Below are 72,089 nucleotides of genomic sequence, written 5' to 3'. Positions count from 1 at the left end.
GCTGTTTCAGCATAGCGGGTCAAGTGATCCACTGCAACAATAATCCAGCGGTTGTCTGCTGGAGAGGAGGGTAGCGGTCCGTATATGTCTATACCAACACGATCAAAGGGCCGACTAGGGCAGGGAAGGGGTTGTGACGGGTAGACTTGCCCGGGAGGTAATTTTCGGCGTTGGCACTGAGCACAGGAACGAATGAACTTTCTGACGTTGTTATACATGCCGCGCCAATAAAATCGGACGCGTAGTCGAGCATAGGTCTTGAAGAGGCCGGCATGTGCGCACTGAGGGTCTGCGTGGAAAGCATCCCAGATAAGGTCACGGAGATGGCGGGGTATCACGAGAAGCCACTTGCGACCGTCAGAGAGGTAATTACGACGATAAAGAAGGCCGTCGCGAATGCAGAAGTGGGTAGCCTGGCGGCGAAGAGCGCGAGATGGTGAATAGGTGGATGGATCAGAAAGGATGCTGATGAGAGCACTGATCCAGGGGTCCTAGCGCTGCTCCGACGGCATGTTGCGCAGTGCATGAGATGGAAGTGTGGGCTCAAGGGCGGATAGGCAAGCGCAGTCAGCGGAGACCGGTGAACGAGAAAGGGCGTCAGCGTCCGTGTGTTTGCGGCCGGAACGGTAGAGAACGCGGATGTCGTACTCCTGTAGCTTAAGGGCCCAGCGAGAAAGTCGGCCAGATGGGTCCTTAAGGGTAGACAGCCAACAAAGGGCGTGATGGTCAGTGACGACATCGAAAGGGCGACCATACAAATAAGGACGGAATTTTCCAAGGGCCCAAATAATGGCTAAACACTCTTTCTCGGTAACAGAGCAATTAGCCTCGGCCTTTGTCAGAGTTCGGCTCGCGTAGGCAACGACATATTGACACGTGTACTTATATTTATCGGGCGACCACGTTTCGCCGCCTAACAAATCTTATCGCACAGCGCGGGACGCGCCTGCATGTATCCGAAGTTTCTGGAAAGTTATCGATGCTTCTATCCGCTGTATGTTGTCGCCGAACCTTGTGTTATCTGATTTCATCGCGTGACGCGAATGGTGTAGAACTTTGTGGAAGGCACACGGGTCCCAACGATTAGTCTGGAACATTCGATGACTGCTGTATAAAAGCTGACGCGCTGGACCCGCTGATCAGATTTTCGACGATCGCCGACCGTGTTCGCCGCTATCGTTGTGCTTAAGTGTAGCCTGTTTTGTGGGCACAGGTTCGCCCAATAAAAGTTAGTTTTGTCGTTCACAGTATTGCTACTGTGTTCTTTGAAGTCACGACCACGTGACATCTGGTGGAGGTGCTTTTGGTCCATGTACCGGACGCCCCCGACAAGCCGTGATCCAAGCCCGGACCGTAAAGAGAGCACCAACGTAGTCACGGACCATCGAGTAAGCCGTCGTCTACAACAGCTGCCCCCGGAACACGGACTTCTACCTGAGAAGACCAAGAAGATCGTGGCCGAGACAACCCCAATGGCTGCCCCAGCGACCCCCGTTGTCCTGCAACAACCTCGGGACCCACCGACCTTCCATGGAGCAGCAACTGAAGACCCGGAATCCTGGCTGGAGACGTACGAGCGAATCGCGACTTTCAACAACTGGGACTCCGACGACAAGTTGCGGCATGTATACTTCGCCCTAGAAGACGCCGCCAGAACGTGGTTCGAGAACAGGGAATCGACATTGACAACATGGGACCTGTTCCGTACCGGCTTCCTGCGCACCTTTACAAGCGTCGTGCGCAAGGAAAGGGCCGAAGCTATGCTGGACGCCCGAGTGCAGCTACCTAACGAGAACGTCGCCATATTCACGGAAGAAATGAACCGCCTGTTCCGCCACGCCGACCCGGATATGCCCGAAGAGAAGAAAGTCCGCCTTCTCATGCGTGGCGTGAAGGAAGAACTTTTCGGCGCAATGATACGAAGTCCACCGAAGACCGTAGAAGAGTTTCTTCACGAGGCCACCAGCATCGAGAAGACACTCGAAATGCGGAACCGGCAATTCAACCGCCGCACGAACTCTACCAACTACACAGGAATTCAGTCATTGGCCACCGACGACCTGCGCGAGACTATCCGAGCGGTCGTGCGGGAGGAACTACAAAAGCTGTTCCCGTCACCGCAGCCTCAAGTGGCTTCGATTGCCGACGCCGTACGTGAGGAGCTCCAACAACAACTCGGAGTAGCCCCTGAATCGCCGCAGCCTCAGCCGCAAGCGATGACATACGCCGCTGTAGCCCGCCGTCACGTTCCCCTCCGCGCCCACGGCAGGGCCCAGTGACGACACAGTTCCGTCGTCCACCACCAACCCCGCCGCCAGCCCGCCAACCCGTCACCCCACGCGGCATTCCAAGGAAGACTGACGTTTGGCGCGCCCCTGACCATCGCCCGCTTTGCTATCACTGCGGAGAAGCCGGGCACATCTACCGCCGATGCCCATACCGGGAGATGGGACTCCGAGGGTTCGCCGTGAACGCGCCGCGACCACAGATTGGCGAACGACCTCGCGATATCGCCGACTACCTCGCCGCCACTCAGTGGAGCCCTCGACGACCGTCCCGTTCGCCGTCACCAGGCCGTTACCTGTCGCCGCAGCGCCGACCATACACTGGCCCAGCCCGGGGCCGGTCTGCGAGCCCATATCCGGAAAACTAAAAGCAGCAACCGATGGAGGTGCGGTTGCTGTTCGTCGAATTGACGAATATCCTCCGACGCCGACGGAGACGCTAAAGAGACCATCTCCACGACATAATAATGACACGCCACCGTCCCGACGAAGTCAGAAAGCCAAGACTACACCGACAAAAGACTACGTGACGACGCGACGTTCCAGCTTCAGTTTAACGCGACGCAGCCGTGATCCGACGCCAAGACCTAACTGCAACGCCAGACAAAGAACCACCGACCTCGACGTGCTTCTCGACGGCCACGCAGTTACCGCCTTAGTGGACACAGGGGCCGATTACTCCGTAATGAGTGGACACATCGCCGCCCAGTTGAAGAAGGTTAAGACCGCATGGGAAGGCCCTCAAATTCAGACCGCTGGAGGACACCTCATCACGCCGACTGGAATATGCACGGCAAGAATAACCATTCATAACCGGACTTACCCTGCCACCTTCGTTATCCTCCAACAGTGTTCACGAGACGTCATTCTCGGTATGGACTTCTTGAACCAACACGGCGCACTCATCGACCTGCAGTCGAAGTCTATAACGCTGTCGGAAGATAAAGCGACACCGCCGGAGAGCCCTCGTAGTCGCCACGCCTTGAGTGTGCTCGAAGATCAAGTGAGCATCCCGCCTCGCTCCAGCATTGTTATTTCGGTCGGCACAGAAACACCTGCTGACGTAGAAGGCGTCATCGAAGGCGACCAACGTCTATTGCTGGACCGTGAAATTTGCGTCGCAAGAGGGATCGCTCGACTGCATGGAGGGAAAACTGAAGTGTTGCTGACAAACTTCAGCCAGGAGTTCAAGCACATCAACAAGGGCACGACGATCGGGTACATTGAGGAAATTCTGGAAACCAGTAATGCGTTTGTCCTCTCGGATTCCGCCGCACCTGCCCCGACGACCATGGTTCCCGAACCAAACTACGACATTAATCCAAGTCTCCCCATGGGCAAGCAGCAACAGCTCAGAAGTCTGCTCCGACGATACAAAGCCTGCTTTTCGACGTCATCGAGGATTCGACAAACACCAGTCGCCAAGCATCGCATAATCACCGAGGAGTGCACTCGACCACTCCGCCAGAGCCCTTACCGAGTTTCGCCGCGAGAACGTGAAGCTATGAGAGAACAAGTCGACGAAATGCTGCGCGACGACATCATCGAGCCGTCGAAAAGCCCGTGGGCGTCCCCTGTTGTCCTGGTGAAGAAAAAGGACGGAACCCTACGTTTCTGCGTCGATTATCGTCGTCTGAACAAGATCACGAAGAAGGACGTATACCCCCTCCCACGGATAGACGACGCATTGGATCGGCTCTGCAACGCTAAATACTTCTCGTCGATGGACCTCAAGTCTGGCTATTGGCAAATAGAAGTCGACGAAAGAGATCGCGAAAAGACCGCCTTCATCACCCCGGACGGCCTCTACGAGTTCAAGGTTATGCCATTTGGACTGTGCTCGGCGCCCGCAACGTTCCAACGGGTGATGGACACGGTTTTAGCAGGATTGAAGTGGCAGACCTGTCTCGTTTACTTGGATGACGTCGTTGTCTTCGCCGGCAATTTCGACGATCACCTTAGGCGGCTTGCAACAGTACTAGAGGCCATCATGTCATCAGGACTTACTCTGAAGCCGGAAAAGTGCCACTTCGCTTACCAGGAGCTTCTATTTTTAGGCCACGTCATCAGCAAATCTGGAGTCCGCCCCGACCCGCAGAAGACAGCTGCCATCGCAAAGTTCCCGCAGCCCATCGACAAGAAGGCAGTGCGTAGATTCCTTAGCATGTGTGCCTACTGCAGGCGCTTTGTCAAGGACTTTTCACGCATCGCGGAGCCGCTAACCCATCTAACCAAATGTGATGTCGAGTTCAAGTGGGAAACGCCGCAGGCCGAGGCATTTCAAGAACTCAAACGACGCATGCAGTCGCCGCCCGTACTTGCACACTTCGACGAGCACGCCGATACCGAAATTCACACTGACGCCAGTAGCCTAGGCCTCGGTGCCGTCCTAGTCCAGAGAAAAGATGGACATGAACACGTGATAGCTTACGCTAGCCGGTCGTTGTCAAAAGCGGAAGGCAATTATTCTACAACCGAAAAGGAATGCCTCGCCATCGTTTGGGCTACAGCGAAATTTCGCCCTTACCTATATGGCAGGCCATTCAAAGTGGTCAGTGACCATCACGCGTTGTGTTGGCTAGCTAACTTAAAGGACCCTTCAGGACGGCTGGCACGGTGGAGCCTCAGACTACAAGAATATGACATCACTGTAACATACAAGTCCGGACGAAAACACTCAGATCCCGATTGCCTATCACGCGCCCCCATTGACCCGCCGCCGCAAGATGACGAGGATGACGACGCCTTCCTTGGCATAATAAGCGCGGAAGATTTCGCCGAACAACAACGAGGAGACCCGGAGCTAAAAGCCCTAGTCGAGTATTTGGAAGGGCACTCCGACGTTGTCCCTAGGGCATTTAAGCGTGGATTATCTTCGTTCACGCTTCAAAACAACCTACTCGTGAAGAAGAACTTCTCACCAGTCCGCGCCAACTACCTTCTTGTTGTTCCGTCGGCGCTGCGTCCAGAAGTACTGCACGCCCTACATGACGATCCGACCGCTGGGCACCTCGGTTTCTCCCGAACGCTATCGAGGATACAAGAAAAGTATTACTGGCCGCACCTAACCGCCGATGTCGCCCGTTACGTCAAGACATGCCGAGACTGTCAGCGACGCAAGACACCACCGACAAGGCCAGCGGGATTACTACAGCCGATCAAGCCTCCTCACCGACCTTTTCAGCAGATCGGGATGGACTTGTTGGGACCGTTTCCGACATCAACTTCGGGAAATAAGTGGATCGTCGTAGCGACGGACTATCTCACCCGCTTCGCTGAAGCTAAAGCTCTACCGAAAGGCAGCGCAGCCGAAGTGGCGAAATTTTTCGTCGAGAACATCCTGCTGCGACATGGTGCTCCAGAAGTCCTCATCACCGACAGAGGAACGGCTTTTACAGCAGAGCTCACGCAAGCCATTCTGCAATACAGCCAGACAAGTCACAGGAGGACAACTGCCTACCATCCGCAGACGAATGGTCTCACGGAGCGCCTGAACAAGACCCTCGCCGACATGCTAGCAATGTACGTCGACGTCGAGCACAAGACGTGGGATGCGGTCCTGCCGTACGTAACATTCGCTTATAACACGGCGGTACAAGAAACAACACAGATCACGCCATTTAAGCTGGTTTACGGCAGGAACCCGACGACGACGCTCGACGCTATGCTGCCGCACGTCACTGACGAGGAAAATCTTGACGTCGCTTCCTATCTCCAGCGCGCCGAAGAAGCTCGACAGCTCGCCCGCTTACGGATCAAGAACCAGCAGCGTACCGACAGCCGACAGTACAACCTGCGACGACGCTTCGTCGAGTACCAGCCCGGCGACCGTGTTTGGGTATGGACCCCGATACGCCGACGAGGACTAAGTGAGAAGCTACTGCGACGCTATTTCGGACCCTACAAGGTTATCCGACGTATTGGCGCACTGGACTATGAGGTCGTGCCAGACGGCATTTCGCATTCACAGCGGCGCCGCGCACGATCTGAAGTGGTCCACGTGGTGCGCCTTAAACCCTTTTACGGACGCTGACGAACTTCCTTATTTTGTTGTCTTCTTTGCTACGAGTGCTTTTCCTTATTACTTTCGTTTGTTTGCAGCATCGGGTCGATGCTTTTTAAGAGGGGGGTATTGACACGTGTACTTATATTTATCGGGCGACCACGTTTCGCCGCCTAACAAATCTTATCGCACAGCGCGGGACGCGCCTGCATGTATCCGAAGTTTCTGGAAAGTTATCGATGCTTCTATCCACTGTATGTTGTCGCCGAACCTTGTGTTATCTGATTTCATCGCGTGACGCGAATGGTGTAGAACTTTGTGGAAGGCACACGAGTCCCAACGATTAGTCTGGAACATTCGATGACTGCTGTATAAAAGCTGACGCGCTGGACCCGCTGATCAGATTTTCGACGATCGCCGACCGTGTTCGCCGCTATCGTTGTGCTTAAGTGTAGCCTGTTTTGTGGGCACAGGTTCGCCCAATAAAAGTTAGTTTTGTCGTTCACAGTATTGCTACTGTGTTCTTTGAAGTCACGACCACGTGACAATATACATCAAACCCCGCTTTTCGTTGCGCGAGTACGGCGCCAAGTTCGACGCCGCTGGTATCGGTGTGGACCTCTGTGGGCGCTGCAGGATCGAAGTGGCGGAGGATAGGTGGCGAGGTCAGCAGGCGGCGTAATTTCATGAAGGCGTCATCACAGGTGGGCGACCAAGCGGAAAGTTCTTTGTCGCCACTTAGAAGGGCTGTCAGGGGTGCATTTATGGAAGCGAAATGTCGAATGAAACGTCGGAAGTATGAGCATAAACCAAGGAAACTTTGAAGCTCCTTTAACTTCTTTGGTTGCGGAAAGTCGGTGACAGCGCGGAGCTTGGCTGGATCCGGAAGGACGCCGTCTCGCGATACAACATGGCCAAGAATGGTGAGCTTTCGGGCGGCGAAACGATATTTTTTTAAGTTAAGCTGAAGTCCCGCGTCAGTAAGGCATTTCAGAACTTGCTCGAGACGGCTGAGGTGGGTTCGGAAATCAGCGGAAAATACAACTACGTCATCCAGGTCGCATAAACATGTGTTTCATTTGGGGCCACGTAAAATATTGTCCATCATTCTCTCAAAAGTGGCTGGAGCGTTACACAGGCCGAAGGGCATTACGATGAATTCAACATCGGCGGCGTCAGGTGTTACAAATGCTGTTTTAGGTCGATCAGATGGTGCCAAAGGGACTTGCCAGTATCCGGAACGTAAATCCAGCGAAGAAAAGAACTCAGCTCCCTGCAAACAGTCGAGGGCGTCGTCGATGCGCGGTAACGGGTAAACGTCCTTGCGTGTTATCTTGTTCAGTCGTCGGTAGTCGACGCAGAATCGAATAGAGCCATCCTTTTTCTTAACGAGGACGACTGGTGATGCCCAGGGACTCTTGGAAGGCTGCACAACGCCACGCTTGAGCATGTCAGCAACCTGGTGGTCAATGACACGGCGCTCAGAGGCGGATACTCGGTAAGGGCGCTGCCGTAAAGGTGCATGACTGCCGGTATCTATCTGGTGAAAAACGGTCCATGTGCGGCCCAAACCGGAAGCATGGCTGTCGAAAGAAGCGCTGAACCTCTGCAGGAGAGCAATAAGCTGGCTTCGTTCTGAAGATGACGTGCCATCGTCGATGGAGCAGTGGAAAGCGTCGAGGAATGACTGATCAACCGCAGGGTCACAGGTAAGTGCGCCAAGGTCCGCAGAAGTAGAAACAGCAGGAGCGTCAAAGCCGCAAAAGGTGTCGACTGGTTGAACAAGGCCTAGGCATTCACCATGAAATAAAGCTAAAGGGAAGGCCGTGGGATTGTCGACGACCATTTTTGTGACACCATTGCGAAGAGTAAGGAGAGCAAAGAGCAGCGGAGAACATCAGCGGCGATTGAACACCTCGGAGGGCGTAAAGAGAACAGTGGCATCAGAAATAGCGGCGTACAACACAGGCACAAGCAGGGAAGAGCGTAGAGGGACGGAATTGTCTTCGGAAACAAAGAGTTTAACACTATAAGGGTCGTTTTCGATAGTCTCGACGTCGGGAAGTGCAGAAAGTGCAGGCACAAGAAGACGCGCACAGAGAACGACTTCTAGAAGGTCCCCTTCGCCAACTTGGATTGGACAGTACGCTCCCTGTGATACTGTCTCTTGGGACGTCGGCATTAGGACACTGCAATAGCAACGTGTTTGACTTCTTTTGGTTTCCATGTGAAACAAAGAGACTGTCATGTTAACTTGATTGTTTTACTTCCCTCAATATGAACACAAATAATATTAACTTCTAATTTTAAAGTAATACAGCCTGAAAATTATTCATTTATTATAATTTCTAAATTACTAAATTGTATTTAAATATTGTTCCCTTCTGACCTACTGCAGCCCCAATCATGGCCGATCCCCCACAGTGAGTCGAGCCGTATCCATAGGCGCTAAACTAAATGGCCCCCGGGAGAGAGAGAGAGAGAGAAAGAGAGAAAAACTTTATTTGGTTCCTTCAAGGATTTAGCGTCTCGAGGTCTTCGTCGTCTTCTTGGGCGCCGGCGACTTGGAGCCTCTTCCGGCAAGGGTGGGCCCCTATTGCAGGGCTCCACTGAGCCTAGCCACCTCACTAGCGTGCTGCACTAAGGTCCTTTGGCCCGAGAGAAGAGTCGTCGCCATCGGTGTTCCATCGGTGCTAGCTCTGCGCTTAGGAATTGCGCTCCTCGGTTCTGGCTTCTCCTGCTTTGGGGGCTTAGGTCTAGTATCGTATGGTATTTTCTTTGCTCAGCTTGTAATTTCACATTACCTTTTTATATATATAGTTTTTTTTCTTGTGTGTTTTTGTGTTAGCCTTGCTTGATGTCTGTATCATCACCTGGCTACGGGGCTTCCCCGTGGTCAGCGTCGGTAGCTCCTCAGGAGCTGCCGCTTGAGTTTTTTCTTCGCAGTGGAGCCGGCACTGTTCCTGTGGCCATGGCGCCGACCGATGGAGGCACGATCAGTATGAAAAACCCAAAAACGATTCAGGGCGAATTGCAGAAGGCCTCACCCCACTTCCGACAGATCACAGAGGTCCATCAGTTCGGCAGAGGTGGCATACTATGCTGCTCGCCAGACCACACCTGTGTCAAAGAACTGCTGAATTGTTCCACATTTGCTTCCCATCCGGTGAGCTGTTTCGTACCACCACATCTCGCATGCTCTAGAGGCATTGTACGAGGGGTGGACGTCACTTTAACCCCTGAGGAGATTTTAGAAATTTTCTCGGTGGCTGGCGTTATCTCCGTTTACCGGTGCAGTCGAGTGATTGACAATAAGAAGATACCAACAGAGTCAGTCATAGTTACATGTGCTGGAACGATGTGGCCAACAGAAATTAAGGTCTGGCCCCTGATTTATAAGGTAGAAGCTCCAGCTCCACGCATTCTACAATGTAACAAATGTTGGCGATTTGGTCACAGTGTCAGGGACTGCAGATCTGCGCCCCGCTGCCGTGCTTGTGGAGACAGCCACCGTTTTAGTGATTGTTTCTCCAAAGAAGAGAAATGTTGTCTCTGTGGCGGTGCTCATTCCGCCAACTACTCGAACCGCCCTGCAAGATCACAGGAAATGCAAATTGTCGATGTAATTGAAAGGAGACGTTGCTTACGCCGTGATGCTCTTGTTGAGGTCCAGGGGATATCTAAGGGATATGCAGGATTGACAGCCCGTCAGCAAATGGTTGCAGACTCAGCCCTTTCCGATTCTTTTGTGACAGCGGTCGAAAAGGCGTTGTCAAAAGCTATGGAACGATTAACATCAAACCTGTCGGAGACTCTAGCTCAAGTGTTGACATCACAAATGATTCAGCTTTTCAGTCCTTTAGCGAGTTCCAATGCTAGCTCGCAGATTATTACACAGACCCTAACATCGAATGCTGAACAACTAGTGGATCCTTCATCAGTTATTGTACAAGACGCAGACAATGCGAGGCCATCAACTTCAACTCAGCAGACCGACAACGGATGCTTCTCTGGATCAGTGTCGGAAAACAACCAGGTTGTAGAAATGGACTTCCCTACTCTTAAACGCACAAGATCACTTAACGATAACTCATCGATCTCTGTCCCGCACTCAAAAACCAAAACGTTTGCGAAAGATAGTATTGCCAAGTCAGATACTAATCCTAACTCTTCCAGCTCTCCCCCTGAATCAAAACCAACAAAGTACGGTAAAGACAGTCTTTTGAAGAAATATTTCTTAAAAGACAGTATTTTAGAGCAAGCGGTTTCTAAAGTAGGCATTAATTCATCATAGGTTATTTAAATGTGTTAAAGTGGAACTGCTGTTCCATTATTTCTGCAGCTACCGATTTATTATATTCTTGCAGACAACTTTCTCCCGACATTATTCTTTTGCAGGAACCTTGGCTCTCCAATGGCCAAGATTTTCATATAAAATTTATCGTTTATTTCGATTGGACCGTCCATAGAGAGGCGGAGCATTTGTTTTCTTGATAACAACTAAAATATGCCACAAAGTATAAATTTATTGCCAGTATATGTCTGGAGAGTGTGAGATACTAGCAATAGATGTAAATATTCCTGGTTGTTCCCCGTTTTCCTTAGTTAATACATATTTTCCCACAGGCGTGCATGATACTCCTTTCCTCGATACCGTTGTCAAATCTTGTAGGAAAGAAATTGTGATAGCCGGATTTTTTAATTCACATCATGTGTCTTGAGGTTTCAAAACGGACTCATGTGGAAAGCGATTGTTGGACTGGGCAATTAATCAAAATTTTTGGTGCTTAAACACGAAGTCAGCTACCTTTATTCAGCGTCTTTCTAAATCGGCATTGGATCTAACATTTGCCAGTTCAGGAATTTCCGTAACTTCCTGGTCTACTGTCGACTCAGCCTCAAATAGTGACCATCTACCGATTAGGTTTGATAATGTATGCCCTGTTATTCCCCTGGAGTCTCCGACGCGTGCTCTTGTAAATTATCAGAAATTTCAGAATATCTTGAAAACGGTCCTCAATTCCCAGAAAACGGTACCCAATGACATCAAAGCCATGAGGCTTTGCGCTGTAGTGAAAAGTTCCTTTAAAAAGTCTCAATTTAATGTTAACATAAACAAAAGTACTACCTCTCCTTGGTGGAATTCGGACTGCACGCGGGATTATAGAAGAAGAAAAGCCGCGTGGAAGAAATTACTTTACAATCAGTGTCCGAGTAACTGGAGTGATTATAAATTCTCAGCTGCTGCGTTCAAGAGAACAGTATCGAATGCCAAACATGAGTATGACGAAAAACACCATGAATTCCTCTCTAAGCCCAGCAACAATAAAGCTCTGTTAAGATTCCTTCGCTATAGAAAATTCATACCAACACCAGCGAATACTGAATGGATAATACTTTCACCACGCGAGCTATCTGCTTCTTTAGAATTCATAGGAAAGGGCTTAGCGCAACGCTTAACATCACGTTTGCCGAATGGGCCACTAAGGCCTCCCATCGCCGATGACTTTGTGGAAGTCACAGTGTCAGAGCTCTCTAATGTCCTTAGATCTCTGCCTGCCTCAGCTCCAGGTCCTGACGGCATTTCGAATGCCATGCTAAAAATGTTGTTCGAAATGTCTTCTGATGACATTCTGAACACGGTGAATTATTCTCTAAAAAATGCTTGGATTCCACCTGAATGGAGGTCAGCCAAAATTATTCCGCTGCTTAAAAAACAAGGAGGTGGCTACAACCTTGACAACATTAGGTCTATCTCCCTTACGTCAAATATGGTAAAACTAATTGAAAGAGTTTTATATGATCGTATGAGGGATCATATATCTGAATATTCGTTACTGAGCCCAAGTCAAATAGGTTTCCGGCCCGGTGTCTCCATTCGGTGTGCGCATATAGATTTAAAAAGCCGCATCCAACTTGCTCAGCATAGAAAAGAAGTTAGCGCTTTAGTGACACTTTACATAGCAAAAGCTTATGCCAGCGTTGAGTACTCTCTACTGCTGGACAGATTACAGTCCTACAATTTTCCGAGATATATAACGGCGTGGATTTTTGAATTTCTAAGAAACAGAAAATTTCATTGTTTTCAAACCGGCTTTTCTTCAAGAATGTTCGATCAGGCAAGAGGGGTGCCACAGGGGGATGTTCTGTCTCCTATACTATTTAACCTGTTGATGAGTTCAATACCACTGCACCAGGAGGTGAATCTGTATGTCTATGCAGATGACATTGTATTTTTCGCGACAGCTAGAGACATCAATTCCCTTCACCTGTCTTTGCAAACGTACCTCTGTACTCTACAGACGTGGCTTCACAATCTGCACCTGTCGCTAGACGTAAACAAAAGTGCAGTCCTTGTTTTTCCGCTCTCCGGGCCGTTACAGTTATGATTAGTATATGAACAGAGAACCATTCCTCTGGTAGAGTCGCTTAAATACTTGGGTATCATATATGACGGAAAACGTAACTGGCGTTATCCGTATGTTTACTACGTAGAATCAGTAACCGACGTTCTGGTATGCGAAGCGACACATTAACTTTGATTTATCGTATCTATGTACGACCGATTCTAGAATTTGGTTGTGTTTTGTTCTCCGGAAGTGCAAAATATAAATTAAGACCCCTTGTTCTGTTAGAAAGAGACGCTCTTCGACTAAATTTAGGTCTTCCTAAATTCGTTGCTAATAATGTATTATACCAGGAAGCCCGCCTACCTGCTCTTCACACACGATTCCGCATGCTTACGGTTCAAACCTACTTAAGAGCTTATGATTCTTCGCTACGACGTGGACAATATGCATTTATTAGTGAACTAGGTCCATTTTTTTGCGACCACGTGGTCACGGTTCCATACCCCGCAAGTTGCATTTGTGCAAGCGCAATTAGCACCTTTAAATGTTCGCCTTAGAGAAATAATTCCGCTCCATAGGTCTCCGGGGTCACTGAAAATTGAATTTGCAGACATTTTTTCCACACAATGCGAAATTTCTGCCCACAACATATTTGAATGACCGTTTACAAGATTATTTGGCCCATTTCAAAATAAACGTAATAGCGACCGATGCGTCTTCGTGTGAAGAGAAGGCAGGTGTGGGTATCTACTCACCATCCCTCAATTGGTCTTTTTCACTGCGCCTACCAGATTACACATCAGTTTTTTATGCCGAACTTCTGGCAATAGTTCTTGCCTTGCGGAAATTACCCACTCATATTACAAGAGTTATTATCGTCACAGATTCTCTATCTGTATGCAGCGCACTTACTGCGTCTACAAAGTCGCTAACCGCAAACACGTTTTATTCATTAGCTCCACCTCACTGAAGTTTAGTGCATATAGTATGGGTCCCTGGCCACCGAGACATTCATATTAATGAAAAAGCCGATTCCTTAGCAAGAGCTTCTTTAGCAGATCCTGTGCTATTTGTGCTGCCGGCAACTGCGCACATTACTGCAGCCAGATATCGGAAATTTTATTTGAGCGAGGACAAAAAAGCTCTGTCATTAGCAATATCTTCAGATTTTTTACACTTAAATTATTCTTGGAACCGGCAATGGCGTCCTAACCGGAAATTTGAAGTTCCATTTACTAGGCTGCGTTGCCGTGTTCCAACACTTAATTTTTACTTGCACAGATGTGGTCTGGCGGTATCCCCTCTATGCTACCTCTGCAATGAACCAGAAACTGTAGATCATTTTTTATTATCACGCCGGCGGTTTTCTAATCATCGAAAACTATGTCTAGAAATTCCGCTTCAAAATTTAGGATTACCTTTAAGCAGTACTGTTATACTCTCCCTTGGAGCAACAGTTTTGGGATATAGCCACAGGAACGTTTGCCTAGCCATTTATAATTTTCTATGTGGCACAAAAAGAATGCCTTGTTAACAGTTTTTAGTTTCAAGAATTGATTTATTTTTACTTCAGTTTAGGCAATTCAAAAAGTAAAAACACAAATTAACACTTTAAATCTTACTATTATTATTCATAATTTACCTTACTTTTTCTTACTTTTTTTTAACAATCCTATCAATGCAAGGCTCACTATTGTATTGATCAATACTTTATCTCATGTATTCACACTTTATTTTGCATCTTGGGTTATTTGTTTTCCTTTTTTTCTTCGTGTGTTATTTATTTATTAACCAATTGATTTTATTTTACTTATTGAATCATATTACCACCCGATTCGTGGCCTATCCTCCACAGTGGGTTTGTGCCATTAACTGAGGCTTCTTCATCATCATCATCATCATCATCATCAACTAAATCGGGCTAGCGCGAGCGCCGATTCAGCAGAAGAATCACCGCATCGGCAGAGGTGGATCAGTTCGACCCTTCCTGCCAAATCGTGCGATCTGAGGTCCCGCGTCATCGCCCTCACGAAGTCCGGAGGATGGCCGCCAGCGCGCCAGCAGCGCAGGCCACGTCGGGCGAGACTCCGCAACCTAGATCGAGCCTGCTGACGGGCTTCTCCACTGCCGATACTCACAAGGCGATCCAGGATAACGTTTACGTCATCCTGGGCCACGGGGCCGTCCAGCGTCGCATCCTCTGCACCGGAATATTGTCCGCGGTTGTGCTGCTGATGCATGCACTGGGAAGCCGGCTCTTCACCCACGATGTCCACCACTGGTGTGCTCCTCCGCACGAGCTCCGCGACGTTCCGGTGGACGTCTGGAGGAACGTGGCCATCCCGCTGGGTCCCGATGGCAAGCCCAGCCAGTGCGACGTCTACGATCCGCCCATCGCGGTGAGTTCTGTGCTGATGGCGTCGAGATGGCCGGGGGTACTCCTAGAGGCCGGAAATGCGCGGTCGTGATCACTACTAGGCGCATGAGTACGAGGCATACTGATGTAACTGTACGTTGTGTAATCAATAAGGAGGCAGTTTTTAGAAAGTTTTATAACTGGGGCTATTAAGGATTATCTTTGAGGTCCCAAGGAGCTTTGTATGCACGGTGTTTGTGTCACGCGAGGACAACCACTTTCGAAATAGGGTTTATTCGAATTAAATTATGAGGCTTCACGTGCCATAACCCCGATCTGGTTATGAGGCACGCCATAGTGGGTTACTACGGAAATTTGTACCGGCTGGGCTTCTTTCACTAGAAGAGGGTTTGGCGTTCGCTCTGTGCGTCGTGCGCTTGCAGCGCTTCGATGAGCGAAAACGGAAACTTTAGCGAAGAGTCATTTAAAGCACAGCAAAATAATTGTTCTTTCGATCATTGTTTCATAAATAATTCATATTTGGCAAAACCCATCCCTCGGTTACTATTGACGGTAAGCCGTTAAATATTGAATCGATGTAGTGACACGACGTATTGTTATGTTATGTTATTTATTTAACAATACAGCCAGCTGCTTTTTGGCAGCCAAAGCAGGGGTGGTACATACAAAAAGAAACAGGACACATTACAAGCGAATATAATGTCGAACTAAAATTTGAACATAGCAAGATCATACACAGTGGAACACACGACATACATACTTTACGCTACTGCGCAGAACAATAGCTCCGGTTAATAAGGACGCGATTTGAAAAAGAATATCGGTACGAAAGAAAACACATTTTTCGCTGACAAATGAAAAAGAGCTGATATGAAAGACTTAACAGAATGCTTGTTATTCCTAGTGGAAGCCTGTTCCAGTCTGTTATCGTTCTAGGAAAAAATAAAACTTGATAAGTGATTGTTCTAGCCTGGACTGCAATGGGGGTAAGTTCGTGTTTACCGCAGTACTTCTAGACGTGTTAAACTGCAAGTATTCGTGAAAATTTCTTTTAAATTGGCGGCTGACTATCGTATAAAGCATCTTGAGATGGAGTAACTTACCGCGTTCCTCCAGTGTTGGGAGACCAGACCTTCAACGCAGATCAGATAGAAACAGTTGTCTTCCATTGGCAATAAAAATAAATCTGGATATTCTCCTTTGTACTTTCTTTAGCTTATCCGTGTCAGTCTTAGTGTGGATCCCGAATGACGCCACCATATTCAAGTAGAGGACGCACCAGTGATGCATAACCAACGAGTTTTGTCTTAGTCATACAATGTTTCAGACGTCGCTTAAGCAACCAGAGCCTTTGTTGAGGCTGATGAAACCATGTTTTTAATGTGCGCACACCATCTTGAATCGTGAGGCATTTCAAACCCCATACATTTAGACGTTTGCAGAGGCATAATGTCAACGGTCATCTTATGTGTATGCAATACTGATTCTTTCTTCTTGTTACAGTCACTTGGGAGCACATAGGGATATTTAGGCTAATCATCCAGGTCGGGCACCAGTTAGAAATTTATGCTCAAGCATTTACTAAAAGTATTTGGTCATGTTTACATTGAATGACATGATAAACGATGCAGTCATCCGCGAAAAATCGACATTGTACAGCAGTGTCAAACGTGAAATCATTAAGATAAACAAGAACGAGTAAGCGTTCAAGGACGGACACCTGGGGAACACCTGAAAGGACTGGAGCCATTGATGAGTTAAAGTCACGTATTTGAACGCGTTAATGGAGTTGCGTTAGGTCGCAGTCAAGCCACCACAGAATACGCTACTTTCTAAACAGATGCTTTAGTTTTAATATGAAATTCTAATTCGTCACGCGGTCACGGGCTTTTTCAAAGTCCGGGAAGAATATGTCGCCCATTATGAAGAAGTGTAAACAAATCATTAGTAGTGTGAAATAACTGGGTCACTGTTGAAAGGCCACGCCTGAATCCATGCTTACCGCTTAAGAAAAAAAAAATGTTGCCTTCCAAGAAGCAGCTTAAATATTTGAAAAGAAAATGTTCTATTGCCTTGCTAGCTGTGTACAAGTACACCGGGCGATAAATGTTTAGTGTGAGCTTATCACAGGTTTTATGCATCGTTATAATTTTACCTTTACCTTTTTTTTAATTAAAAGTACTCATTGTATGCCGTTGCTATACAGGTTGGGTCAGTGACGTCCGTATGGTGCATTCCGAAGTTATCAACAGGTTCTTTTCTTTGTGTCAATTTAAGCCAAAACTTTCGCGGATCGGTGGAAAGAAAGTTGCGCATTTTGACGTTAAAAAAAGTGCACCTGGGCCATTTTTTTTCCACGCAAATCTGATCGAAGCATAGGCAAGATGCCGCTGTCTCCCTAGGTTTTGGACGACAGTCGTTTTGCGCGCCACTTTGCATGAAGTATTTCGCGCGTTATCCGGGGTTTTGACGTTTTTTTTTGTATTTTTTTAGGGGGGGGGGGGGGTGTATTCGTGCAATGATGCATTGCGGACTTGGAAGTGCAGCCAGAAATTATCCGCCCATGTCAACATAGTCGTATCTACCTGTGTGTGAGGGGGGGGGGGGGGGTGCAAGGGGAATTTTGCACCCCCTCCATGTCAGACGTGGGGGGGGGGGGGGTATTATGTCATTTGGACGGCACCACACTTTCAAAAGCCCGGACTGGCACTTCCGGCTGTCCCCTGGGAAGTCCACTAAACTACAGCTGAAGCTAAATTTTCTTTCTTAATAGAGAAACCGCATAAGTAATGCTTTTCTTTACTACGCATATTCTTGCGAAGACAACGAGGATTGTCCTTTGTGTCTTCTCAAGGACGTGCAGTAGCGGACGACGCGCGGGATTCGCTACACACGCTCGCGTTGTGGAGAACGCCTGGCGCTGGGCGGTTCCCGCCCTAGCAAGCCGACAACTTGCGCAAGTTGCACCATGCCCAGTTTCTTGGGACTGCCAAAACAGTATACGAAAGCATAATAAGCTTGCAACATTTTCCCTGCGTGCCGTGCGGAGGTCCGGATAAAGTATTATAATCAGCCGCGCCCAACGACTGGTGTACCTTACGGTATGAAATCGTTGGATTATCAAATACTGGAACTATATAATCCATGCCTAGAGATAGCCTACATAGCGTTGCAGTCTCAGTATTTTATAACTATCAAAAGCCTAATCAAACCTCTTACCGGTAATTAATTATTAATTAAGGGCTCTTACGTGCCAAAGCCGCTTTCTGATTATGAGGCACGCTGTAGTGGAGGACTCCGGAAATTTTACCACCTAGGGTTCTTTAACGTGCACCTAAATCTAAGTACACGGGTGTTTTCGCATTGCGCCTCCATCAAAAAATGCGGCCGCCGTGGCCGGGATTCGATCCCGGGACCTCGTGCTCAGCAGCCCAACACCACAGCCACTGAGCAACCACGGCGGGTTTTTTACCGGTATGACTGTCGAATTTCATTGTGTAATCACGACTTACCGTAGATCTGCTCTCAAAAATTGCCGTGGCCAAAACGCGCGAAGCCGTTGCAGTACGAGTAGTACCCTGACTTGAGTTTCATCTTAACGCATGTGTCACTTCTCACTGCGAGGATTTAATTTTCACGCTGTTTCTATATAAGAGCCACACTATTAATTGTGTTCTGGCTGGAGCAAAAACAGCAGATATTTGGCATATTGAAAAACATAGGGTCACGTTTTAGTGACGTGTGCCGAAAATTTCCACGGTGTAGGTTGCTTATGTGCTCTGAAAACAGGTAATGAATAGTCGCTTTCTCCCAATTTTTATGGGTTACACGCGAAACTTAGTTGTCTTCCGCCGGTATCCTCGGTAAAATAAGCGTGGCACGGTGTTCGTTCGAAGTACGAAACAATGTCCCGAGCGACGAGCGATATATGTTGATTCTGTGCAGGTTGACTACAGCTTTTGTAGAAAGCTAATGATTGAAGCGTTCCAGGGTAACATACATGCCGCTAATCTGAATGTTCCCCAGACTCCGAAAGCAACAGCACGAGATACGGACGTGAAATGCCGTGCAAATAGGAAAAGTTCAAGTGCAATGCCTTGCGAAACATTCACTTTCATGCTTTAAATGCAACTTTCGCAGATAATTACTAAACCCCTTGTTTTTTCACGTGTTTTCGTGCATATTGCCAGATTTGTCGCTTGCTTCTTCTTTGTCTTCGGTGAGGTAAACGCGACATCTTGTTTATATCTGGGGAAATCAGGCGCATAATATGGCCAACGTGTAGGCAATGTTCCAAATGGGTGGGTTAAACGCACATTTTCCAGTAGAACACGTACTCAAGTGGACCATACCATTAATAATCTGCTTTACGAGCAGTGTAAGACTTAGGTGGCCCCGCGGACATAATTACAGCTACAATTGTGGTCAAATTTTCCAAACATAATGGTAATAGTCCGCCAAGTTCATGTGCGATGGTAAATAGGTGCTGCTCAAGTACAGCGTTAAAAAAATGTAATTAAGTGCTATAACGTACCACGCTGCTGCTTTTATGTAGGTATCTCATTTTCCCAAGAGAACTCTGCGTTTCAGATATTTTGTACTCTGAAGGAATAGGTGGCATTCTAAGTGCAATTCGACGCGTAGTTTTAACGTTTCTCGATTATTTAGAAGAGTTACCCATTATTATTTAACCCTCATCTTTTTTTTTCTTACTTTTTCATGCGGGAAATATTAGTTTCGCCTGGTGTCCTCACTGAACTTACGGTGGTGTCCTCGCCTTGTGTCCTTTGTTTGGCGACTGCAGGGATAAATTAATGGGTGTTGTGTAGGCGAAGTGCAAAATAGATGGGCTATTGGTGCGAAAGCACCAATTACCCATTTCGCATCAATTTCGAAGAACTGAGCCTGCTGCCTTGGCAGCATTATAAAACCAGCCAAGGCCAAATTTAGCAAAAAACACTGGTACTTCATGGAAACTATATGTGGAAAGTTAAATGCGGTTGGATTAGACACAGACTTTGTAAAAAATCCTTATTCAAGTGTTAAAGCATGTGATATGACTGCTATCCGCTAAGCTTCCCAGAGTCCCGACATATCTGTAGTTTACAACAGGTTTATATTTTGTGGGAAGGAGAGGGGGACGTGCCGATTGCCTGCAGTATGCGCGAAAATTTTTACGTTGCCGTTCCGGTTAGAAGTGTTTCAAATAATTATGGAGTCATTGTTTCGCCTTATCATTCGTCATAACACGTTCCGACGTTGTTTCAGCGACATTTTGCTTATATTTGGCGAAAATAAAGGGCACGTTATGGCCAATATGTAGGTAAACTACAAAGACATGTGCAGAGGCGATAATTATGAGAGCTATAAAAATTATGCATGCTAGCGATCCGGAGCTTTATGAATTTGTTTTGCGGACAAAGAAGGCATCCCGTTTCCCTGGGGAATCTGTGAATTCAACAGATATCAAATCTAGCTGCAGTTGAGTGGGGAGGGGAGGAGGCTGGGAGGGAGGACACCACGGTAAATGTTAGGATGAAGTAACGTGTGTTGATGAATTACTGTCTTTTAAAAAAATCCAATGAAGAGGTACTCTAAATCATTACATGCAGGCAAGTACTAAAATAAGATTCACAAATGTAACGGCAACTTTTTAATGCATGCGATATAATTACAAGAAAGTGAAACTTTATTACGATAGCAAAGCCTTTAGTGCAATTGAAAAACACAGGGACGGGACTGAGACACAGGACAGCGCTGTCTTTTTGAATTGCGCTTGAGGCTTTGCCATTATGAGTAAACCGTACCAACTAGCCCAAGAATCAGCCTTGTTGTATTTTATTGCGATTGTTCGATAGAAACAGCTTCGTTGAAAGTCGGGTTGCAAATCTCCAAAGTCGCACAAATCTGCTGTCTTTGTTGCAGCGATGCTGTTAGCCTTTATTTGCTCGGCATTTTTCGGGTCATCGTCCGTGGACCAAAATATGGGCCTATCTCGGAGGTAGTGCAATACCGAGCCTACCCGCGGCGGAGGTGAAGCAGGCTTCAAACAGTCAGCAAAATGAAGCGAAACTTGCATACATTCATTGGAACCACGCATGCAATATACAGAACAGTATTCGCTTAAATGAAGAACAAGCACAAAAGCATCCGAACCACATAACTGATTATAAGGCGCCCCTGATAACAATGCGAAGCACGTAGCGCTCCCCGCATACATTTCACCGTTATGATTGCGGTTGCTCAAGTGGCCGCAGCGACGGCAACTTGCGACTTGGGGAGTGACGTCACTAGCCTTTCGTATATAAGAGAATCAGCCTAGCAACTGATTTTATTGTTGTAGCAGCACCCCTGTGGGCAGGCAACGCATATTTAGGACTCCTGAACAGCGTCCATACGAGGTGTGCCGTCAAGATTACCATTAGTCCCATGACTCTAAATTGCCATTACTACCGTTACCATAAAGCATTACATGCCCTCCCCCCCCCCCCCCCCCCCCCTTCAGCAGTTGTAGTGGTGGTTTCCAACAGCTTCGCAAGACATCCACTTTCGCAGCGCTGGGAGGACAAGTCAATTCTTTTTTTTTTTGTGTGTGAATATTGCAAGCAACTTAGGCTGATTTCAATTCGTTGCGTATTTCCTTCAGAGTATTATTACCTAAACTAGTGCTACATTTGTGCTGTAGAGTTAGACCAAGTACAGTTCTTTGTTTAATTAATAAAATTGTTTGTAGCAAATGTGCATTTTAATGTGCGCTGTATAGCTCCTATTGGAAGGGTTCCGGGAAGTCCGTGGGTCACTGAGTGCCTTTTGTTAATGTATCATATTGATATTCTATATAGCTGCAAGAAATAAAGGCAAATTCAAATAATTTTTCGGGCCCCCGTGGTTCTCCATGTGTGACTAATAAATAGGTATATGCCTCTTGAAGAGAAATATAACTCACAAAAGCATTTAAACACTCCTTCAATTTCTTTCACAGTAATTCGGCATATATACATATATATATATGTATATATATATATATATATATATATATATATATATATATATATATATATATATATATATATATATATATATATATATATATATATGTGTGTGTGTGTGTGTGTGTGTGGGTGTATGGAGAGAGTGAGAGAGAGGGTTAGATCGTCTGCGGGTTGCCCCCCTACTCTAGAAATAGTTGGTGAGCCACTGCAGTGGAAGTTCCTTTGACACTGTAAAGTGATCATAATCTAGTTACAGCCAGTTTATTATGCTGACATCGACCGCATTGTTAAAGTAATAGTAGGGCCTTCGCTTGCAGCGCTGAGCTTTACGCAACAGTCGTCTCTAAAAAAGGACAGAGGAGTGGTCCGATATACCTGGCACGATATCAATAGCGCCACCCAGCTGACTGACGTTATCGGATAGGAAGACGAGAATAAGTATCAAACTTGATACTGCAGTCTGGCGCGTTGAGGTATCAACTACCTGCTGTAGGTCGAAGGCGTATGTGATATCTAGCAGCACACCCACATGCTGGCATGTTGATGTAACAAACATCACACCCCAATCTATATTAGGCAAGTTGAAGTCGCCAGTCGTTGCACGGAATCGTTGCGCTTTCTGTTGTACAGCAAGTCTTGTAATGCTTCCAGCAAACAGATGCCAGTATTGGTGGGTCTATACAGAGCTCGGATAAGTGAGTTTTGCTAGGAACGTTCGGCAGCTATGCGCGCCTCTCGATCTCCTTAAAATAAAGGACATTTGAATTTATAAAGTAAGAAACACTGAGGAAGCAGTAAGAAATGAACACAGCGTGGTGTCAATGAGAAGAAAACTTGGCATAGGACAAGCCAAGATGTTGCACTGAAAGATAAGCAGGGTACGATCATCAGCGATTTGGAAGATATAGTAAAAGAAGCGGAAGAATTCTATGCTGATCTGTAAAATACCCAGAGCAGCCAGGACACTAACACTGAAAGTAGTAATGAACAATCTACAGAGGCTCTTTATATAATTTTCGATGAAGTTGTCAGGGCCTTAGAAGACATGAAACAAGGAAAGGCGACAGGAGAAGATGGAATAACAGTCGATTTAATCAAAATGAGAGGAGTCATTATGCTTGAAAAGCTTGCGGCCCTTTATAAGAAACGTTTCACGACATCAAGGGTCCCGGAGAACTGGAAGAATGCCAACATTATACTAATACACAAAAAGCGAGACGTTAACGAATGCAAAAATTATAGGCCCACTAGCTTACTCCAAGTATTATATAAAATATTCACCAAGATAATCTCTAATAGAATAAGGGCAACACTGGACTTTAGTCAACCAAGGAACACGCAGGTTTCAGGAAGGGATACTCTACAATGGATCACATCCATGTCATCAATCAAGTAGTCGAGAAATCCACAGAGTACAATCAGCCTCTATATATGGCTTTCATAGATTACGAAAAGGCACTTGATTCAGTAAAGATACCAGAAGTCACAGAGGTATTACATAATCAAGGAGTACAGACCGCTTACGCAAATATCCTGGAAAATATCTACAGAGATTCCACAACTACCCTAATTCTCCACAAGAAAAGTAGGAAGATGCCTATAAAGAAAGGGTCAGACAAGGAGGCACAATCTCCCCAAAGCTATTCACTGCGTGCTTGGGAGAAATATTCAAGCTATTAAAATGGGAAGTCTTAGGAGTAAGGATCGACGGCGAATACCTCAGCAACCTTCGGTTTGCCGATGACATTTTTCTATTCAGCAACACTGCAGACGAGTTACAACAAATGATTGAGCACCTTAACAGAGAGAGTGTAAGAGTAGGGATGAAGATTAATATGCAGAAGGCAAAGATCATAATGAATAACTGGGCAAAGGAACAAGAGTTCAGGATCGCCAGTGAGCCTCTAGGGTCTGTGAAAGAGTACGTTTACCTAGGTGAATTAATCACAGGGGACCCTGATCATGAGAAGGAAATTTACAGAAGAATAAAAATGGGTTAGCGCATATATCAGACATTGTCAGATCCTGACTAGAACTTTACCATTACCACTAAATAGAAAGGTGTACAATCAGTGCATTCTACCGGTGCTAACATATGGAACAGGAACTTGGAGACTAACAAAGCTCGAAAACAAGTTAAGGACCACTCAAAAAGCGATGGGACGAAGAATGATAGACTTAACGTTCAGAGACAGGAAGAGAGCGGTGTGGATCAGAGAGCAAACGGGCAGAGCTGGTATTCTAATTGACATTAACAGAAATGGAGCTGGGCCGGACATGTTATGCGTTCGTTAGATAACCAGTACACCATTGGGGTTACAGAATGGGTGCCTAGGGAAGGGAAACGCAGTCGAGGACGGCAAAAAACTAGGTGGAGTGATGAAATTAAGAAATTCGGAGGCGCAAGCTGCAATCGGTTGGCCAGCACAGTGGTTATTGGAGATCGGGGTGAGGGGCCTTCGTCCTACATTGGACTTAATATAAATTGATGATAATGGTGATGTTGATGATGATTGTGTGGGATCAGTGTATACTGAATGCCCTTCTTCAGCAGGAGTACCGCTCCTCCCCCTCTTCAACAGCGATCGTCACGGACAATTTCATGCGTTACAGATACAACATTAGCATCATCTATACTGTCCAGATCAGCCAACCTATGCTTTCCAGAACCTTCCCGATTATCACGTTTGTTTGCAATGCTCCTAACGGGACACTCATTAAGGACACCGTACTTCAGTGGTGATAAACTATTGGCTGTTATTGGTAGTTATTTTAAGTATACTCTTGGGTGCAATCATCCCAAGAGCCTGGTCATTGCATTGTAAATTGAACAAGTTCGGCCCGCGCCTCATTCTAATAGTACAGGTCATAAGAGTAGCTTGTTGGGTTAGTTGCTACGTTGTTATACTAGGAGGATGACAGCAAACTAGAAAAAAGGGGGAAAAATCAAGAGGCAGACATTAGCAAAGCGACAGGAAGGTGGCTGGACTAAGAACTGAAGTTTATTCATGAAAACGATGTCCCTCACGTCCGTACTGAACATACGTAAGGCACAACATATCATACATACGATAATCACTTTAACTATACAGAGCGACATTGATAAAAAAATTCAAACTCTTTCTTTGGGAGGAACACCTATGGCACGCTTACAGACTTCTCGGGGCCAAGCTTACAGATGTGGTAAGCTTCAAGCTGCTCCCTTTCTTGCTGAGTCTTAGCCTTCCCCACGACTGATATGTTGTCTTAGATGGGAGAGCAGCCGCACTCCGTACAAAGTCGCGGAATATTACCTCCCGTGACTGTGGGTACCAGTTTCTAATGCTCACGCATCCGATCATTTACCCAGCCACCGATTTGCCCTACGTAAACTTGGCCACATTTTAACGGGATACTGTACACTACACACGTGTCCCACGTGCAAAACTTGCTTACATGCTTGGTATTGCACGCACTCCTTTGCGAATTGTGCTGCGAAATCCTCAAGCAAGGCCTTGCAAGCTTACAAGACGCAGAACAAACTGAACTGACATCGTTTGTGGTCGCAACGTTTCTCATTTTGTGAGAACTACCATGCACGTACGGCATAACCACCAGGTTCTTCTTTCTATTGTCCCACACTTCGCGATTCCTTGTGTTTCTCATTTTAAGGCGTTTGTGCGAAGATTCCGCCACTGCTGTGATCAAAGCCTTAGGAGAGCCTCTCACTTTCTGGGCTGCACTATCTTGCTTTTGATGCTTAAAACTTTTGCACCACACTGACTCTAGGAAATGTTTGAATTTCATGATAAATTAAATTCAAATAAATTATGGGGTTTTACGTGCCAAAGCCACTTTCTGATTATGAGGCACGCCGTAGTGCAGGACTCCGGAAATTTCGACCACCTGGGGTTCTTTAACGTGCACCTAAATCTAAGTACACGGGTGTTTTCGCATTTCGCCCCCATCGAAAGAATTTCATGATAAACGTCGCCGTTTATAGTTAAAGTGATTATCGTGTATATGTTGTGCGTTGTGCATCTTCAGTAGGCATGTGGGGGACGACGTTTCAATGAATAAACTGCTTTTGTTAGTCCTGTCACCTTCCGGTCGTTTTGCCTATGCCTCCCTCTTGATTTGTACCTTTTTTTTCTAGTTTGCTGGCATTCTCCTAGCATAGCAATAATAAAGGGTTCCACTGTTTCTAATTTTGTCGAAAGCAACCATGACCTTATTCCCATTGGACATGTTTACCTTGGTACTTTGCCAAACCTTTTTACGCATAGACTGCACCCTAGTCGAAAAATCCTCCGAAATACTCAGTCCCGAAACTCAATATTTACCGCACTTTTTCAAGATCTTAAATTTGTCTCTCTCATCAATAAGCTTGAGAATGATTGCACGTCCCTTATTCTCGAATGGCCTACCGATTCTGTGGATTCGCTCAACAGCCATGTTGGGCAGCTTCACCAGATCCTCAAAGATATCTTTCAATACTGTCCCTTCAAGATAAGAATTTTGCTCCCTTTTTGTTTGCTTTAAACCTTAGACCATGAGGTTACCGTGTGTGCTTCGCTTTTCGAGGTCATCAATATTTAAAAGCAAGCTGTCAACTGTCTCTTGTAAGGAGTCAACTTGTATATTTGGTGTCCATTCAAGCTATATGTTATCCAATTTTCTGTCAATGGCCTTTAGTTTGTCAGAAGACCCTTTTACTGTTTACTGTTCGTTGTTTGCTTGAGGTCTCGTATGTCATCACGTATAGCTTTAAGAATGTCTTCACTGGAAGGACCCGGATTAGACTCAATGTCTCCACAACACGGTAACAAATTAACAAAACACTGATACATCATCAATCTAAGAATAAAAATGGTCTGTCGGGCACGGCATAAGCGAGAGGCATACGTTGTTGTTACGGTGAGAATGAACCAATTGGTCTTGCCTCACCTGTACAACAAACAAGAAGGGATTCGTAAGACGCATGGTTTCGTTGCTTCCGCCATGCCCACTAGCCGTGATCCGGGCATGGCGGTTCCCTAAGTACGGCCATGTAAGAGATGTTGATGACGTTGTTATCACGTGAACGTCCGGCGTAGCCATCACGCTGCGCAGGCTCCGCAGACTCGTCGTCGGCATGAAACGATGCGTCAAGCCCAGCAACTTGATGCGCAGTCGTGGTAGCATTCGGTATTCAGCATAGGCATTCAGTGCCTCGACCGGAATAGGTGAAGCAACGAAAAGCACGGCCTGTACAATAAACAAGAAGGAGTATGCGAGACACATGATCTCGGTGTTTACGCCGTGTCCGCACAGGCCTGTATTCCAGTGGGATTCCTGTCTCGTATCTTCCTTGAGAACACCCGGCGCCATTAATCGGCGGCGCCGCGAAGCAAGCTCGTGACCTCCGAAATGCACGGTGTCTGCAAAGGCTGCGAAACGCAGCATGTGCCAACCATGCTCTTCTCTCGCGCTTCTTTCTCGAGACGTGGTGCGATCTGGTGGCGCCGCCGAGAAGTGCGCACGCGGCCTCCGAGACAAGAGCTGTGGCGGACCAGTGCCAGCGAACAATACAGAAGTGTTCCCTCGCTTCCTGCACACCCTTTGGCACACACATGATGACGAAAGTTGGCGAGAGGTTCTTAAGAGTGGCACATACCCAGTGCATTCATGGCGCAGCTCGCTAAAGCGTTAGTGTGAATGGCGGTCATTGAAAGCGGCACCTACCTATTGTGGTGCTGCCTGCTAAAGCATCGGGTTGCTCTTCTTGAGGAGCTCTTGTGGCGTGAATTCGATTCTGCCCAGCATCAGATACATTTGAAGGATATTTTTGCAATTTTAGAGCATCACATTCCCAGAGGCAGATACCTGGTCGCCCAACTTTACATGAAAGTCGTTCAATAAAGAGCGGAACACTCCTACTGGAACATAGCCAGGGACCTAAGCTGATGTCAAAGAGGTTCATTGAAGACCGGCACCGACCTAGTGGCCCATGTTCAGTAATCCAAGTTGGCGTGAGAGTTTCACTGAACACCGGTATACCTTCACAGAGGACATCTGCAGTGACTCATGTCGGGGTGAAAGAGGTTCGGTGATGAGCAGTGCATATGCACATATAGGAAGACATACACAATACGCATTGCCTCGCACTCAGTGACACAGGTTGGGTGGACCGTTGGTTCGAAACACTGTTCCCTTAGCATAGCACCCCATTCAACCACGTTCTCCCAGGTGGGCGGGAGACGGTTAGAGGCATATATTGTCACGTGGTGGTGACGTTGAAGAACACAGTAGTGTAGTATAGTGTCGCCCCCTGCCAGATCTGTTTTATCATACATTTATGTTTGATAGTAGTTTAGCTAGATGGCGCACCCCCCTTCTGTCATGCGACGAGCTGGGACCAATCAGGAGGTGTCATCTGGCATGTGAAGTCCTTTTTAGCAATAAATGGGCGGGTCGGCTGAGTCTTCGTTCCGGTTTTCATCGGGAGCAGTTAGCTCCGTGTCATCCTTCTCTGCATCGGCGCTCGCCGCGCGTTCGCTGGGCATGGGCCCCCACTTGCCTGCCGCTGCCGACACAACATCTTTTGGCGACGAGGATGGGATTCCCGCTGCGGTTCCGACCGAAGCCCCGGGAAACCAACGAGCTTCGTAAGTGAAGCGACCCTTCCTGTGTCTGCACGGCAAGCAAACGCCGCCGACGCACTTGGCGTCGCGAGGCTTCCGAGCCTAGGCCTTCTCGCCCCCTTTGTTCTTCCTTGCCCATTCCTGCTGCAAGCTCCGGCTTGTTTTCTGCACTGTCTCCTGCACGCTACCGGGCATGGCATCTTTTACGTCGAACCTTCCCGTTTTTCTGGAAGTGCCCGGGCCACCGTTAATTCCATGGTATCGATGGAAAAACATTTTTCAGGCCCATCTCGAAGCGGCCGGCGGTGGTACTGGACGGACGCACGTCGAGCGTCCGCGCTCGTCAGCGCTCTCGGGCGTGAGGGACAGCGAAAGTACTTTGCAGACGAGGAGCAGGAAGCAGCAAGGCAGTTAACCGGCGCAGCGTCAGCGTCAAGTGAAGCAGCAAGGCAGTCGACCGGCGCAGCGTCATCAAGTGATGCGGTCCCGCCAGCGTCAGAGTTCCAGAAACTCTTGCAGCGGCTTGACCGGCTGTTCGCCGCGTCAACAAATGTTCTGGCGGAGAGGCACGAATTCACCAGTCGAAGGCAGTTCGAGGGAAAAGGATTCCTGGAATTCGTGACCGCACTGAAAGAGAAGGCGGCACAGTGCAACTTCGGCACAACCTACAACGAGCGCGTCCGAGACCGAATAATACATGGGGTAGCGAACGTCAGCGTTCGCGAAAAGTTACTGGCTCATGGCGAAACCCTGTCCCTGGACAAGGCAGAAGAAATTGGACGCTCGTTAGAAGCCTTGCATCGAGCGAACCGCGCGTTCGGCTCCGAAAATGTACGAAGAATCGAGTCATCTCAACTTGGCGTTCCGTCGACGGGCCAAGATGGCCGACTTCTTCCGGGGAGCCGCCAAGATGGCCGACGTAGTCCGGGAGGCCATGAAGATGGCCGACTTCTTCCGAGAAGCCGCCAAGACGACCGACTTCTTCCGAGAAGCCGCCAAGACGACCGACTTCTTTCGAGAAGCCGCCAAGAGGGCCGACATTTCGCACATGGCTCCTCCGGGAACCATGGTGCATGCGATCGGTGTGGCAGCAGGAACCATATCGCGTCTTTCAGGAATTGTCCAGCAAGGAACCGGTGGTTCAACGCCTGCCACACGTTGGGCCATTTTGCATCAGTATGCCGAAAAACCCGTACTGTTCAGCACGTCTCTTCCGCAGAGGCGCTGTTTTCAACTTCCACAGGACAGCCGTCCGCGTCTGTCTTGAAGGTGAGCACTTTGGAAGCTAAAAGGGATTTACAAGTCCCGGTCGTGGTTAACGGCGTCGCCATGCGGCTGCTCGTGGACACAGGAGCGTCTGTCTCATTGATGACGGCCGAAGATTTTGGAAAGCACTTTGGCCGACAGCACAGACTGTCCAAAAAAGCAGTGGACTTGAGGAATTTCTCCAAGCAACGCATCGACATTCAAGGCCTGTTTCAAGCCACTGTCCAGTTTTTCCAAAGGTCCTGCTCCGTCACGTTCCACGTAACGACTACAGGAACATCACTGCTGGGTTTAGACGCCATCCAACGTTTGGGCATACAGATCGATGGTACGTCGCTGACATGTCGTCTACCATCGCTTCCTTCAGTACAGAGCCCCACAGGTGTGCCTCCGGGTTTTGATCACCTCTTCAGTGACGAGTTGGGTCTCGTCAACAACTTTGTGCACCGAATTCATCGGCAGCAAGATGCGAAACCAGTATCTTCAACCTTGCGCCGACTACCCCTGGCTCTCCGTGACCAGGTAACAAATGAATTGCAACGTCTCGAGGACTGCGACGTCATCGAGCGCGTCGAGGCTTCTGAGTGGGTGTCTCCACTCGTGGTGGTGCGCAAGAAGGATGAAACCATGCGGCTCTGTGTAGATCTACGGGAACAGGACAGTCTTGTGTCTGAAGTTCAAGAAAGGGTCTTGCAGAAACAGTGGCAGACTAAACAGTACGTAGACAAACGTAGAGGTGCTCAGGCAACTCGTGTCAAGGTGGGAGACACCGTCAGAATAAGATTTAACAGGAAAGGGTTTTTTAAGTACAATAAACCTCGTACGGTTAAGGCCCAGATAGGACCATCTACTTTTCTACTCAGTGATGGGAAGACGTGGCATGTGTCTAAGTTAACCCTAGTGATGAAGGATCCAGCAGATAGTACATTGTGTACAGGTGATAGAGACTTTTTGTACTCATATTCAAACTTGGATAGTCATTCCGATGACTCGCCTGTCGTGACGTCGTCCTTTCATAGGCATCAGCTAAGTAGTTCGTCTGCCTGTATCACTTCCGAGTCTGTACAGTCACCAATCGTCTGATTCCGTGGGGAAATCGGTAGCCTCCCAGGACTTGTTGGGACGTCGAGAGGAGCTTCCTGGGCAACCCTCTCCAGCTTTGAGCGACAACCGCATTCAATTGTTCAACCAGGGGGAGGGAAATAGTAGTGGGACGACTGGGTCTTTAAAGTCGACCGATACGCGTCGCAACCCCCAAAGTTCTTCTGAGGTACGCGCGCGTCCTCATCGTGACAAAAAACGGCCTCCGTGGCTCCATGATTATGTTTCTTGAATGTAGAGCGTTTTGCCGTCTTCGAAATGCCACGGCTAGGAGCCTCGCTGTGACAGTTCACATGTTTCGTTCACACAGGTATAAAATGTGTTCCTTGTTGCGGTGCAGTGAGTCTTGTGCCGTGTTGCTTGTCAGATTTTGTTTTGAGTGACTGCCTGTGTTTTGGTGCCCCAAGTCTGGTGCGCGTGTGGACTTGGGCGGGAACGAACTGAATTTGTTGTGGACTTAAGTGCGTGCCTTGTGCGCATCTGGTGCGCGTGTGAGTGAACGTGGGGGGGAACAAACTGAATTTGTCCTTGGACTTAAGTGCGCGTCTTGTGTGCGCGTTTTCACTATGCTTACTTTGTTTCCAGGGGGGGATGATGTAGTATAGTGTCGCCCCCTGCCAGATCTCTGTGTTATCATACATTTATGTTTGATAGTAGTTTAGCTAGATGGCGCACCCCCTTCTGTCATGTGACGAGCTGGGACCAATCAGGAGGTGTCATCTGGCATGTGAAGTCCTTTTTAGCAATAAACGGGCGGGTCGGCTGAGTCTTCATTCCGGTTTTCATCGGGAGCAGTTAGCTCCGTGTCATCCTTCTCTGCGTCGGCGCTCGCCGCGCGTTCGCTGGGCATGGGCCCCCACTTGCCTGCCGCTGCCGACACAACAAGTAGCAACACTGTGAACGACAAAACTAAATTTTATTGGGCGAACCTGTGCCCACAAAAAAGGCTACACTTATAGCACAACGATAGCGGCGAACACAGTCGGCGATCGTCGAAAATCTGATCAGCGGGTCAAGCGCGTCGGCTTTTATACAACAGTCGTCGAATGTTCCAGACTAACCGTTGGGACCCGCGTGCCTTCCACAAAGTTCTACACCATTCGCGGCAGGCGATGAAATCAGATAACATAAGGTTCGGCGACAACAGACAGCGAATAGAAGCATCGATAACTTTCTAGAAACGTCGCATACATGCAGGCGCGTCCCGTGCTGTGCGGTAACACTTGTTAGGCGGCGAAACGTGGTCGCCCGAGAAAGATAAGTACACGCGTCATTACACCCCCCCTTAAAAAGCATCGACCCGATACTGCGAACAAACGAAAGTAATAAAGAAACGCACTCGTAGCAAAGAAAACAATAAAATAAGGAAGTTCGTCAGCGTCCGTAAAAGGGTTAAGGCGCACCACGTGGACCACTTCAGATCGTGCGCGGTGCCGCTGTGAATGCCAAATGCCGTCTGGCACGACCAGTGCGCCAATACGTCGAAGGACCTTGTAGGGTCCGAAATAGCGTCGCAATAGTTTTTCGCTCAGTCCTCGTCGGCGTATCGGGGTCCATACCCAAACACGGTCGCCAGGCTGGTACTCGACGAAGCGTCGTCGCAGGTTGTACAGTCGGCTGTCGGTAAGCTGCTGGTTCTTGATCCGTAGGCGGGCGAGCTGTCGAGCTTCTTCGGCGCGCTGGAGATAGGTAGCGACGTCAAGATTTTCCTAGTCAGTAACGTGCGGCAGCCTGGCGTCGAGCGTCGTCGTCGGGTTCCTGCCGTAAACCAGCTTAAATGTCGTGAGCTGTGTTGTTTCTTGCACCGCCGTGTTGTAAGCGAATGTTACGTACGGCAGGACCGCATCCCACATCTTGTGCTCGACGTCGACGTACATTGCTAGCATGCCAGCGAGGGTCTTGTTCAGGCGCTCCGTGAGACCATTTGTCTGCAGATGGTAGGCAGTTGTCCTCTTGTGAATTGTCTGGCTGTATTGGAGAATGGCTTGCGTGAGCTCTGCTGTAAAAGCCGTTCCTCTGTCGGTGATGAGGACTTCTGCAGCACCATGTCGCAGCAGGATGTTCTCGACGAAAAATTTCGCCACTTCGGCTGCACTGCCTTTCGGTAGAGCTTTAGTTTCAGCGACGCGGGTGAGATAGTCCGTCGCCACGAAGACCCACTTATTTCCGGAAGTTAATGCCGGAAACGGTCCCAACAAGTCCATCCCGATCTGCTGAAAAGGTCGGTAAGGAGGCTTGATCGGCTGTAGTAATCCCGCTGGCCTTGTCGGTGGTGTCTTGCGTCGCTGACAGTCTCGGCATGTCTTGACGTAACGGGCAACATCGGCGGTTAGGTGCGGCCAGTAATACCTTTCTTGTATCCTCGATAGCGTCCGGGAGAAACCGAGGTGCCCAGCGGTCGGATCGTCATGTAGGGCGTGCAGTACTTCTGGACGCAGTGCGGACGGAACAACAAGAAGGTAGCTGGCGCGGACTGGTGAGAAGTTCTTCTTCCCGAGTGGGTTGTTTTGAAGCGCGAACGAAGACAATCCACGCTTAAATGCCCTAGGGACAACGTCGGTGTGTCCTTCCAAATACTAGACTAGGGCTTTTAGCTCCGGGTCTCCTCGCTGCTGTTCAGCGAAGTCTTCCGCGCTTATTATTCCAAGGAAGGCATCGTCATCCTCGTCATCTTGCGGCGGCGGGTCAATGGGGGCGCGTGATAGGCAATAAGCATCTGAGTGTTTTCGTCCAGACTTGTATGTTACAGTGATGTCGTATTCTGGTAGTCTGAGGCTCCACCGCGCCAGCCGTCCTGAAGGATCTTTTAAGTTCGCTAGCCAACACAACGCGTGATGGTCGCTGACCACTTTGAATGGCCTGCCATATAGGTAAGGGCGAAATTTCGCTGTAGCCCAAACGATGGCGAGGTATTCCTTTTCGGTTGTAGAATAATTGCCTTCCGCTTTTGACAACGACCACCTAGCGTAAGCTATCACGTGTTCATGTCCATCTTTTCTCTGGACTAGGACGGCACCGAGGCCTAGGCTACTGGCGTCAGTGTGGATTTCGGTATCGGCGTGCTCGTCGAAGTGCGCAAGTACAGGCGGCGACTGCATGCGTCGTTTTAGTTCTTGAAATGCGTCGGCCTGCGGCGTTTCCCACTTGAACTCGACGTCACATTTAGTTAGCTGTGTCAGCGGCTCAGCGATGCGTGAAAAGTCCTTGACAACAGGCGAAAAATCGCCTGTTGTAGGCACACATGCCAAGAAATCTACGCACTGCCTTCTTGTCGGTGGGCTGCGGGAACTTTGCGGTGGCAGCTGTCTTCTGCGGGTCAGGGTGGACTCCAGACTTGCCGATGACGTGGGCTAGGAACAGAAGCTCATCGTAAGCGAAGCGGCACTTTTCTGGCTTCAGAGTGAGCCCTGGTGACTTGATGGCCTCTAGTACTGTGGCAAGCCGCCTGAGGTGATCGTCGAAATTTCCGGCGAATTCAACGACGTCATCCAAGTGAACGAGACAGGTTTGCCACTTCAATCCTGCTAACACCGTGTCCATCACGCGCTGGAGCGTTGTAGGCGCCGAGCACAGTCCAAATGGCATAACCTTGAACTCGAAGAGGCCGTCTGGGGTGATGAAGGCGGTCTTTTCGCGATCTCGTTCGTCGACTTCTATTTGCCAATAGCCAGACTTGAGGTCCATCGACGAGAAGTATTTAGCGTTGCAGAGCCGATCCAATGCGTCGTCTATCCGTGGGAGGGGGTACACGTCCTTCTTCGTGATCTTGTTCAGTCGACGATAATCGACGCAGAAGCGTAGGGTTCCGTCCTTTTTCTTTACCAGGACTACAGGAGAGGCCCACGGGCTTTTCGACGGCTGGATGATGTCGTCGCGCAGCATTTCGTCGACTTGTTGCCTAATAGCTTTACGTTCTCGCGTCGATACTCGGTAAGGGCTCTGGCGGAGTGGTCGAGCGCTCTCTTCGGTTATTATGCGATGCTTTGCAATTGGTGTTTGTCGAATCCTCGATGACGTCGAAAAGCAGTCTTTGTATCGTCGGAGAAGACTTCTGAGCTGCTGTTGCTTAATCACGGGGAGACTTGGATTAATGTCATAGTCTGGTTCGGGAACCATGGTCGTCGGTGTAGATGCGGCGGAATCCGAGAGGACAAATGCATTACTGGTTTCCAGAATTTCCTCGATGTACGCGATCGTCGTGCCCTTGTTGATGTGCTTGAACTCCTGGCTGAAGTTTGTCAGCAACACTTCAGTTTTTCCTCCATGCAGTCGAGCGATCCCTCTTGCTACGCAAATTTCTCGGTCTAGTAGTAGACGTTGGTCGCCTTCGATGACACCTTCTACGTCAGCGGGTATTTCGGTGCCGACCGAAATAACAATGCTGGAGCGAGGCGGGAGGCTCTCCGATGGTATCGCTTTGTCTTGCGAAAGCGTTAGCGATTTCGACTTCAGGTCGATGATTGCGCCGTGTTGGTTCAGGAAGTCCATGCCAAGAATGACGTCTCGTGAACAATGTTGGAGGATAACGAAGGTGGCCTGGTAAGTCCGGTCATGAATGGTTATTCTTGCCGTGCAGATTCCAGTCGGCGTAATCAGGTGTCCTCCAGCGGTGCAAATTTCAAGCCTTCCCATGTAGTCTTAACCTTCTTCAACTGGGCGGCGATCTGTCCACTCATGATGGAGTAATCAGCTCCTGTGTCCACTAAGGCGGTAACTGCGTGGCCATCGAGAAGCACGTCGAGGTCGGTGGTTCTTTGTCTGGCGTTACAGTTAGGTCTTGGCGTCGAATCACGGCTGCGTCGTGTTGAACTGAAGCTGGAACGTCGCGTCGTCAGGTGGTCTTTTGTCAGCGTGTTCTTTCCTTCCAGACTTCGTCGAGACGGCGGTGTGTCGTCATTGTTATGTCGTCGAGATAGTCCTTTCGGCGTCTTCATCGGCGACGGAGGATCTTCGTCAGTTCGACGAACAGCAACCGCACCTCCATCGGTTGCTGCTTTTAGTTTTCCGGATATGGGCTCGCAGAGCGGCCCCGGGCTGGGCCAGTGTATGGTCGGCGTTGAAGCGACAGGTAGCGGCCTGGTGACGGCGAACGGTACGGTCGTCGAGGGCTTCATTGAGTAGCGGCGAGGTAGTCGGCGATGTCACGTGGGCGCTCTCCAAGCTGTGGACGCGGCGCGTTGACGGCTAACCCTCTCAGTCCCAAGTCGCGGTATGGGCATCGGCGATACACATGGCCGGCTTCTCCGCAGTGATAGCAGAGCGAGCGGTGGTCGGGGGCTCGCCAAATGTCCGTCTTCCTCGCGTAGGTGCGCTCGGCGACGGGTGGGCGTGCTGGCGGCGGCGGCGGCGGACGACGGAATGGCGGCGTAGGTCATCGCTCCTGGCTGAGGCTGCGGTAACTGAGGTTGCACCTCAGGAACTCTAAGTGATCGCTGAACCTCTTCTTTCACGATGTCGGCGATCGAGGCCACTTGAGGCTGCGACGAAGGCAGGACCTTGCGCAGTTCTTCGCGCACCATGGCCCTGATGGTCTTCTGAAGGTCGTCGGAATCCGGTCCTTGGATGGCGTACTGCAGCGTGAGCCCCTAGCGGTTATATTGCCGGGTGCGCATCTCCAGAGTTTTCTCGATCGTCAATGCCTCTGCAGAAAACTCAGCTACGGTCTGCGGCGGGTGACGAATAAGTCCGGCGAAAAGTTCTTGCTTGACGCCCCGCATCAGGAAGCGGACTTTTATCTCCTCCGACATTTCCGCGTCGGCGTGCCGGAAAAGACGGGCCATCTCCTCCGTGAAGATCGCGATCGTCTCGTTTGGCAGCTGCACTCTGGTTTCTAGTAGTGCTTGGGCTCGCTCTTTTCGCACGACGCTTGTAAACGTTTGCAAGAAGCCGCTTCGGAACAGGTCCCACGTCGTTAAGGTGGCTTCTCGATTCTCGAACCAGGTCCTGGCGGCGTCTTCCAATGCGAAATAGACATGCCGCAGCTTGTCGTCGCTGTCCCAACTGTTAAACATAGCGACCCTCTCATGCGTCTCCAGCCAGCTTTCCGGGTCCTCAAATGTGGAACCGCGGAACGTCGGTGGCTCCCTGGGCTGCTGCAGAACTATTGGGGCTGCTCCGGCTGCCATTGGGGCTGTCTTCTTGGTCGTCTTTGGACGAACTACTTTGACGATCTTCTTGGTCGTCTTTGGTAGAATTCCGTGTTCCGGGGGCAGCTGCTGTAGCCGGCGGCTTGCTCGATGTTCCGGGATGGCTCTGGTGTGGTCTTTGCGGTCCGGGCTTGGATTACGGCTTGTCGGGGGCGTCCGGTACATGAACGTAAAGCACCTCCATCAGATGTCACGTGGTGGTGACGTTGAAGAACACAGTAGCAACACTGTGAACAACAAAACTAAATTTTATTGGGCGAACCTGTGCCCACAAAACAGGCTACACTTATAGCACAACGACAGCGGCGAACACGGTTGGCGATCGTCGAAAATCTGATCAGCGCGTCAAGCGCGTCGGCTTTTATACAACAGTGTCGAATGTTCCAGACTAATCGTTGCGACCCGCGTGCCTTCCACAAAGTTCTACACCATTCGCGGCAGGCGATGAAATCAGATAACGTAAGGTTCGGCGACAACAGACAGCGAATAGAAGCATCGATAACTGTCCAGAAACTTCGGATACATGCAGGCGCGTCCCGTGCTGTGCGATAACACTTGTTAGGCGGCGAAACGTGGTCGCCCGATAAAGATAAGTACACGCGTCAATATGAAGTTAGCCTCCAGAAAGTGCACCAAGTACGCTAAGGCTGCTAACGCATTAACATGTCTGAGGACTCATCTACATATTTTATAAGAAATTGTGTCGCGTTGAGCTCGTGTTGGCGACCCAGCAACGAGACGGGCCTCTCCCTAGCAGCGAGATGCGTTTGTGTTAAGGAACGCCTAAAATTTCGGGGAAAATGCTCGTGGCATGCCGCACGTGGGCCGCACGTGCGCCTTTGCCCGCACGTACGTACATATTGGAGGACATACACATTGACACATACTCGGTGACTCAATTTCGTCCGATGATCGATTCTGAACCCTTATTCAGCACAGCTGCCCGATGGGCTACTCGTTAATCTGTGGACTACTGAAGTGTGCGTGAAAACGGTTACAAACATATTGGTAGCTAGCCCCCAGAAATTGCATGAAGTACGCCAAGATTGCTAACGCACTAACAAGTCTTAGAACTAATGTACATAGTTGATAAGAAATTGTGTCACGCTAAGTTGGTATGGCCGACCCAGCAACGATACGGGTCTCTACCTAGCAAGGAAATGCTTTTGTCTTAGGGAATGTCCACACTTGCGGGAAAAACGCGTGTCATATCCAGCTTTCTTGGACACGTACCTACTAGCGCTCCAAGCGACCACGACACAAAGCTAGCGCGTTTTTAATGGAAGGAGCGAATAATTGAAAGTGCAGGTTGATTATTGAAAAAGGTAGGTGACGGACATGTTGTAGAAGACAATCTACACGAGGCAAATGCAGTGATCACGGGGTGGAAAGTTAGCGTTTTGTTGCTATATCGGTTAAAGTTCTGCACTGGAAGCCTAGGACACGACAAAATTTCGTACTCAATTTTTTAGAAGAAAACGCTAGATGTGATAAAACTACGGCTGCGATCGTAATAGCCGCAACCGCGTATGTAGTCCGGAGGCTGAGCGTTCCATTGATGCCTATTTCGACTCTCTGCACATGGCGTAATACTGTTGTCGAAAGTGATTTTTGAAACACAATCGTGCAAAATCGCGTGGTGTCTTGATAAACCCAAGCGTATCATTGCTCAAACGTCGCAAACCATGGCCGACAGGGTTGATCGCACGCACTTTTCGTCCCACGCCATGCTGGTAGCGGTTCAATGCCATGCTCCGTCATATTATCCAGGTCGCATAGGACTTTGTTCCACATTCTCCCGCTAGATGTCAACAGCACAGAACTCAAGATTTCGTTTGTTTTTCAGTGGTGCTCTATAAATATATTTTCTGTTTTTCCTTCCTAAAAGGTAGCAATGTGTTGATCATTTGTGAAGTCATTACTCTTATAATCGTATTTTATTCCTTGGACAACATGGCAACAAGCATGCGCATGTCCTTGTGTTGCGTTAAAAACAGAAAAAGAAACTATCGTGCCTTGTAGCACGAACATACTCGGGAATACTGGAGATTGCACCTTCACCATGCTGTGGAACTTCACGGAAATGCACTTGCGTAGCTGAATGAACAAAATTTAAGAAAGTTCTATTTCAATATATTGGCCTAGTATCAGCGAGTTTCAACTGACTGCGCCGATAGAATAGTCTCTTCTAACAACAAATGCATTTATGGAACTTAGTCGAAACATTGGTGGTGCGATGAAGCAGTGTCTTGGTCGGGGATGGGCGGTTCTGTCACACTACAGGAGCAAATGCTTTTGCACCCTCTCGGTGGACGGCACATTGACTTGACGAAGCGTCAAATTTAAACATTAAAACAATTTATTTCAGCTGGAATTTAAACAGCAATTGTAGACCGAGTGGCATTGAGCCGGTTTGCACGCGCATATTGTCTGAGGCAGCAGGGAAGGAGGCAGCACGCACACACGTCTTGAGCGTGCGTGCGTATATGTACTTGCATCTGCGCAAGCGCGCGTGTTTGTGTCTCCGTACTTGAATATGTGTACGCACCAGTGCGTATATGCGTGTGCGAGCATATGCGTGTTCTCGCGTGCGTGAATTTCCGTATGTGTGCGTGCGTTCCCTTTTGCGCGTGTTTGCATGCATGGACGCGTGTATATGCGTATGCGGGCGAACATGTCCTATCTCTCTCTCTCTGTCTCTCTATGTGTGTGTGAGCGAGAATTTCCCTGCTGACACCTACTCTCCGGGACGAATAGGATATAGAGTTTATTTAAACGCATATTTAAATCTACGATACAAGTAAGAATAACACTGCATTTATAGCATTATCTTTTTCTTAAAGCGAAATCAACGCAAAAAAAAGCGCCTGAGCCGTCAATATCGCCACCCCAAATTCGTCACGGTGGCATCGCCCCATCGGCACGGTCCCGTGAACACCTACCTAGGCGTTCACCGTCGTTATCTTCCTTGCCTTGGCGGCATCGGACTGTCTTCATGCAAGCGATACGCTAATTACGCACCATGATTGCGTAAATAATCGCTTCTGTGACCAAGCAAACTTTCAGCGGCATACGTTCACTGCTATATTGACATTAAAGCTTTAACTTGCTTCCTTCAAAAAAACAACGCGAATAAAGATGAAAAGCGGACTGGCCCCAAGGAACATGATTACGGAGCTATTCTATTGGTGGCAATATTTCAAAAGGCTAAGTGCGGTCAGGTTGACCTTACAGACGTGATTTTTCTGCGTCAATTACGCTTTAAGAGAGCACTTAATTGCAAAATATTTGTTCGGATAGCTCTTACAAAGCACGCTTAATCAAAACTTCTTCACTCGGCTAGATAATCTAGAGGACTGGCTCCAAACTACTCATTTGCTTTAGCCACCTAAGATTAGTTATTTAAAAGGTAATTAACGTAACTTCGTTAATTAGGCACACTACCTCTCAACTTACTCCGTATCAATAGGTTACCAATTTGAACAATCGAATGATAACATGACGTCACCAATATTTAGATTGGTTTAATAGGTTTATTTGGTGCAAGTAAAAGCAGCCGTCCTATTGATGATGCAGAAGGCTTCTTATCAAGCAAATGTGAAAGCTTAGAGAGGTATTCTTGGTGCAAATCAAGTTCGTTAACTTAAACGCATGTGTCCAACCATGTGCTTCTGACTTTACAGCCGATTCTCCTACATTATACAGGAAGCACCTCAGCGCTACGGTACATCACACAAGGTGTGCGAGAACATCGTGTGTGCTGCCGATTAGATTTCTGACCGTTGCTGGCATCAGGCTTGGTTCCCTGGCATCATCAGGCATAAAAACAGCTGCCTAGGGGAAAGCATTGGATACATTTTCAGTACTTTTGTCATAAGAATCGAAAAAACAAAAACACCAAGGACAACATCGGGGAAATTACTTTTACTTACTAATTGAATTATAAATTATTGGCAATGAAACTGGATAAAAAAAACAACTTGCCGTAGGCGGGGAACAGTCCCACTTCTTCGCATTACGTGTGCGATGCTCTCGAAGCATCGCACGCGGCAGCACATCGACTGTGTATCACGAGATCAATGCGCGCACCCACGCTTCGCTGCGCCTGCGACCTTGCGACCTCGTCGCCTATCCCCCCCCCCCCCCCCCCCCAGAGCGGCGTGTTGTTGTCAACGATATGCTTCAGCGCGGAGTTGTTCAAGGTTCCAACAGTCCTGGCGCGTCCTCTGTAGTCCTCATAAAGAAGAAAGATGGATCCGTTTAGTTTGCGTGGACGACCTCCGTCTTAATACGACAACGGGCAGAGGCTTGTATCCGTTGCCGCGCATCAACGATGTTTTCAATGCTTGGCAAGGCGCGGAGCATATTTTCCTCACTCGACCTACGTTCTGGCTATTGGCAAATGCCCATGACTCCAGCCTATTGCCCAAACACAGATTTAGTAACACTAGATATCCTGTATAGATTTACCACTATGCCGTTTGGAATTGGCAATGCCCCTGCTGCGTTTGAACGGATGACGGACAGTCTCCTCCGTGTACTAAAATGGGAGACGCGCTTATGTTACCTTGCTAATGTAGTCGTCTTTTCTCCTGGCTTCTCCACTAATATGTGCAGCTTCGGGCAGGCCTTGCAGTGCGTAACCTATACCCGCAGGGGCGTCTGCGTAAGCAGGCGTTTGGTGAGTTGCGCCACCACGTACCCGAGCACATGTGAGTCGGACCCTCCCACGTTTAACCGTGTGTGGCTTAAACGTATCCGAGGAAAGAGGGACCCAGGGGGCTGAGCCGATGTTGAGCGTTTGAACCTTTAAGCCCCCTCGTCGGAGGTAACACGACGAGGGGGCTCGGCTTCACGTAGACGGTACCCCAGGACTGGTCCACCCGGGGAAATCGGTAGTTGCCTTTTCCTGTTCGCTTCTTCAACCTTCGTCTTTCTCTCTTACCTTTCATCTTTCCGGTCTCCTACTCACTTCTATATTACTTCCGATCTTCCAGGCAGCAAGGGTTAACCTTGTGTGAGTAGTCAACCTAGGTTATGTCATATTTGCTTATAATTGTAACGTACAGCTAGCGTTTGCAGTGCCTGTTATTACGGCCCTGCAGCGTCCCCTTGTAGGGCTCCACGGCGGTTGGCTGGCATTGCTACCGAAAACTTCACGTCTACCTATGGCTAATTCTTTCCCTCAGCTACCTGATCGCTCTGCCTGGCATTTGGTAATGACATATGGTGAGTTGCAAGTTGCAGTTGTGATGTGGCTGCAAAGAGGCCTAACAACTGATCGCTGTGAAATGCATAAAATATATGAGCGTCAAACTAATGTCACTGACTCATGACGTGAGCAATGAGCATAAGGGTGTGGTTATGAGGAAATGATATAATAAAACGTAAACAAGCACTACTGTCTGCGCAGGACTCTTGAAGTTAAGGGATGAAGCACATGCTGTAACGATTTGAGACTGCGGTCATAGCCTCGAAGGCGAGCCTGTGCTACACATCACCTGGCCAAATTATTTCTAATATGTTAACTTCAACTAAAAAGCTAAAAACTGTTTTCAGGTTAAAAAGCGGTTCGTTACTGAGAAAAAATGCTGGATGAAGTGGAATATGCTGAAGTGGACAGAGCTTCCAGTCGGAGGGACAGAGGAGGCCTAGTGGCTGGCCAGTTAGTTATCGGCCTGGCCGTGGACAAGCCCTAAATAAGGGAATGACATGGACGACCTACAGCTGATGTTACCTTCGAGGCATAGAAAAAACTTAAATATGTCCTTTCGAAACACGGCGATTCGTTAGGTTCAGCGTAGAAGCTTTGCACAGGACTCGTCCTGAAGGCGCCCGTAGAAAGGCGGATACAAAAGTGATGGATAGCATCTAACATATTCAAAGCACTTGGCATAGCTGAATTATATACTATGGCTCCATAGTCAAGGCGTGATCGTATTATACTTTTATAAAGCTTACGAGGCATCTCCTGTCGCTTCCCCAGAATCTGCGTGACAGGAGCTTCAAGAAGCTCATAGTATTGAGGCGCTTCGCTTTAAGGTACTTCAGATGGGACATAAATGTTAGTTTAATGTCTAAGGCAACACCTAAATATTTATGTTCGAAGCTCACAGGTAGCTGTTCCTTCTGAAGGTATATACCGGGATCTCGTAGTCCACACACCTCTCTTGTTAGAAAAGAGGACGTACGTAATTTTGGGGGGTGGCTTTAGTTTGAAACCGTTCTCGTCCACCCAATTAGACAGCTTATTTAAGCCAAGCTGTACTTGTCGCTCGCTGATACTGAGATTACATGATTTGTAACCCATTTGGATGTCATCCACATATACAAAGTGGCATATATCTGCATATATACGTGGCATGACAGTTTGGAGCGAGTTGATTTTGACCATAAATAAGGTAGAGCTCAGCACACCACCTTGTGGCACACCAGCCTCTTGCGTAAAAGAGTGACACAGAATGCTACCAACTCTAATACGAAAAGTCCGATGGGAAAGGTAGCTCTCGATTGAATTCAGTAACTTGCCTCTTACTCGCATTTCTGACAGGTCACGGAGGGTTCCAAAGCGGGAAGTTGTGTCTGATGCCTTCTTCATATCTAAAGATACTGACAAGAAAAACTTTTTGTCCACAAACGCATCACGGATATTTGTCTCGATGCAGACAAGGTGATCTATTGCAGATCTACGTTCCCTGAAACCGCACGGTCAGGGTTTGAGTATTTTGTTGCTTTGAAGAAAATGCATGCGGTGCCGATTAATCATTTCCTCAAAGACTTTGCGTACACAACATATCAGACCTATAGGCCTAAAATTCAGGAAGGGTCTTTGTCTTTGAGATGTACTGAAGGCACTAGACAGCGGGCATGGAGCTGGTAAAAATAAAGACGATGACGAGAAGCGCTTGCTTGCCCGTTTCGCTATAGCACCGACTTGTTTCAGGCTACCGCTACCAACCTAGAACTAGTGCTGCTAGGCGATCACTGCCGCTATATTTGGTGGAGGTGCGGGGTTTTTCTTGGACATCCCGGAACTCCACAGTCGGACGCTACCACTAGCTATTGAAAAGGATGATCCGGGACCATCCCAGGCTGCTGCTCCCGTGCCCCCGGCCATCGTCTGCTCTGGCGGTATCCGGCAGCGCGATTCTGCTACATTTTTGGCTCCGGCATGCGACGACGCATTCCAATAACTTGCACGCGTTCGCATCTCGCGTCCAGTATTGCGACACTTCAACCCCTGCTCCAACTGAGATCCATACGGACGCTAGTTGTGTCGGGCTCGGCGCTGTTCTTGCACAACGCAAGGATAGCTTCGAAGAGTACGTCGTCGCGTATGCCAGCCGCACCCTTACCAAAGCCAAGGGGAGGCAGTTGCAAAGCCTTTGAGGCAGTTGCAGTTAGAGCAGTGCTTCTTATTAAGTTGCTGTCAATTACTCTTTTGTACATCCCGCCCAGCTGTGAACTGGCCAGAAGCGAATGCTAATGGTTTATTGCACAACTTGCGAAGCCATACATTGTTGGAGACCTAAATGCTCATCATACCTTGAGGGGTGACTCTCGATGTCACGCCATATGATCTCTGATTCAAACTGTTCTCTTAAGAACAGGTGCAGATTTGCTAAATAAGAACCAACATTTATCAGCGTCACAAACAAAACATTTTCATGTATAGGTTTTACTATTGCGTCAAGTACAGTCGTGCCGTACTTGGAGTGGAAGGTGCTAAAGAATACATACGGCAGTGGTCATTTTCCGATTGTTTACAAATTAACAAAACGGGACGAATGCGCTTCACATGTGCTCCAACGGAAAGTTGGATCAGTGGACTGGCAGCGATAGAGAGAGCTGACATATTTGACCTCGGGTGACATCGTATGCTTAGTATTGACAATGCAGCGTCATATTTCACATCATTTATTGTTGACGTAGCGTCGATGTGGATCCCGGAAACAAATTAATCTCCTTTTAAATGACGCGTTCCCTGGTGGCACGATGTATGTTAGGAAGTGCTAAAGAAACAAAATAAGGCTTGAAATCACCTCCATGACTCTCCGACTACAGAAAACGTTATCAGCTTGAAGAATATAAAACCGGAAGGTAGATGAACGCGCAGCCGTGCCAAAAGGGAAAGTTGGCAGAAAATACATATCCGGCCATAATTCTTATATAAATAAAATAGCAGCATCGAACATGGTAAACAAAATAAAAGGCCGTGAAAATCATCCCCTACCATTATTAACCACACAAGCAGACAGTGTTGGGGACCAGGCTGATTGCCTAAAAGCACATTTCGAGCACATTTCCAGTACATCGCATTGCACAGATATATTTCTAAGATATCAGCGACAAGGAGATCGGCCGCCTCGGGGCCGGAAAGGCACAGCCAATAAAACATACAATCCTCCATTTTGCATGGCGGAGACTCAGGCTTCACTAAATTGTTGTAACAAGTTCTCCCCAGGAACTGACAGAATACTGCCACATCCTATATGGTCGCCGCGGGTATGTGCCAGGCGATGAGAACGACGCTGAAGTGGCGCGCGAGTGGAAAAACAGAGACGACAACGACGTCGCGTTGACTGCTCTCATAAAAGTGTTTTTACACGTCCTCTACGCCGGCTTTCCCGTCTCCTACTAGGCTGCGACACTGGTGGAGGTGCTGGGTAGGATTGCCTCATGCTCGGCACCCCTTCGCGGAGCTATACCTCGAAAGCGGAATCACCTTCGTTCATCGAAACTCCTGTTCACCGGTACAGTCGCCGCCTGCTAGGCCTGACGCCCGAGTTCAACCCTTTGCAGGACCCTGCTGGAACGCGTCAACCTACTTCCGCCATGGATACTGCAACTCCATCGCAGGTGACGCTTCAGAATCCTAAGATACCAGAAATTTTCCACGGCGACGCTTTTGAGGATGTCCAAGATTGGCTTGACCAATTTGAGCGTGTCGCCAGTTATAATGATTGGGGCTCCCAGCAAAAGCTGTCTAATGTCTATTTTGCGCTTCAAGACAGTGCGCGGACGTGGTTTGTGAACCGGGAGAGAAATTTGACCACGTGGGATGCCTTCTGCACCCAGCTACTAGACACGTTCACTAGTAGCGACAGAAGAGACAACGCGCAGCGCCTACTCGAATCCCGCATTCAAAAACCAAACGAGAGCGTTGCCATGTTTGCAGAAGATATGGCGCGCCTTTTCTGCAGAGCAGACCTTGAGATGGCCGAAGAAAAGAAGTTGCGCTATCTCTTGCGCGGAGTGAAGGAGGAACTGTTTGCCGGGCTCGTGAGGAACCCACCGACGACAGTGGCCGAATTTACCAAGGAGGCTACCGCTATAGAACGGGCACTACAGCAACGGTACCGCCAATATGATCGCAAGAGCTCGCCGGTGAATGCTTCCATTCTGTCTGAGAGCTGCAGCACGTCTCTACGTGAAGTCATCCGAGAGATTGTGCGAGAGGAGATCCGGCAGCTCGGGATCTCTCCCATGGTACCAGCGGCGGCTTCTGTCGCTGATATCGTTCGGGAGGAAGTTCGGGAGGCCTTTTCGTCGCCCGACTGGCAGGTGGTGCCGCGACGATTGACCTACGCGGAAGCTGTCTGCCGTCCACCTCCTGCCACTTCGATGCTGCTGACACCGTCGACCACTACGACGCAGCCATCACCGCCACCCCCGACACCCTATTTTCAACAGTCACAGCCGCCGCCAACTATGCCGTATCGCCGCCAGTCGATCGCTGCGCCTCGTTTTTACAGTGAATCCTCAGCCGGCTACCCGCTTCGAAAGACCGATTTGTGGCGCACCGCTGACCGCCGGCCGCTATGCTTTCATTGCGGCGAAGCAGGACACGTTTACCGCGCGTGCCATTACCGCGCGGCTGGGTATCCAAAATTTTCCAGCTGCAATTACCCTGTGTCTGATGCTGCACGTAGCCGCGACGGAAATTCTACAAACTTTTGGCCAGAAGGTTCAACGACGCCTCGATCGCGTTCCCCATCTCCGGTTCGTTACACCCCACCGACCCGTCGCGATTTTTCTGACGCCTCTAGGGGCAGGTCCCCTAGCCCGCGCCGGGGAAACTAGACGCAGCGACCTCCGGGGGTGAGGTTGCAAACCGGCTAGCTACCCAAGAGCCCCCATCTCCGACGATCGACGACTCTACAACTCCGACGACTCCAACCACACCTCCTGTAACCGACGCCGTCAGCGCCGATCTTGTCGTTTGCATTGACGGCCACCAAGTGGCCGCTCTCGTCGATACTGGTTCGCATTTTTCGATAATCAGTCAAAAGCTGGCCGACAGGCTGCGAAAAGTGAAGACGCCGTGGACCGGGTCCAACATCAGAACTGCCGGTGGCCAGTTGATGACGCCGATTGGAAAATGCACAGCCAGAATAGTAATCGCCGGCGCCACCTTCGTCGCCACCCTCGTCATTCTCTTTGAGTGTTGTAAAGAACTTATATTGGGGATGGATTTTTTGAGAGAGTATGGTGCGGTGATTAATGTCCGTGACCTCGTCGTCACATTTTCTACGAGTTCAGACGACGTCGACCCCGCAGAACACCAGCGACCCCGCTTACGTATCGCCGACGACGACGTCACGCTTCCGCCGCGAAGCTGTTCCCTCGTGCCTGTAATCTGCGACAACTTGAACACTGGGACTGGCGTCGCTGAACACATCGACGCACTGGTACTTAGTCAAGGCGTTTCCATCGCCAGGGCCGTAATTAACGTACATGACGGACGTGCTGAACTCCTGCTGACGAATTTTACCTAGGAACGTCGACACATTGTTAAAGGCACGGCTGTTGCTTACTTCGACGAATTTACATCAATACAGGACTGCCTCTCAGTGGAGCACGCGACGTTCACTGTGGCTGTGTCTGCCCCTGTGGTCGATATCAGTCCTACCTTATCGCCCGTCGAACGCAGCAGCCTTCTTGAGCTCATCGATGAGTTTAAGAGCTGCTTCTCATCCACGTCACGAGTTAGCCAGACGCCGCTCACTAAGCACCGTATTGTCACCGAAGCCGACGCCAGACCAATTCGGCAGAATCCTTATCGTGTAGCAACGAAAGAGCGCGAGGCAATCCAGACACAAGTGAAGACGATGCTTGACGACGGCGTCATTCGGCCATCTAAGAGTCCTTGGGCATCGCCTGTCGTATTGGTGAAAAAGAAGGATGGTAGCCTGCGCTTCTGCGTCGACTACCGAAAACTCAACCTGATCACAAAGAAAGACGTTTATCCGCTACCGCGTATCGACGATTCACTGGACAGGCTACGAAACGCACGTTACTTTTCGTCGATGGATTTGAAAAGCGGCTACTGGCAAATAGAAGTTGATGAGAGAGACCGTGAGAAGACCGCTTTTGTTACGCCCGACGGACTTTATGAATTTCAGGTGCTCCCCTTCGGTTTGTGTTCGGCGCCAGCAACGTTTCAGCGACTAATGGACACGGTACTCTCAGGCCTCAAATGGCAAACCTGTCTAGTCTACCTCGACGACGTGATTGTTTTCTCCGTAACGTTCGAGGAACACTTACGGAGACTAAAGACGGTCTTTGAAGCAATACGCTCAGCTGGTCTAACTTTAAAACCTGAAAAGTGCTATTTTGGCTTTGAAGAACTTCAATTTCTCGGTCACGTTGTTAGTCGTGAAGGTGTCCGACCTGATCCTGATAAAATATCTGCCGTTGCTAATTTCCCGACGCCATCAGATAAAAAGGCCGTGCGACGTTTTCTGGGCCTTTGCACCTACTACCGACGGTTTATTGCGGAATTTTCGCGCGTCGCATGGCCATTGACCCATCTTACCAGAGAAGATGTACCCTTTATGTGGGGTCAAGACCAGAAACGGGCTTTTGATGACCTACGGCAACGGCTGCAGGCGCCTCCCGTCCTCGCACACTTTGATGAAGACGCTCCTACGATTCTTCATACCGACGCTAGTAATGTCGGCCTCGGCGCAGTGCTTGTACAGCGGCAGGACGGCACCGAAAGAGTGATTGCTTACGCCAGCAGGACGCTATCAAGGACGGAGGCTAACTACTCCACTACAGAAAAAGAATGTCTCGCTCTGGTGTGGGACCTCCTGAAATTTCGGCCATATTTGTATGGTCGGAGTTTCACCGTTGTCAGTGATCATCATGCACTTTGCTGGCTGACTAATTTAAAAGATCCAGCTGGTCGGCTTGCGCGCTGGAGTCTTCGGCTCCAAGAGTTCGACTTCACGGTTGTGTACAAATCGGGGAAACGACACACCGACGCCGACTGCCTCTCTCGGTCTCCTGTTGAGGCTGCAGTCCACGACGATGATGACGCGGGTTTTCTAGGCGTGCTAGATACTGTCGACGTTTCACGCCACCAACGCGAGGACGCAGAACTGGTTCCTCTTTTCAATTACTTAGAGGGAAAAACAAGCAGCGTGCCGAGGTTATTCGCGAGAGGGCTGCCTTCGTTTTGCTTACGCCACGACGTTCTCTATAAAAAGAACTTTTCACCTAATGGCAGCAGCTACCTACTCGTCATTCCCGCATCTCTTCGCGACGAAGTCCTACATGCCTGTCACAACGAGCCGACCGCTGGTCACTTGGTATACACCCGCACATTGGCAAGAATTAGGCTAAAGTATTATTGGCCAAGACTTGCGTCGATTGTGAAACGTTACACACAGACATGCCTAGATTGCCAGCGCCGCAAAGCCCTACCCGGCAAGCCAGCTGGACTACTGCATCCTGTTCAGATACCGCAAGCGCCGTTCGAACAAATTGGCATGGACCTTTTAGATCCGTTTCCACTGTATATTGCCGGAAATAGATGGATAATCGTCGTCACGGATTATCTTACGCGATACGCCGAAACAGGTGCTATCCAACGTGGAACAGCAGCCGAAGCGGCGCGATTCTTCGTGGAAGCCGTCGTCCTAAGGCATGGCGCTCCCGCAGTGGTCATAACAGACAGAGGATCTGCGTTCACGGCTGCGCTTCTGGATACCGTGTTGCGACTAAGTGGTACCACTCACCGAAAGACCACGGCTTATCATCCCCAAACCAATGGGCTGACAGAACGTATGAATAAGACACTGGCAGACATGATGAGTACGTACATCGACGTCGACCACAAGAACTGGGACGAGATTTTACCATACGTTACATTTGCGTATAACACGGCTCGCCAAGAGACAACACGCGTGACGCCTTTCAACCTCGTTTACGGACGCGAAGTGACAACAATGTTGGACGCAATGCTGCCACACGAGTGCGGTGACGACGAGACTGGTGCCGAGGAGTTTACGCAACGCGCAGAGGAAGCCAGGCAGCTTGCGCGTTTGCGAATCCAAGAACGACAGGAATACGATGCCCGACACTACAATCTTCGGCACAGACCCGTCACATACAACGTCGGTGACCAGGTGTGGGTCTAGACTCCGATTCGTCGGCGGGGGCTGTCTGAGAAGCTCTTGCGAAGATACTTCGGCCCATACACAGTTCTGCGCCGCATCAGCGATGTGAATTATGAAGTTGTTCCCGACAGCCATAACTGCTCCAAACGCCGGCGGCATCTGCCCGAGGTTATGCACGTGCTTCGTATGAAGCCCTACATTTCCTCGTGACCTCAACTTTGCACCGTCTGTGCACAGCCTTCGGCGGTTGGTGCATCGGGACGATGCCTTTTTTTTTCCAAAGGGGGGGCAAATGCCACATCCTATATGGTCGCCGCGGGTATGTGCCAGGCGATGAGAACGACGCTGAAGTGGCGCGCGAGTGGAAAAACAGAGACGACAACGACGTCGCGTTGACTGCTCTCATAAAAGTGTTTTTACACGTCCTCTACGCCGGCTTTCCCGTCTCCTACTAGGCTGCGACAATACTATATGAAACTATAAAACACTTACTCCCTGAAATCCACATAACACTACTGTCCCTATTTAACTCCATGTTCTCTGCCGCCTACATTCCATCCACCTGAATAAAATCAATTGTAATTCCTGTTCTAAAAGAAGGCAAGGACATTTCCCCACCCAGTAGGTATAGACCTATAGCTCTGACAAGTTGTCTATGCAAGCTCTCTGACAAAATGATTAACTAGCGTCTCATCCATTTTCCTGAAAGCAACAAAATACTTGATCCCTTATGGTGCCGTTGCAGGGAAGGTAGATGAGCAATAGACCACCTTGTCCGCATCGAGACAAATATTCGTGATGCGTTTGTGCACAGTCTATCTTGTCAGTATTTTTAGATATGGAGAAGGCGTACGGTACAACTTGGCGCTTTGGAATCCTCCGTGATCTGTCTGAAATGGGAGTCCGAGGCTACTTACTGAACGTGATTCAGAGAGCTACCTCTGCCGTCACACGTTCCGTGTTAAGAGTTGGTAACGTTCTGTCTCGTCCTTTTACGCAAGAAGCTGGTGTATCACAAGGTGGTCTGCCAAGCTGTAAGTTAATTATGGTCAAAATGAACTCGCTCCAATCTGTCATACCACGTACAACGTTTTATACTGTATTTGCGGATGGCATCCAAACAGGTTACAAATCACGTAACCTCAGTATCTGCCATCAACTAGTACTGCTTGGCATAAATAAGTTATCTCGCCACCGTATTCACGAACCAAACTTAACTTATCGCGACAAAGCCACTTTTGAAAAGACGAGAAAACTATAGCGAAAGTATAAGGTGCGTTTCGAAAACGCGCCTTGACGCGCCATAAGTGTGCCTTAGGAAAGGCACCCTTCCCTAGTTAAGTGTCTTATCTGGGAGCGAGACTAGGTAATGTTTTGCTACGAAATATTGACTTTGACAACATTTAACCTGCCTTCATTCAAGAAAGCAATAATGGCGTGCACACAAGCCTCTGTACTTAAATAATGTATAAATGCTTGATGAAAGGTGATGAAACGCTCACCGTTATTTGTGAGCCCGCCATTTGCGTCTGGTCACGTTGGTCTAACCCAGTCGACGCAGCGCACGTTTCTGCACCGATGTCTCGAGATTTGTATTGTCCACGTTGTTTTTGTATTTCCTTCATGCGTCTTGTTTTGCCTTGTTTTTGTTTCGTACGCTTTCTTTTGCTGATTTATAAGCAGCTGTGTAATATTTCACTTATTTTTCTTCAGTCTAGTTGTTTAAGTAGTTCTAGTGTTCTTCTTTTTTGTAAACAACGTTCAGAATGGGGCGGCACAAAAGTAACATCGCTGACGAGGTGCGCACCAGCCTGATGAGTCTAATTGAGAGACACCGCGATGTGCTTCAATGCAAGAGAACTGATGCTGTGTCTATCCACGCAAACAAAAAGACGTGTGAGAAGTTGGCTGACCAGTTCAACAGTTGCCACAACGTGCGGCCACGAGCATCAAAGAAGCTTAAAAAATGCTGAGATCATCTGAAAGAAAAGAAGCGCCGTGCGAAACCCAAGACACGCGTGAGGTCTTCAAAACAGGTGAGCATTCTATTATTCCACATGTGCCAAAATTGCTGCATCTTGCTGCTAGCTTAACAATATATATATTTGATGAAATACACGGGAAAACGCGTGAAGCCAACGCTACACGTGATTTCAAGTACAGTCATGATGTGTCCATATGTTTCTGGCAGTATTTTTGAAGCAGTGCAGCTGAAGAAGTATGATGGGTTTTTTAGTGATCGTGAAATTTTGCTCACGGTGATATTTGCTTCTCGAGAATTGTGGCACCCCGGTGGAAAGCCGCATGAGGGAAGAACTACTGAGCGTCGGTGGGGTGGCAACCCACATTGCCTAACACCTTGCCAACCCTTTCGATAGTGATGGCGCTGGGCTTGGCACAGAGCCCACACTAGATGTAGCGGCACTGCTGACTTCGGCACAGCCGGGATGAAGCACTGATGCAGATGGTGATTGTGAATTAATCTGAAATATTATATGTCGACTAACTATGTAGGAAACTAGATTTGCTAATACAGAAAGGCACCAAATGAGACATTTCAGGTGGCTAATGAACAACTTGTTCTGTATTCCGCATTTGACACAGCAGTATTGCAAAAAACTAAGCAACTTTTAACATCAGAGTGCTGGCATTACTTTTGCGCATCGTCATGATGAGTTTGGAGCAGTGAAGGAAGGGTATAAATTTTATTTTGGTATTATTTTGGTATAATGGACGCTATAACGAGGAATGATGCATTCATTGGATCTATCTCGAAGGCTTCCAAAACTGGTTTTTGCAGTTGCGTTTGTGCATTATTTCACTGTTTCCATGTCAATGTTGCAAACATAAAGTTCTTTTTTACAGTGGAGTAGTTACATCGCGAAACCTGTGTGTGTGCGATGTACAGCACATATAGGTCAATATGCTCTGGCAGTGTCTGCATCGAAAAGAAATGTCCTAACGTTATCTGCACTTAACATACGAAAGCAAACTGCAAAACTGCAAATTGACCTTGCAACATAATCCTGTTTGTGTCGTGTACTGGATATATATGATTAGCTGTGTATGTTCATGGGTGCATATTCTGTGTATTTGTGGCCATACGTATATTTCATTTGTTGCCACGTGCGTGTGGAATTGCAGGTAGATTTGCTATCGGGCAAACCTCTCCAGCATTTTCAAAGCGCCTCTTTTTCTCAGGCAATAGTGTCCATAATTTCCTTTGTAATTTGTACCGTCAACAAGCAACACACACAGAAAGGCTACCTATGATGCGAATAAGTGCCAGCATTGAGTGTCAGCATAGACACCATTGGTTTAGCTATTTTCACTGATAATGAAGCCGAGAATGAGTCCTAATATGAGGGTGAGCGGCTCGTATGCAAAAGTTTGATAGCAACCGGATAGTTACCGCTCTCACCATTTCATACAACCTACGTCAGCTGGGTGCACCAGCCGGAACATGCTGTATTGTTGTCTACTCATGGGCTTACATTGTGTCATGTTCTTTAGTATGTCTTAGTAGCAAGCACAGTGTAGTATTTTGTGCAAAAATAACGGCGCATCATGTTGCAAGAAAGAAATGTGTGTATAGCTCACAGTGGATTCGCAAAAGTGGTTGTAAAAGGTACAAGCACTGTGGAAACGACACTAACATCAACTCTTGATTGCAATAACTTTGCAGATAACGACATGCGGTATGGTTACTCCTAGCAGTAGGATTTGACTCAAAGCCAGGACGAAGCAGCGGCTATGCAGTGTCCAGAAGCACCAAATGGTGAAGCTGCTCGGCTAGTTGGCGATAGTGTACCATGGACACCGCCAGCATCACCCATAGCTCAAGTCCTACCAGCTGCAGTCCTGCCAGATGCTGTGCCACCAGTTCCAACAGCCCGCCGTGAAAGGCGAACGAATGCAAGCCGGCCATCCTGCCAAAGGGATGATGCCGTGAGAAGCGGACTTGGTGCTCGGCTTGCTGCTATTACAAAAGATGCTCAACAAAGAGGAAGGAGCACTTGCTTAACATGAAGCTCATTTGTGAGGACCATGCACTTCGCATGGAACCCGCTCGTGAGGATAACGGTCATAGATTGCAGGAAAGGCAGGCAGAACATACACAAGTAATGGAAAACTTGATAGCAATAAAGGCCCTTATTGAACTCAAAATGAAGATTCTTCAAAAACAAAATGAATAAGGCAGGAACAAAGAAAAATGTTTTCGTATATTATCGTATGCTACCCTTATAAACAATATATTTACCAGAAGTATTTTTCTCTCTGTACGAAAGCAAGGAAAAGTTTTGCCTGTGTTTAAAAAACGAGATCCAAGCGTATTAGGTAAGTATCGCCCGATAACGATCCTACAATTTTTTAGCAAACTAATCGAGAAACTTTTTGCTGACCACCTCATGAAATACCTTGAAAAATTTAACCATTTGACACCGCATCAATTCGGTTTCCGTCCTAATTTTTCCACGGAACTTGCTCTAATGGAATTCGCTGACCACATTAAAAACGTAATTGATAATGGGTGCTGGGCCGCAGCGTTATTTATAGATTTTACTAAGGCATTTGATACAATTGAGCACATTATACTTTTTTCTAAGTTAGAGTCACTGGGTATCACTGGACCTGCTCTAACCCCTTTACAGAGTTATCTACTTGGCCATAACCAGGTTGTCCGATTCGCTGATGCCATATCGCAGCTAACAACTACTAATCAAGGTGTTCCGCAAGGATTCATTCTAGGCCCTCTTCTTTTTCTTTTGTATATTAATGACTTGCCTAATTGCCTTGATAATTCAGAATGCATACTGTGCGCTGATGATACAACTATATTTAGTGGAGATAGACCTTAATAATTTAACAACACAACTAAACAAAGACCTTAGAAAAATCACGTCTTGGTGTCTTGACAATGCGCTGTAAATAAACGCCACAAAGACATGCTCCATGATTTTTCATACTCATCATAAGCAAACCTCTTTAGTTGCGAGGCTTAATCTAGATAACCACATAATTTATCCATCTGATACGACCACATTTCTTGGCGTCGTTCTCGACCCGCATCTGAAATTTAACAAACATACCCTATTCCTTGTTAAAAAAATTGGTTTTGGTTTACATGCATTAATCAAGTCTCGACACTACCTTCAGCAGCACATCTTACGGTCACTGTATTACGCATTCATACATAGTCACCTGATATATTGTCTCACTTCATGGGGAAACACGTAGGAAACACACATGTCATGCCTTCATCACTTACAAAACCAAGCAGTACACCTGGTTACATTTAGTCCTCACTTGGCATCTGCCCTTCCACTTTACCAAAATCTAAAAATCCTTCCCCTTACTTACTCGTTACAGCTAAAACTTGGTCTTCTAATTTATCACATCCGAAATCAAGATACTGTCATTAATAATATTTCTGCCCCCCCCCCCCCAAACTACTCAACCATAATAATACAAGATTCTCGGAACAAAATATGTTATTGCCTAAAGTACGCACTAACGGCAAGCAGACAGCGCTCTTTTCGGGAATAATGTTTTGGAATTCATTGCCCATAAACATCAAATGCGTCCATTCAGAGCACTAATTTCATAAAGCATTGAAAATTCACTTGTGGTCAACAGCCACTTAGTAATAAATAACCTTTATTGACAACGAACCGTGCTTTATTTTTTACACTTTAGATTATGTATAACCGTGTAGTACTTAATTCGTTTTATGTATTTCTCTTTATAATGGCGTTCTAATGAAGTTATGTATTCTCGTTATTTAGTTTATATTTGCTAATACTGTTTCACTGATCTGCAACACCACTGCCTGTCTGTATTTGATAATTTTTTGTAATTAGCCCAGGAGGTCCCCTCGGCAGTTTAAACTCTGGGACCTCCTTCTGTACTAATATTTACCATATGCCTTCCTGTATTCAAATATTTTCAATAACACTTTCAAACCTTCAAAAAAAAATGTCTCGTAATGTAATGTAATATGTAATGTTTCGTATATATCGAAGTACATGGGTGTCGTGCAATTCCGCCACCATCAGAATGGATCAGCCATCAGGTACTGAAGCTTGGATCAAACGCGTGAGCTCGAGATCAGCAGTCCAACATATGGCCACTGAACTACTGCCAGTCTGTCTACATTATAGCTAAATATTTAAATAAATTATGAGGTTTTACGTTCCAAAACCACGATCTCATTATGAGGCACGCCGTAGTTAGGGACTCCGGGAATATGGACCGCCTGGGGTTCTTTAACGTGCACCTTAATCTAAGCTCACGGGTGTTTTCGAATTTCGTATATTGTAGATGTGTACTTTCTCTCTTGTGATCCTCAGATTGTATTTGCAGCGTCAGCGAATGAATTAGTTGAAAAATGGGAATTGTAGACGTTAGTTCCTTTCGCAGCCATTCAGAAACGGTACGCTTCATGGGGAGCTCATGGTCATCACGGGTAAGCTTCATCGATTTAGGTCCTGTACTTGCTCAGTGCGCCGTCCGCTCTGCGCTCAGGCAGACAAGGGTAGACAGCTGGCTGGACGCCTTGAAAAACGCATGTGAATGTTTTGACGAGTCTGTTCCGCGTGCCTTGCTTTGTCAGACTTCTCAAGAAGTTGACACATATTTCAAGGCGTTTGGCCAGCCATCCACTCTCATCCGCCCACCTGCACAAGGCAGATTGAGCAAGTACAGGCCCTTGCACAATTCATCCAATTCATATCCGTTTCACACATTGTGTGTTGCATGTTCTCGAAAGAGGCTTCGACAAGAAACATTTCGCCGTGGTATGAAAGCGGCATCTAGATGTACATCATGTAACACGTCACGGCAAAATTTTCTGCAAGTTAGAGCTTCACATATAAATCAATCTAAATCCAACAAAAACCACCATGTCGGGAAATATGTGAAATAAGAGCGAGTACTGTTTATTTCATTCTGTGCAAAGCATGCTGATAACATTGCTTTTGTGCTATGTGCACGCATGTGCAAACAATCATGTTTTTAATGCTAGTCTTCTGAGAAACGCAGTACCACCAATTTCAAAAGCTTTGTACACAATAATCACGTTTCACTGCGCTGAATCGATTGGACAGCAGTATCGCTGAAATGTTCTGTCGTGCAACATTAATGTCATTGCACATTTAAAAAACAAACATGAGGTAGCTCCCGCTGCTTGCCTGGAATTTATAACAGCCAAAGTGCATAGCATCACGTTGTGTGGAAGCAGCATATTTAAAACTTGTGAATGGTCTTGAATTTGGCAACGGCTTTGCGCTATTAGTGCAGATAGTTGAAAAAGCATACGACAACTAGCAAAACTGTGTTGTTGATGATAAGCAGTTCAAAACTGACAACTCTGTATATTAGAACTCTCAGCGATCTAAAAAAATGCCTTTACAAGGGTTACAGTTGAGGTTGTGGTTTCACGGTTAGTTGGCCAAGTGAGAAGAAGGGCCCAGCAAAGTGCGGGCACTCGGTGCTGCTCGTGCTGCATATGTATGTGCAACATGCGAGTGTCAGTTGCGCTGAGCCACATGCATATCAGATAGCCAGAAACTTTGGGAGGGCTTGAAAACTAGCGATCTAATATGCGAATTGTTTTACTTTACCATTTTTCATTTTCTGACCAGTTCAATTTCGTCTTAGTGCACCCTTATGAAATTTATGATGACCTAGGGTGAGTTCAGTGTGCATATTCGTTTTGTTTGACGAGATTTATGAAATAGAAGACTCCAATTGGACTTGTTGTATTCTATTCATGTCAAGAAAGAAAACTGCGCTGATACAAAAGACAGAGAAAGGATCGCATGGCACGGGTTTTCGTGTAGTGCACTCCTTCCTTTGTCTTTTGCTTTAGCGCTTCACCTCTCTACGTGGCCTCCACCAGTTAAACCTTCCTACCTGCCAGTTTTTGTTCTTTTAGGACGGAATACAAAGTGAAATACGAACTTGATATGAATTCACGAGAAATAATCTGTAATAATACATGAACGGATTCTAAGGCCATTGGAGTCTTGAATTGCCATCTGTCGCGGTCCATTCGGCAACGTTGGTGCAGGCTGGTGAACACTGGGTGCAGTGCGGGGCTGTTCATTGGGAGGACATGGGTCACGCAGAATTCTGCTAAGGTTGTGAAGCGCATTACATGCAGTGACGACTATAAGTGAGGTATCCGTTTCAATTTATAGCTTCGTCTGAAGGCAGGGGAACCTCCTCTTTCAGATGCCGAACGCACGTTCCACGCTGTTTCTGGTTTTTTGCTTTTCACTTGTATCTGAATATATAGCGGCATTATATTTCTTTGCCTTTCTGTGCAATGTTTGCAATCCGCGAAAACAATGACAGAAGGAGAGGCGATCAATTACTATTGATGTTATATGAACAGTCTTTCTTTTGTTTCTTTGTTTTAGAAACCTTTCGCCTTGGAGTAACAAATTTTTGAAATGAATCGCGAGAACATTCTTGAAATGAACAAATAAAAAGTGTTTCAATTCCGTGTTGGCTCTTGTCTAGTCTTGCAGGTTCAGATATGTTGCTTTGCATGCAAGAAGCTTTTCAACTATTTTGCCAGCACACTTTTTTTTCTTGAAAACAATTCTGATATTCTGCAACAATGCTACTAGAAATTAACTGGCTTGCCTGTACTCTGGGCTGCCTTAGTCAGGATCCTTACTGAAGTGATGAGGTATGGCCTGCAGGTGTAGCCCATATCTTTGAGAAGAATCCCGGGGACGACGCCACTCTCGTATAGAACTCTGGCACGAGTGCTGTCAAAATTTCTCCTATCATGGGCAGACCCTGACCAGCTGGCCACTACATCGTATTATTGTAGGTCACGCCCCGCGATTCCCTGCAAAACAGCAAGTGTTGTTAATAAAGGTGGTAGGTATCCAAAATGCACTTGCACATAGAGAAAATTCTGTGCAGGTAAGCATTTTATGGTGGCATCACATTCTTCACTGACAGGCTGCTTGACATTTTTAGTCGTAAGTAAATAAGTAAAGCTCCACAGTAACGCTCATATTCATTGTGAAAACTGCGCTAATACACTTGTAGAAACATTTCAAGAAGCCAGAGTGGTAAAACAAAAGCGGGTGCTCCAATACTTCTGTCCTCGTAATAGTATAGCCCTGTGATAGAGTTAAGTAGTCGAATCTCGATTACACGATCATGCCCGGTACAAATTTTGGAAAGTAATGGCCAAAGTATATTAGCTTAACAACGTGCTAAATTTTAGATGTTGCGAACCACTTGTAGTCCCGCGGTGGGTGATCCGAAGAGCCGAGCCACTGTGTGATCTCCTCCTGTACGTGAGAGCGTGAATAATTAAGGAACGCGTGTCACCTTTTTACTTTTTACAGCACATGCTTCATCAAAATACATGACGCAATCTTCGCCGTATAACAGCACTGTATTCCGACAAAGCTATACATACTCTTGCCGAATTTTCAGGCGCGCATGTTCTCATTACATTCCGTTACATTCTGGTCAATAACTTACCGATGTCTTTTGATGTCACGAAAGATACACATAATCGAGATTATACTGGATGAAAACAGGTAGGGTTGAATACTAGAGGCGCTGCGATTTCATGCGCACTACGATGCTGAAAAAGACGTTGTGGTTTCAAGTGCTGGTCACGGCAGTTGCATTTCGATGAGGGGCGAGACGTAGTTACAGATTCGGGTCAGCAAATTCTAAGCATCGACTACTGTTATTGCAAAGATGTACACTGGCGGTGTGAAATCGCGTCGTAAAGGATTCGGGTGGTTTACTTGGTGTTACATCTGTTACATTTACAGAGCGGCTTACTGTACCGCTTCTGTTTGCATTTCGTTATGAAACCACCGCTGCTATATTTGAAATGGGCGCTCACCTAAACGTTTATTGAAAAATTGCCTTTCCGGTTGCGGTAAACTTCAGCATAGTCACCACCAGGGCTCTTTATTGGCACATGGGGGCCGTCAATGCACCCACTCACACGCGGAAACTTGCCTATCTTATAAAATTCGTTCATCACAACGCTCATTTCTGAAGCGGCAGGAAACTTCACAAGCGCAGTGAATGGGCCACTGGCCATTATAGTAAAAACGCGCTCGATGACCTGCAAGAACGTCGGCTGGAAAACATTCACAAGGTTCCCGATCGCAATTTGAAAGGCGCCGGCTCCATAAAACCGCAGCGGGATGAGGAGCTGCAGGAGAGGCGGCATAGGGAACCCATGTCCGTCGGTGTGTTCCCGCAGTGGAAGCATGCACGCTACTTTTGCTAAATAGAAATTGGCACAAGAACTCGCAGTGGTTGTCCAGCTCCATGGGATTGAAGCGATGCCTGACCACTCACGACGGCGGCGATGCGTATACAAACGCTGCCCCACTCGATATTTCTTCCTAGCGGTCCAGATAGCCAAAGAACTCCGTGAAGTTGTCCATCGCCGCCATTTTAGTTGCTTACAAGGGACCGTTAAGGTAGGTCAGAGGCTACCTTAACCAAGCCTTACTTGTCAAGGCCAAAAGTACGAGAAAAGCTCTGCGTTAAGTACAAAGTTGGTTCTTCAAACGCGTTAAGGGCTGTTCAGTGACTTGTCATAAGCATAAGTTCGGTTTGCGAATACGGGGGTAAGTGGGCAGACAAGAACGGTTTCAAACTAAACCACCCAAAAATACGTGCGTCCTCTTCTCGAACAAGAGAGGTGTACTAGCAGACCCCACTATAGGCTTTCGTGGAGAACGACTATTTGTGAGCTCTATAGATTAACTCTTAGTATTCTCTTAGAGAGTAAACTGATCTTTATCTCCCATCTGAACTATGTTAAAGCGAAATGCCTCAAGATTAGGAACCTTCTGAAGCTCCTACGACGCACATCCTGGGGAAGCGTTGCCAGCAGACTGGCACCTGCTGCCTCATAAGCTTGTATAAAAGTATAATACAATCACGTTTTGACTACGGAGTCATAGTCTATAATTAATCTACGCCTAGTGCTTTGAAAATGTTAGATCCTATCCGCCATTTGGGTATCCGTCTTGCTACAGGCGCCTTCCGGACAAGTCCTGCGCAATGCCTCTACCTTGAATCCAGTAAATGGTCTCTGTACTTCCAAAGGGCATATCTAAGCTTTTCCTATGCCTTGAAAGTAAAATCAGCTGCTTATCACGCATGTTATTACTTTATTTTATTACTTTTCCATGGTCAGGCTGTTCCGTAACCGCCCAGTCACAAGCCCTCCTCTGTCCCTCCGACTGGAAGCTCTGTGAGAAGAAACAGGCCTTCCTCTTGTAAATAATGTCCTAATGATTCCTAGTAGGCAGACCATGAAGGGTGACCGCTCGCTTGTTGAAATATAAAAACAAGCAGCTGAAGCACATATACATTCACATATTCTTGAAATTCAGGATAAGTACTGTTGTGCTGAATTTTATACAGGCACTTCCAAGTATCCCGCTTCAGTTGCTTGCGCAGCTCTGCGACCATCGTTTTGATAAGCGGTGCATTGAAGTCATATACAATTATTTTTTACGGCTGAAGCATGTGCGATCCTTTCTGTGGTTAAGCACATAAAACAAACGAATCTCACTAGGATTATTTTTTTGACGGACTCATTGAGTGTGGTCGGAACCGTAAGGAGTTTACGAAAATATAAAAACACCTTGTGTCCTTGTCTCGTATTGCGTTGTAACGAGCACTATGAATCCCAACCAACTGGCCCAACTTGCCGTTTTGATGCAATATAAGAACACTCTGTCTAGCAAACCATAAGCCTTGCTTTCCTCTGTTTATATGGATAAAGATATCATGATCCTTCGTTCGGTGCCTCGCCAAAGTGGCCTGAAAGGCAATGAAGCTGTTCGCGAGAACGCTGCTTCAGTACTCTTTACCGACATCGACATAAACACACTCATTACAACCTCAGACTATAAACCATACTTAAGCCGTATCTTGAAGCACTGGCAGAAACAGTGAGATACTCGGGAATCCAACAAGTTACAACTAATGAAACCTAAATTACCCTACTGAATATTGGAGAAAACAGCACGATACAGGGAAGTGCTATTCTTTCGATTAAGAATAGGTCCTACCTTCGGCACGCGCTCTTAGCTGATGACTGGAAGTGATCCTCTGTCATGTCGAAGGTGTGGTGACAGTCTTGCACTTCTACAAGTTCTCATCCGGTGCAGGGTGGAAAATGAGCTAAGAACAGAGGGAAAACTGAGCGGAAAATTTATTCTGCATATCTTCAGCATATGCCACTCCATCCAGAATTTTTAGTAACAAACCGCTTTTTAACATGAAAACAGTTTTTAGCTTTTCAGACGAAGTTATTATATCAGAAACAATTTGGCCAGGTCATGCAACAGTCTCGCTTTCGAGGCTGTAGCCGCAGTAACAAATTTTTCCAGCACGTGCCTCAGCCCTTTACTTCCAAAAGTCCTGCGCAGGCAGTAGTGCTTATTCCATTTTATTGTATCACTTCCTCGTAGCCAAATTTTTATGCTCATAGCTGATATCATGAGTCATAGACATTAGTTTGATGCCTATATATTGTCACGTACTAGTGACGGTGAAGAAGGCAGCGAAACTGTGATTATAGAAACTGGCGTTTTATTGGGCGAACTTGTGCCCTCAAAAGCAGGCTATACTCAAAGAACAACGGTAGCGGCGAACACACACGGCGATCGTCGAAAATCTGATGAGCGGGTCAAGCGCGTCCGCTTCTATACATCAGTCGTCGAATGTTCCAGAGTAATCCTTCCACAAAGTTCTGCATTATTCGCGTCGCGCACACGTGCAATCAGATTACACAAGTTGCGGGGAAATACAGTGGATGGAACCATGGATAACATTCCAGAAATTTCTGTTACATGCAGGCGCGTCCTGCGTTGTGCGATAAGATTCGTTACGCGGTGACAAGTGGTCGCCCGATAAAGATAAAGAGGTACACGTGTCATTACCCCCCTCTTAGGGAGCATCGTCCCGATGCTACAAATATAAAAGAGCGAAACACAAAAGGACACTTATTAAACAAAAGTAGCAAAACAACGATAAGAAACAAAGTCCAAAGGTCAGTTACGCGAAGTCCCAAAGTTCATTAACGCTGGTAGTACGACTTGAGTCGCACAACGTGGACTATTTCAGGTCGTGAGCGGCACCGCTGTGATAGCGAAATGCCGTCTGGCACGACCTCTTAGTCCAGTGCGCCAATACGTCGGATGATCTTGTACGGTCCGAAATAGCGACGCAAAAACTTTTCGCTCAGTCCCCGTGGGCGTACAGCGGTCCAAACCCAAACACGGTCACCGGGCTCGTACTCGACGAAGCGTCGTCGGAGGTTGTAATGTCGGCTATCGGTACGCTTCTGTTTCTTGATCCGTAGGCGGGCGAGCTGTCGGGCTTCTTCGGCCCGCTGGAGATAGGTCGCGACGTCTAGATTCTCTTCGTCGGTGATGTGCGGCAGCATGGCGTCGAGCGTCGTCGTCAGATTCCTGCCGTAAACCAGCATAAACGGCGTGATCTGTGTTGTTTATTGCGCCGCCGTGTTGTAAGCAAAGGTTACGTATGGCAGGACCGCGTCCCACGTCTTGTGCTCGACGTCGACGTACATTGCTAGCATGTCGGCGAGGGTCTTGTTCAGGCGCTCCGTGAGACCATTCGTCTGCGGGTGGTAGGCAGTTGTACTCCTGTGGCTTGTATGGCTGTACTGCAGTATGGCTTGGGTGAGCTCTGCTGTAAACGCTGTTCCTCTGTCGGTGATGAGGGCTTCCGTGGCACCGTGCCGCAGCAGAATGTTCTCGACGAAAAATTTCGCCACTTCGGCTGCGCTGCCTTTCGGTACAGCTATAGTTTCAGCGAAGCGGGTGAGATAGTCCGTCGCCACGACGATCCACATATTTCGGGATGCTGACGCCGGAAACGGTCCCAAGAAATCCATCCCGATCTGCTGAAATGGTCGGCAAGGAGGTTTGATCGGCTGTAGTAATCCTGCTGGCCTTGTCGGTGGTGTCTTCCGTCGCTGACAGTCTCGGCACGTCTTGCCGTAACGGGCGACGTCGAAGGTCAGACGCGGCCAGTAATACCTTTCCTGTATCCTCGACAGCGTTCGAGAAAATCCGAGGTGCCCACCGGTTGGATCGTCATGTAGGGCGTACAGTACTTCTGGACGCAGCGCTGACGTAACAACAAGAAGGTAGCTGGCGCGGACTGGTGAGAAGTTCTTCTTTACGAGCAGGTTGTTTTCTAATGTGAATGAAGACAATCCGCGCTTAAATGCCCTAGGTACTACGTCGGTGTTCCCTTCCAAATACTTGACGAGGCCTTTTAGCTCTGGGTCAGCTCGTTGCTGCTTAGTGAAATCTTCTGCGCTTATTATTCCGAGGAAGGCGTCGTCATCCTCGTCGTCTTCCGGCGGGGGATCGATGGGGGCGCGTGATAGGCAGTCGGCGTCTGAGAGTTTTCGTCCGGACTTGTAGATTACCGTGACGTCTTATTCTTGCAGTCTGAGGCTCCACCTCGCCAGCCGTCCTGAAGGGTCCTTTAGGTTGGCTAGCCAACACAACGCGTGATGGTCGCTGACGACTTTGAATGGCCTTCCATATAGGTAAGGGCGGAATTCACTGTAGCCCAAATGATGGCGAGGCATTCCTTTTCAGTCGTAGAATAATTGCCTTCCACTTTTGACAGCGACCGGCTATCAGAAGACGTCACCTGTTCATGTCCCTCTTTCTTCTGGGCTAGGACGGCACCGAGGCCTAGGCTACTGGCGTCAGTGTGTATTTCGGTATCGGCGTCTTCGTCGCAGTGTGCAATTACCGGCGGTGACTGCATGCGTCGTTTTAGTTCTTGAAATGTGTCAGCTTGCGGCGTTTGCCACTTGAACTCGACATCAGATTTGGTTAGATGCGTTAACGGCTCAGCGATGCGTGAAAAGTTCTTGACAAAGCGCCTGTAGTAGGCACACATGCCAAGAAATCTACGCACTGCCTTCTTGTCGATGGGCTGCAGGAACTTTGCGATGGCAGCTGTTTTCTGCGGGTTGGGGCGTACTCCGGATTTTCTGATGACGTAGCCTAGGAACAGAAGCTCATCGTAAGCGAAGCGGCACTTTTCTGGCTTCAGAGTGAGCCCTGATGATTTGATGGCCTCTAGTACTGTCGCAAGCCGCCTAAGGTGATCGTCGAAATTTCCGGCGAAGACGACGAAGTCATCCAAGTAAACAAGACAGGTTTGTCACTTCAATCCTGCTAACACCGTGTCCATGACGCGCTGTAGCGTTGCAGGCGCCGAGGACAGTACGAATGGCATGACCTTGAACTCGTACAGGCCATCTGGCGTGACGAACGCAGTCATTTCGCGATCTCTCTCATCGACTTCTATTTGCCAGTAGCCAGACTTGAGGTCCATCGCCGAGAAGTATTTAGCGTTGCAGAGCCTATCCAAAGCGTCGTCTATCCGTGGAAGGGGGTATACGTCCTTCTTCACGATATTGTTCAGTCGACGATAATCGACGCATAAACGTAGGTTTCCGTCCTTTTTGTTCACCAAGACTACAGGAGATGCCCACGAGCTTTTCGGCGGTTGGGTGATGTCGTCGCGCAGCATTCGTCGACTTGTTGCCTAATATATTCACGTGCTCGCGTAGAAACTTGGTAAGGGCTCTGGCGGAGTGGCCGGACACACTCCTCGGTTATTATGCGATACTTTGTGACTGGTGTTTGTGGAATCCTCGATGACGTCGAAAAGCAGTCCTTGCATCGTCGGAGAAGACTTCTGAGCTGTTGCTGCTTCTTCATTGGGAGACTCGGATTTACGTCGAAGTCTGGTTCGGGGACTATGGTCGGCGGGGTAGATGCGCCAGAATGTGAGAGGACAAAGGCATTGCTCGTTTCCACAATTTCCTCGATGTGCGCGATTGTCGTGCCCTTGCTGATGTGCTTGAACTCTTGGCTGAAGTTGGTTAGCATCACTTCCGTTTTTTCTCCGTGGAGTCGAGCGATCCCTCTTGCGACGTAAATTTCACGGTCGAGCAGTAGATGTTGATCACCCTCGATGACGCCTTCTACGTTGGCAGGTGTTTTGGTGCCGACTTAAGTGACAATGCTGGAGCGAGGCGGGATGCTGACTTGCCTTTCGAGCACACTCAAGGTGTGGTGACTGCGAGACCTCTCCGGCGGTATCGCTTGGTCTTTCGACAGCGTTATCGATTTCGACTTCAGGTCGATGATTCCGCCGTGTTGATTCAGGAAGTCCATGCCGAGAATGACGTCTCGTGAACACTGTTGGAGGATAACGAAGGTGGCAGGGTAAGTCCGGTCATGAACGGTAATTTTTGCCGTGCAAATTCCAGTCGGCGTAATGAGGTGTCCTCCAGCGGTCCGAATTTGAGGGCCCTCACATGCAGTCTTAACCTTCTTCAACTGGGCGGCGATGTGTCCACTCATGACGGAGTAATCTGCCCCTGTGTCGACTAAGGCGATGACTGCGTGGCCGTCGAGAAGCACGTCGAGGTCGGTGGTTCTTTGTCTTGCGTTACAGTTAGGTCTTGGCTTCTGATCACGGCTGTGTCGAGTTGACCTGTGGCTGGTATGGGACGTCGTCAGGTCGTCTTTCGTCGTCGTATTCTTTGCTTGCACACTTCATCGGGACGGTGGCGTGTCGTTATGTCGTCGAGGTAGTTTCTTCGGCGTCTTTGTCGGCGGCGGAGGATCTTCGTCAGCTCGACGAACAGCAACCGCACCTCCATCAGTTGCAGCTTTTCTTATTCCGGATATGGGCTCGCTCACCGGCCCCGGACTGGGCCAGTGTATGGTCGGCGCTGCGGCGACAGGTAGCGGCCTGGTGACGGCGAACGGGACGGTCGTCGAGAGTTCCACTGAGTGGCGGCTAGGTAATCGGCGATGTCACGTGGGCGCTCCCCAAGCTGTGGACGCGGCTCGTTGACGGCGAACCTTCTCAGTCCCAAGTCGTGGTATGGTCATCATTGGTACACATGGCTGGCTTCTCCGCAGTGATAACAGAGCGGGCGGTGGTCGGGGGCTCGCCAAATGTCCGTCTTCCTCACGTAGGTGCGCTGGGCGACGGGTCGTCGGCCTGGCGGCGGCGGCGGCGGCTGACGACGGAATTGCGGCGTTACAGGGCCCTGGCGCGGTCGCGGAGGGGGGCCTTGACGGCGTGCGATGGCGGTCTAGGTCATCGCTTCTGGCTGGGGCTGCGTTAATTGTGGTTGCACTTCAGGAACCCCAAGTGATCGCTGAACCTCATCTTTCACGATGTCTGCGATCGAGGCCACTTGAGGCTGCGACGAAGGCAACACCTTGCGCAATTCTTCGCGCGCAATGGCCCTGATGATCTCTTGAAGGTCTTCGGAACCCAGTCCTTGCATGGCGTACTGCGGCGTGAGCCCCCGGCGGTTATGTTGCCGGGTGCCCATCTCCAGAGATTTCTCGATCGTCGATGCCTCTGCAGAAAACTTAGCTAGAGTCTTTGGCGGGTTACGAATAAGTCCGGCGAAACGTTCTTGCTTAACACCCCGCATCAGGAAGCGGACTTTTTTATCCTCCCACATTTCCGGGTCGGCGTGCCGGAAAAGACGTGCAATCTCCTCCGTGAAGATCACGATAGTCTCGTTTGGCAGCTGCGCTCTGGTTTATAGTAGAGCTTGGGCTCGCTCTTTTCGCACGACGCTTGTAAATGTTTGCAAGAAGCCACTTCGGAACAGGTCCCACGTCGTTAAGGTGGCTTCTCGATTCTCGAACCAGGTCCTGGCGGCGTCTTCCAATGCGAAATAGACATGTCGTGGCTTGTCGCCGCTGTCCCAACCGTTACACGTAGCGGCCCTCTCATACGTCTCCAGCCAACTTTCCGCTTCCTCAAATGTGGAACCGCGGAACGTCGGTGGCTCCCTGGGCTGCTGCAGAACTATTGGGGCCGCTGAGGCTGCCATTGGGGCTGTCTTCTTTGTCGTTTCTGGACGATCTTCTCGGACGAACTTCTTGGTCGTCCCTGGTAGAATTCCGTGTTCCGGGGCAGCTGCTGTAGCCTGTGGCTTGCTCGATGTTCCGGGACGACGTTGGTGTTGTCTTTGAGGTCCGGGCTTGAATTACGGCTTGTCGGGGGCGCCCGGTACATGAACGTAAAGCACCTCCACCAGATGTCACGTAGTAGTGACGGTGAAGAAGGCAGCCAAACTGTGAATATAGAAACTGGCGTTTTATTGGGCGAACTTGTGCCCCCAAAAGCAGGCTATACTCAAAGAACAACGGTAACGGCGAACACACTCGGCGATCGTCGAAAATCTGATGAGCGGGTCAAGCGCGTCCGCTTTTATACATCAGTCGTCGAATGTTCCAGAGTAATCGCTGGGACCCGCGTGCCTTCCACAAAGTTCTACATTATTCGCGTCGCGCACACGTGCAATCAGATTACACAAGTTGCGGGGAAAAACGGTGGATGAAATCATCGATAACTTTCGAGAAACTTCTTTTACATGCAGGCGTGCCGCGTCCTGCGCTGTGCGATAACATTTGTTACGCGGTAAGAAGTGGTCGCGCGATAAAGATAAAGAAGTACACGTGTCATTATTTTATGCATTTCACAGCGACCCGCTTTTAGGCATCTTTGCAGTCAGATTACAACTACCATTTGCAACTCGTTTGATCATTTCAACAGAAAACAAAGACAATATATTACCATGCCTCATGGCGCTCATTGGCCTTAGCTGGCCCTTGCGCCATTAAACACACTACGTTAATCGAGAATGACACTAGCGCAAAGTGTACTCGTTCAAAGTGTCCTTAAGTTTGCTCGTGTGACAGGGATATTAGTAATGTTGAACAAAATGTAAGTGTAAAAACTGAAATGTGTAGCTTAATAGCGCGCCACTGTTCTGTGCAGCATGATGGCGAGGAGCGCCACTTGGTGCCCTGCCAGCAATGGGACTACGACACTGTCAGCAAGGGAGACAGCATCATTAGCCGGTGGGACCTGGTATGCAGCCACGTCTGGCTCTTCAAGGTCATCATGGTGGCGTACATGCTGGGCGCAGCGCTGTGCGTGCCGATGGCCGGATTGCTCGCCGACAGGGTTGGTCGGAGGCCCGCAATTATGGGTTGCGTTCTCGCCTTGCTATGTTTCAGCATCGGCTGCGCAGTCTCGCAAACTCTCATCATGTACGTGGTGACGAGGTTCTTCGTGGCGGCTTCTAGTTGCTCCGCGCAGGTGCTGATATTCATCCTGCTCTACGAGATGACTGGCAACGAGCGACGCGCCCTCTACGGAATCCTTGATACGGCCGTCGGAGTCACGACCGTGTCACCTGTACTACGCTTGACGTCTCTGCTGAAACCACACTGGGACCTGGCGCACGCATTCCTCGTTGTGCCAACGGCCATGCTCGTGTTCTGGTGCTACCTGCTTGAAGAGTCACCCTGCTGGCTTCTGGTGACGGGGAGGGCGCGGTCTGCAGAGCACGTCGTCATGTTGGCCGCCAAGACCAACGGCGTCGACCCCCACAAGGCTCGCCTCACATTCAAGGCTCTCAGGGAGCAGCTCAAGAAGCTCGAGTCCGCGTCTACCGCGTCGAGTGCCACCGACACCTTTGCCATGACGACTACGTTTCGCCGGCGCGCATTCGCGGTGGTTCTCTGCTGGTTTAGCGTTAACTTCACCTACTACGGTCTGATAGAGCGTGACGTTGCCACCGAAGACTTGTGGTTGGCCGTGGGGACCTTCCTGCAAGCGGCGCTCTACGCCATCGTCTGGCGGCATCTGTACAGCCACGGGCAACGCGAGACCTTTTTCATTGCGCTCGGTCTCCTGGGGATCCTCATGGTGTTCCAGGTGGCCGTTCATTTCGCCGGTGTCACTGCACTGTTCGCATTGGCCAACACTGTCGTAGTGAGTATGTCTGCCGTCACGCTCAGCGTGAACTACTGCTACACAGCCGATGTGTTTCCCACCGTCGTCAGGAGCTTGGGCCTGGCTCTCTCCTATGCCGTTGGACGTCTGGGAGTGCTGGCAGCAGGCTTTTTGGAGGAGCTAGCCTACATCAGAAGCGAGACTTCCGTCAACCTGCTCATGACAGTGCTGGTTCTCCTGAGCGCAGCGGCCCTCCAATGGCTGCCAGAAATCTTCGTGGAGAAGCGCCAGGCGGATCCATCCCAGGCGAGCCTAAACCCAGACCAGCGCAAGAAGAATATGCAGAAATCCCTTACGCCGGTGGACACTACGCTCAAGCAGTCTTGCGCAGGGAAGCGTTCCCGCAAGGCACGCAAAATCAAATCACCATCGCGGAGCAATGCTTCACCACCACCAGAGCCCAAGGACAAGGCGGCAGACCAAGACATGGCGTTGAAGCCGTGATAAGAGTACGTTGTCCCTCGCTAGGCCTGGTTTACGACCAACGTGTTAAATTTTTGACCTGACTTGTGTATATGTTTATTGTACTTGCCAATGTTATCCATGCTTGATCCTTTACTGTGAACTCTATTTCTTGCGCATGCTTTCGAATCGCAAAGCCCGAACTACCTGCTTGAATAATATGGTTACACTTCTGACATGCAGAGACACGCTTTGACGCTGCTGTAGCGAAAAAACACTTACAAAGACACGCCCAAGTTGTTTCGAAGGGATCCCACGCCGTAGGTGGCGTGATCAATGCGTCTTAAAACAAAGTGCACAACGCCTTGGAGACTGCTGCGAAGCTGCTTAAAGCAGCAAGGCATGACGCTATGACTACGGTACTAGCTTTTGGGAGGAGAAAAGATGACCAGATTCCGAAGTGGCGGTTGATTCTGTTCCAAGCAGCTGTTTATTGTGATGACATGCCTCGTACCATGTGTATGGGAGCACACACCGGATAGCAGCTATGATTGCTGTTTGAAGTATCTATGGCTAATGGTGTCTGCGTATCAAATGAAGTCATAAACGGGCGCTCCACGCCGCTTCTCATATTCAAAGTGGCTTGCTATGGTCTTCTTTCATCTGCACATTTATTTGGATTGGTCGTTGGGCCTGCATACCTGGAAAAGGTAAGAGAAAAGCTTGGTGCCCCTCCAAGAGCTGATTTTCAAGTCGGCATAGTTGCTGTGCTTCGAATATATATATATATATATATATATATATATATATATATATATATATATATATATATAGTAGGCAAGATTGCAGCGCCGTAGGCAAAATTGCAGCGCGCTGCAATTTTGCTTTCCTTTCCTTCCTTCTTCTCCGCCTTTAACCTGGCTCTCTTAACTACTACACGCAGAGACAAAGCAACAGCGCGCGCATTAGATCCCATAGATGACATGAATATTTACAGTTATTATTAAGGTTATAATTATATTCGAGTGCTGATTGCTGTGCTATCGTTGGCTAACGAAGCTTTCCCTCAAGTCTAAATATTTTAAGGCAGTTGTCGTGTGCGTATCATGGCCACGCACGCTTATATCGCCTTCCGTTTCTCTACCACGGGTGCGCTTTAAAACCACGGCGCTGCAATTTTGCTTTCCTTTCCTTCCTTCTTCTCCGCCCTTAAACTGGCTCTCTTAACTACTACACGCA

At 48.3% G+C, this 72,089-nt stretch overlaps 1 protein-coding gene across 1 annotated transcript; it reads left to right on the top strand.

Annotated features, from left to right (window-relative positions):
* The first annotated feature begins 14,680 nt into the window (after positions 1–14,680).
* On the top strand, positions 14,681–71,463 carry LOC126524732 (solute carrier family 22 member 7-like). Its single transcript, XM_050173013.3, has 2 exons — positions 14,681–15,037; positions 69,426–71,463. Exons 1-2 carry the CDS (start codon positions 14,681–14,683, stop codon positions 70,890–70,892), a joined length of 1,824 nt encoding a protein of 607 aa, XP_050028970.3. The 3' UTR covers positions 70,893–71,463.
* Positions 71,464–72,089: the final 626 nt, after the last annotated feature.

This window comes from Dermacentor andersoni, chromosome 3 (genome assembly GCF_023375885.2).
Source record: "Dermacentor andersoni chromosome 3, qqDerAnde1_hic_scaffold, whole genome shotgun sequence".
Taxonomy (NCBI): domain Eukaryota; kingdom Metazoa; phylum Arthropoda; class Arachnida; order Ixodida; family Ixodidae; genus Dermacentor; species Dermacentor andersoni.
Note: the sequence above shows the minus strand (reverse complement) of the source record. Positions and strands in the feature narration are given on the sequence as shown.

Coding starts and splice junctions, on each gene's coding strand:
- LOC126524732 (XM_050173013.3), top strand. CDS start 14,681: ATGGCCGCCAGCGCGCCAGCAGCGCAGGCCACGTCGGGCGAGACTCCG. Junction 15,038..69,425: donor TCTACGATCCGCCCATCGCG/GTGAGTTCTGTG, acceptor TGTTCTGTGCAG/CATGATGGCGAGGAGCGCCA.